The sequence below is a fragment of the Dermacentor andersoni genome, chromosome 4 (genome assembly GCF_023375885.2).
Source record: "Dermacentor andersoni chromosome 4, qqDerAnde1_hic_scaffold, whole genome shotgun sequence".
NCBI lineage: Eukaryota > Metazoa > Arthropoda > Arachnida > Ixodida > Ixodidae > Dermacentor > Dermacentor andersoni.
In genome coordinates this window covers 19,106,332-19,178,420 of record NC_092817.1, presented here as the reverse complement: position 1 = coordinate 19,178,420, position 72,089 = coordinate 19,106,332, and the positions used below count along the sequence as shown (strand labels likewise).

At 46.9% G+C, this 72,089-nt stretch overlaps 1 protein-coding gene, 1 long non-coding RNA gene, 1 other non-coding gene and 1 pseudogene across 3 annotated transcripts in view; 1 reads left to right on the top strand and 3 right to left on the bottom strand.

Annotated features, from left to right (window-relative positions):
• Positions 1–2,273, bottom strand: part of LOC140217311 (uncharacterized) — a 198,295-nt gene extending 196,022 nt beyond the window's left edge. The window contains exon 1 of the long non-coding RNA XR_011893801.1: positions 1,541–2,273. This is a non-coding gene — a long non-coding RNA (uncharacterized lncRNA). The remainder of the gene's footprint in view (positions 1–1,540) is intronic.
• An 18,675-nt stretch (positions 2,274–20,948) lies between these two features.
• Positions 20,949–33,724, bottom strand: LOC126536061 (uncharacterized). The gene is made up of 2 exons (XM_050182954.2): positions 32,736–33,724; positions 20,949–22,529 (listed from the first exon to the last, which is right to left on the bottom strand). The coding sequence occupies exons 1-2, from the start codon at positions 33,337–33,339 to the stop codon at positions 22,024–22,026; spliced, it is 1,110 nt and encodes a 369-aa protein (XP_050038911.2). The 5' UTR covers positions 33,340–33,724; the 3' UTR covers positions 20,949–22,023.
• A 15,324-nt stretch (positions 33,725–49,048) lies between these two features.
• Positions 49,049–49,121, bottom strand: TRNAL-CAA (transfer RNA leucine (anticodon CAA)). Its single transcript has one exon. It is a non-coding gene; the product is annotated as a tRNA-Leu (tRNA).
• A 22,559-nt stretch (positions 49,122–71,680) lies between these two features.
• LOC126536070 (U2 spliceosomal RNA) lies at positions 71,681–71,859 on the top strand (annotated as a pseudogene).
• Positions 71,860–72,089: the final 230 nt, after the last annotated feature.

Sequence of the window (72,089 nt, the reverse complement as noted above, 5' to 3'; positions counted from 1 at the left end):
ATACATAAGTGTAGGTTAGGGCTTTAAATAGATTCGAGGATTCCAGACTATATTTATATATTAGGAATAAATTAGAATATATTAGGAATATATTATTTTCGGTCGTACTTTTGTCGAATATGCTAGTAGTTTTACAAAGAGCGGTGCGAGTATCAAGGAACAACGCAAGTAATCAAGAACGCAGTTAGCTTTCCTTGCTTATTTTAGTGCGAAAGCACTACTATAGCCTACCAACCTGGATTTCACCTGTCTGAACGAAGCCTCCTTATACAGCCCCGCGCAATTGAATGTGTGACCGACGGTGGAATCTAACCTCGGTCGTCGAGCCCTACAGCCCGGCGCTTAAACCGTCAGGCCACGACCCCATGCACACTTCTCTCGTTCCGAAGCCAGCCAGCTCTTTGAAACACTCGGCGTGTGCACCTCCATGCCACTTCGTCTTCTTTGTGACAGTTTGCGCGTGACGTCATGAAAGTCAACCGTGCTCCCTATAAAGTGTGCACGCCTGCCGTGCCGCTTAGTCGCTCTCCCTTACGCCTCGCCTTGTGCGGAACGACGCCCGCAGGCGCATGTGTGAGGAAAAAAAAAATATCGATATAAACAAGACGTTTGATCCGTGCAGGCAAGCGCGCGGCTACGAGTGGTGCTTTTGTCGAAGTAGCGCAGTCTTACCAGCGCCTCGTTTGCCGCCAGCGTTAGAAACGATGTGCGATGCCCGAACAGAAGATAATCGTGCTGTGTCGAACGCGTCCGGCTGAGCAGCGGCGCGTAATCTAACGCCGGCGCGCCAGTAGAAGGTGCGGGGGGGGGGGGGGGGGGGGGGGCTCTTTGGCCACGCTTTCGCGCGTTATTATTGGTAGTTGTGAGGTATACGCAGGAGACACAAGCACGCCGTCAATGCCGATACAAACTCGTGCAAAGACAGACTATGCAAATCACCACCGCGCAGGCACATCAACTATATATATCGGCTCTACGAGCGGCTGGACGAAGTGACACACAAGCATCGGCGGGTGATTCGGCGACACATTTGAACTTCCCAGGGGCGATAGAGCAAGCTACGCCGTTCAGTTGCATGCCCAGAAAGAATGGCGACGACTGAACGTCATAAACGCACGCGCATGAGGTCTGTAGAATATATTGCCACACGCATTTATTTCGGCTTGCAGGGACGCGAGCGGCGTCACTTCACGCGTTTCGATCATGGACGCGAAATGTATAAATATGGGACCACCGCTTGCGCTGGCTCAGTCCGACGAACGCCGTAGGCGCGCTTGCTGCTTTCGCCGTCACCGAGTTGTTCGCTTGCTTTAGGCCACCAGTTCGCCCAATAAACTCTCTTGAAGTTTACCACCAACGCAGTGTCCCTTTCTGTCTGCCTGCGAGCCAGGCAGCTCACCGTCACCTACGTGACAATATTAACGTATCGCAAGGAAGCGTGCCATATAGAAAGGCAGGCTCACCGGAAGGCGGTGTATCACTAGTTCGTAGATGAACAGCTTTCTGACACAACAAAGAATTCAAGTTCATTCGAACTTACCGTGCAGTCCTTTGACAGGAGCCGGAGAATCCGCAGGGCTGCACGGTTGGGCCTTGCAGCGGCGAAAAAGGTCGGAAATGATGAAGCCCAAGCCGCCGCTGCTCGCACATCCGAAACCACCACAGAAACCAGACTTGCGTGCGCCTGGCCTTGTTCTTCCGCGCGGTGGCGCCGTCGCGCAAGTTCCGAGCGAAAAGTTAGTTCGATTGAAGTTTTAATGCTGCATTAAGGAAACTGACAGAATGGGCTTCCTGCAGTCGCAGACAGTACCGGTACTCACCACATCACTCACACTAAACATAACTACTTTTTCATACCCCAAAATAAAATTTTATTATGAAACGAGTTCGGAGCCTTTGAAGCCCGTTATACAGGATGCGGAAGGTACGGCGCTCGCGCGGCTGCGTTAACGTACGATGTTCCTGTAATTTTAGGGAGCTTTTTTTCTTTTCTTTTTCTTTCTAACAGTGCACTGCAACGCCATAGCCTTTCCCAGCGACCTACAAATACACGTCCTGCGTCAGCCTGTACGCATCCAATGCTTGCAATTTTTTTCAATCAATCAATCAATCAATCAATCAATCAATCAATCAATCAATCAATCAATCAATCAATCAATCAATCAATCAATCAATCAATCAGTCAGTCAATCAATATTTCTTTCTTTTTTAGCGCTTTTACAGGCCAGGGTCCATGTTCGAAAAAACTCTTACGTTATAATTATTCATAAGAACAAACTTCAGTCAATGCTGATGCTGGACAAAAGAAAGCGTCCAGCAAAGAGCACTTACGAACTAAATGCTTTGTGAATTCGGCCACAGATGTTCACAAGTGTACACCAACGCCATAACAGCAGCGAAATAATTCATTTGAAAATTGCAACGTAGAAATGAAAATGCGACGTACAAAGCTAGCGTATAAGAAAACCACATTCTGAAATATAATGCTCTGTGAACATCAAAATAAAACGCTTAGCGCAAACTCACATCACCACACAAAGCAAATAATAGACACTAGCAATAATAGACAATAATTGGCGAAGCTAACAATAATTATTCTGGTGATAATTTCTCATCGTATTTCTACAAATTCCTCATTTATTCAATAGATATAATCCTTTACAGATTCCGACTGCGATCCTTCTTTGGTTCATATTATGTCCCTTTAATAGCTCCCGGATACATATGTTGCATGTACATGCGACACCAATGTTATGCCAATGCTGTGGGCCATGTGCACAACGCTGGATATTTTTTATTTGCTGCGTATGACTTTAGGATTCCAGGTGGCTCGTGTGGGTCTCACTGCTTATGTCCTGCACTTCGGCGGAGAAGTTTGTGCCAATGTGTCCAACAACCTCTCCACACTGCTCGCTGAGAACAACCCGCAGTTCCCCGTAACACCTGCGACTCAGGAACGTGTTCATTTGCGCTAGTTCATTGAAATTCATAGTTCTCAGTGAAGTTTCTTCTGCAAAGGCTTCTATCCTGTCCCCGTGTTTCCTTCAGCACTTCTCTATATTTCAGCGCTCATCTATATAACTGTCCCGTGTTTCACACTGCTAGGGACAGCAAAGAGGAATATTAAGTTACACTGCATTAATAAATAATGATTCGGCTACAGTCACCCTTGCACCTTGTAAGCCAGAAAATACGCGTGAACAAAAGACGGGCGGCGACGAAGTCTGCAAGCCAGTTCGCCATGACGTCATGGATTTTGACAGCGCCCGTACTCGCGTCTGCTTGTAATGCTTATAGGTAAAGGATGCCTGCATTACATTCTGAAATAGCCAAAGACTTAACGCGTATTAAATTTGAGGCATGCATATTTCCAGTGCGCAAGCGGGTCAAATACGTAAAAATGCTGTGAAATCCATAACATTACATTGACGCAATGGAACTGAGATGTACAGGCACCGAACGCTATGGAAGTTCGACATTATTCGTTTATCAATAATCATCACACTCTTTCCGCCGAATCAACGACAGTATAGCGTAACAGCTTCTTTCGCTCGATTCTGTTCTTTTCGTATTCCCACCGCTCTGGACAAACCGATCTTGCCGATAACGTTGGCTAAGCGCCTTCAGGACGACCGACGCGCAAAAGGAATAGGATTGGTAAAGAATCATGGCGTTATCCCGGTCGTCTAGAATTTCGGAGGGATGCTCTACAAGTCCAAGCAGATTTATTGTTGCCCTCCGATGTCTCTTTTAAGACGATGAACCACCGAGTTCCTTGCAGGCGCTCAGCTACGAACACGGCACGCAGTTATGCACACTCGTCTGACCTACAGGGTAGGCCAACGAACACGTGGTCAAACAGTGTCACTGCCTGCGCTCGCCAGCAAATTATGGATCATAACACGCGGAGGGCGAGTCGGGGCGAAGGGGAGGGTGCTGGAAGGGGAAGTGATTGCAGAGCTGTCGTCCATTTGCGCGTCTCAAAAGAGCGACGAAGTGAGACCTCGCGCGCCTGACCGGCCCGGGTCTATCCATTGTGGCAGTCGCTGCCCGGACGCGAGCTCCTTTTCAACGGCGGTGGTCTCCCGCGGCAGCGGCGCCCAAGCGGTTGCAAATGAGCGTCCCCGCAGCCCATACATCAGTTTCGCTTCGGGCCGCTGTCCGGCGCAGTACACGGCATACGGCCGAACATCGTCCCGAGCTTCTGTGCCGGACAATGGGCGCGCTCGCGAGCCGACAGAGAGTCACGTTCGGGAACTGACCTTCTTGCATGCGACGCCGACTGAACTCCTGCGTTGTCCTCGCCTTTTCCTATATGCAGAGATTGAGCGACGAGGCAGGCCGCTGGTGCGGGCCCCCTCCGGCGCGCTCGCATATTATGTGTCTGTTTGTCAACAAATGAAACCCATCGGTCATAATTTGTCATCCGCCTTTCACGTGGGGGCGGCCTGGGCGACAAAGCGCGCGACGCGCGCTCTTTCGTTAGCAAAAGAACCGAAATATGAACGAAATATTAAAAAAGAGAGAGGAAGGCGGCTGGCGCGGAAAGCACGCATAGGTCGCCCGCTCTCCCTGCGTGCTTTCTGGGTCTCTACAGTGTCTGTACACGGTGCGGCTGCTACGGCTGTAAAGTGCGACGGCGTGGCGACTGTCTATGGCTGTGAACGGCGGTGGGCACTGCCGGCTCGCCGATTGTTGCAGCGGTCATCGTGATGAAGACGTTACAAACGCTGCTCACGCGTTATATATTTCTCCCGACTGGACACAACTCCCGGAATGAAAAGACGGCGCGCAAGCGAGGCGGGGAGGGGGGGGGGAGGAGGTGGTCAGCGCCCGGATATCGAACTGGCCTCGCGCCGAGCTGAAAAAAAAAACCCGCCCTCCTACTTTTGAATTGGCCAGTATTTTGCGTGTGAATGAACTTCACATTTTGCAGTCAACTCGCGAGTGCTATTGTCGAAATTCGTTGGGCAGTCCATTGAACGCTCACTGTCGCGGTGCGTGGATGTTTTCAGGTGGAGCCAATTTAGTCGTCGATGTATATCGCTGTTGAAGGCTGTCTGCGAGGTTTATTGGTACACGTCTTTATGCACACATGTAAACGGCATCACTCATGCTCGTGACTCGACTCAACCAAGGGCGAATCTGCCACGTTATTTTCCACGTTTAGTTGAGAGAGAGAGAAATAAACTTTATTGTTAGACCAGGCTTCTTGAGCCCAAAGGTGGGTGGCCCCCTCAGTCCAGGCAGTCATGGCTCGCTGCCGCCGCCCGAGCCCTGTTCACCAACATTAGCTGGTTGTCAGGGTCCTGCGTCACCAACAGAGCCTCCCACTGGTCTTCCAATTCTTCCTCTGAATCCGCTTCTTTCTGCATGTTATCGCCTGGTGGAGATGATGGCGGTGGCACTTCTCGATTATTCCTGCACCCCAGCACCATATGGCGCAAGGTGTTGGGCGTGTCCGGCGGGCAGAACTTGCAGTCTCGCCCGTAGGTGCCCGGATACGTGGCGTGCAGCAGTGTTCCATGAGGATAGGCTCCAGCCTGGAGTCTTCTCCAGGTTACCGCTTGTTCCCTACTCATCGTCTTATGCGCGGACGGGTAGCGACGCCTCTGCTTCCTGTAGTGCGCCAAGATATCTGAATATTTCTTGGATATCAGATCATCATCCTCGTCACAGTCGTTGGTCCGTGTTCTCTGCGTGTCGGAGATGGCTCGGCGTGCATGATCTCGAGCCGCGGCGTGCGCCGCCTGGTTCCCCGCGAGAGAGACGTGTCCTGGTGTCCTGTGCTGCTTCTATCTCGGTGTTGTTCAAGACCTGAAGTGCTGCCTTTCCGATCCTTCCGTTCATATACCTTCTGCATGCTTCTTGCGAGTCCGTCACCACGGTAACCAGGGTCTTCTTGCACGTTGCGATGGCCAGGGCTATGCCCAGCTCTTCCGCTGTTCTCGCGTCCTTGGCACGTATGGATGTGGCTGTAAGTTGTTCGCCCTTTTCGTCGGCCACGCGGATTGCAAATCGGTCGTTTGTTTTGCATGCAGCTGCGTCCCTGTGTCTCACATTTTCTGCTTTGCTATTGGTGCGTTCGAGTATGTGCTTGAGCGCCAGTATTCTCGCCTGTCTCCTTTCCTTGTCGTACTCGGGAGCATGTTTCTGGGAATGGTACTTATGTGTAGCTTGTCTCTGATCTCGTGTTGGATACGCTGAGGTACGTGCCTCTCATCCTTGATTTGGTAGCCCAGATCTTGGAGTAGGGCTCTTCCCGTCTTTGTCAGCTTTAGTCTCTCCAGTTGGTTGACGTTGTGCGCTTCCACGAGCTCTTCCCGCATGTTGTGGACTCCCATTTGGGGTAGTTTCGCTGTGGACCTGGAGGGGGACAGGCTCAAGGCAATTTTGTAGAATTTTCTGTTGCGGGCGTTTATTTTGTCGCGATGACTGTTCTTCATGTCAACGTATGGGGTCCCGTACGTGACCATGCTTGTGAGCAGTGCTTGTATCATTCTCGTTCAGTCTTCTTCCTTGAGTCCGTGACTTTTGCTCGTCACTCTTTTGATAAGGTGGGTTATTTGTTGCACTGTTCTCTGAATTTTTTCCAACTCTGCTCCCCCGGTCCCCTTCTTTTGAATCAGGAGTCCGAGGATGCGGAGCGTCGTAACCTGCGGAATCATGATGCCTCCCACCTTTACTACCGGGTTTGGTATCTGCTGCGGTTGTCAGCGTCTTGTGCGCTTTCTTAGCACCAAGAGCTCCGCCTTTTCAGGTGCGCACGTCAGTCCACATGCTTCCAGGTACTTTTCCGTTGTGTCAACCGCTCCTTGCAGAACGTCTTGCTGTTTACCTGTCGACCCTCCCGTAGTCCAGATGGTGAGGTCGTCAGCGTATATTCCTTGACCAATCTCTTCTATTTGCTTCAGTTGCTTGGGTGACGAGCTCATCGCCAGATTGAATAGCACCGGCGAAATGACGGAGCCTTGTAGCATTCCCGTTCGCGGAATGTCAAATTTCTCAGAGCGTAAGTATCCTATCCCCACTGTGGCTGAGCGTTCTTTCAAAAAAGCTTTGATTGTAATTATATATCTTTTCGCCGCAGTTATATACGTTGAGGTGTTGCAGTATGGCTTCGTGTGACACGTTATCGAAAGCCCCTTTCACGTTAAGTGCGAGGATGGCTCTTTTGATGTGCGTGTCCAGTTTGTCGATGACTTTTTTCTTGACTTGCAGTAACAAGTCTTGCGTGGACAGGTGAGCTCTACATCCGGACGTGGTGTTTGGAACGTGTCCGTTGTCTTCGAGATGTTCGATCATGCGGTTGTGCACCATGTGCTCGTAGAGTTTTCCAGAACACGAGGTGCTGGAAAAAGTCGAAGGTTCTGCACGCTGATTGGCTTGTTGGGTTTAGGTATCATGGTTACCTCGGTATGTTTCCATTCCGGTGGTACTTTACCATGTTCCCAGCACTCTTTGATGTATTTTAAGAGCGCGTCTACAGAGGCTCCGTCAAGGTTACGGATTGTCTTGTTGTTTATTCTATCGTAGTCCGGCGCCGTGTTGTGCGTGAGCGTGCTCAATGCCCTCTCGATTGCTGCTTCTGTGAAGGGCCGATCCAGTACTATATTTGGGTTGCCTCGATACTCGTCAAAGTGCGAATCTACAGTTATGTACCGCTCCGTACCGAGGAACTTCTCCTTCACTTCTTTGATAATGTCTTCCTCTTTCCCCGGGTGATTGTGTATGAGTCTCTGCACTTTCTGTTTTGCGGCGTTCTTGGTCTCTTTCTTTGATAGGAGAGTCTTGAGTACCGCCCAAGTGCGCTTGCTGCTTAAGGTCCCTTGAAGCTTGTTACATGTTTCGCGCCAGTTCTTTCTTTCAAGTTGTTCAGGGTGCTCTTGCGTTTCCTTGATCAGCTTGGAGATTCAAATTTTGAGTTTGTTACGCTGCCAACGTTTCGCGAGACCCCTCCGCGCCTCCCATAGGTGAAGTGAGTGGGAGTTGACCACGTGGGTGACTTGCGACAGTTGTATTGTCCTCGTATACTTCTCGGCTCTTTCCACGACTCCTCTGATCTATATTTCTGTGTCATCTATCGTCGCATTAATGGCGCTCTCGTCTTTGCACAAGGCCTGCCAGTCCGAGATCTTGGATTTTCCTATCTTCATCGTTGCTTTCTGGTGCTGGATGATCGTTTGCACTATATAATGGTCACTACCCAGATTCTCGTTCATGCAGCTCCACTCATACTGTTTGAGTCCGTGTACGAATGTGAGGTGGGGGCTGGTGTTTCTAGATACACTGTTGCCGATGCACGTGGGTGTCTGCGGGTCGTTGAGTAGCGTGAGGAGGTGTTGTTGGACTACATTGTGCACATCTTCTCCTTTCTTCTCTGAGGCCGCATAACCCCAGGCCACATGGGGAGCATTAAAATCTCCAACGACTATCAGCCTGTTTCCCTTGCTCAGCTTTGATAGAACGTTTGTACTTTTGTCTCCACTTTTTCGCTTTGTTTCCCTGCATTTCTGGGAGCTGCCGCTCCCTCCTTGCGGCAATGGATGAAGCGATCCCCGAGGACTTTCCTGATGTGCAGCCTTCAGGTCGGCTAGCGTCCAGGAAACGTGAAAGTGAGTCAAGCGATACAGACAGCGAGGCCACTGAGATATGTTCGGACAGCTACGACTCGTCGGACGATGACTTCCAGGTCGTGATGAGTAGATCAGCGAAAAGAAGACTACTGCACGCATCTTCGCCGCCAAGTGCTTCTACCTTGAAGAGTGCACCGCTGCGCTGGCCGCACACTGTGCTGTTTATGCCCGTGGACCCGGCGACCAATTTGCGGCTCCTTAACATGCAAGTCCTCTCTTCGTTATTCGAGAGAACCGCACCAAATGTGATTAAAGACGTGCGAATAAACTCGCGGAAAAATGTCCTGGCAGTTGATGTCTTACATCGCAGCGCCCTACAAGACTTACCTAATATAACTGATATCGACAATGTAAAGGTGCGATCAATGATCCATACAGGCGGCGATGGCACTGCGGGCGTCATTTATGACATCGACGTTGCTATCCCTAATGACGACTTGCCAACACTGATAAAGCCAACTACAGAAGGCAATTACATTACAAGGATTTTCAGACTGGGAAACACACGCTGTGTGAAGATTTTGTTTGAAGGAGACAGCCTTCCTTCCCACGTCGAAGTAGGACATGTCCGCCATCCAGTGCGACCATTCGTACCGAAGCCCCTCCAGTGTCTCAAGTGTTGCAAGATTGGGCACGTGAAGGGTGTCTGCGTGAACAACGTCGTGTGCCCGCGGTGCTCTGAGTCCTATTCAGAAGACGCCTACAGCACACATGTTCTAAAGTGCCCTAACTGCAGTGGTCCTCACAAGGCATCATCAAAGGATTGCCCGCGAGTGCGGAAGGAATTCGCGATTCTAAAACGAATGGTGCGGGACAATTCAACGCACCGAGAGGCTGCTGCCGCTGTTCGGCGACGTCGGCATCGACACTGAAAACGTTCACGAAATTCCGCAACTGCAGATAGGTACACGCCAGCTACCGTCAGAAGGAATGCCGCATCACCGCACTGCGCCACCAAGACAGATACAAGGAAAGCAAAGAAAGCGGAGAGGCTTGCCCATCCTGAAGAATGGCCTGAGCTACCGAGGGCACAATTCCCTGCTAAGTTACCTCAAAACGCACTGACTTCGACGGCTTCGGCAACTGTTGAAGCGACGCTGGCTGATGATCTCCAGGTCATCAACATTCTGCGGTCGTTCATGAATGCCATTCGCGTTATACTTACTAACATGAAGTCTTCGTCTGCGCAAAGCGCGCTGCAGGTGCTGGGCACTTTGAGTCCAGTACTTGCAGCTCTTGGTTAAAATCATGGCTCTCCAGAAGCCGTCGTTTCATGACAAAGTCCGGAACGCGTCGATATTTCAGTGGAACGCCAGAGGACTGAAGTTGCGCATGTCGGACTTTCAGCAGTTTGTGTTCACGAATAAGTTCCCAGTCATCGTCATCTGCGAGCCCCTATCAGATAACATCAGACTGTCCGGGTATGAGTGTTTCATGTCCACCACCCACAGAGAATGCAGCAAGATCATCGTATTCATGCGACGTGATCTTACGCATGTCCATCATCGAGTGTCGCCTGACCAAGAAAACCAATACGTATGTCTGACAGTGAAGAAAGGCAAGCTCACTTTCACATTAATTGGAGCCTAAATATCGCCCTCAAGTCGGCTGGATTGCGAGCAGTTACGGCGAATCACGACAGCGACTCCGCAGCCTTTGGTGATTACTGGAGATTTAAATGCCCACCACCATCTCTGGGGAAGTTCTAAGATAAACTCGAGAGGCAGAAGATTAGTGTCATTTGCCTCCGAACAAGAACTGCGCTTGTTAAATGATGGAAGCTCCACATTTCTACGTGGAACTGCCTACTGCAGCTGCCTGGACCTCACCTTTGTTTCACGCTCCTTCACTAGAAAGGTCAGGTGGTTTCCGGATATAGAAACGCGGGGAAGTGACCACCTACCAACTTATCTTAGGGTTGAAGGGTTTACGGACTCCAGGTTGGCCGGCGTCACACAATGTATCGACTGGCCAATGTTCAAGTCAATTGTCGAAGACGGCTGTCGCGATGACTTGCCCTCTAGCCTAGAGGACATCATAAAGGGTGCCCTAGAGGTTGCGAAACATTCGCTTCGGAGAACGTGTACACGCACCGAATACGACATTGAGCTAGAGAAGCTTCGTGCCATTGTCGTCGTGCAGAGCGAAGATACAGGCGCACGAAGTCTGTACATGACTTGAGGTTGGCCAGAAGAACTCAAAAGAAAATTCAGCGTCGCATGGACAAACTTGTATCTCAAAGATGGAAGGCATTCTGCGAATATTTGGATCCCCGAAAACCTTCGTCTCACATATGGAGAACTGTTCGTGGTCTCCGTGGAACCCCTCAGCAGCGCCACCCTTTTAAGTATTTGGCCCTTCACCAACAATGCAGCGAGATTGACGTAGCGGAAGCTTTCTGCAGGAGGATTGCTGGCGAAACTAGTTCCGCTGCAACATCGACGCTCCACCACTCACCGATTTCACGCGACCCCCGCATGGATAGTCCTTTCTCCATGGACGAGCTGGAAGCTGCACTGGCCTTGTGCAAGCGTTCATCTTCACCAGGACCCGGCGGTATAACCTACCGTGCCCTATGTGATCTTGGCGAAGAGGCTCGGAAAGTGCTCCTGCTCTTGTTCAACAGCTCCTGGCAGACAAGTACGGTTCCCCAGGGATGGAAGACCAGTCGCCTAATTCCACTGCTCAAGCCTGGCAAGTCGCCTGTAGACATTGCATCATACCGACCAAGTGCGCTTGCCAGTTGCATCGGAAAACTAATGGAGAACATGGTTCTAGCATAGCTAGAATGGTACCTCGAACATTACCAGGTAGATCCATATGCGGTGGCCGGTTTCAGGTGTGGCCGTTCTTCCATAGACAACGTTATCGACTTGGTGACGTACGTCGAGCACCAGAAGTCCTGCAAAAGATTATCTGCAGCCCTGTTTCTGGATGTTAAAGGAGCGTACGATAACGTAACGCACGAAGCAATCTTCAACGCATTAGAGGCAGTAGGACTTGGCGGCAAAGTCTATCTCTGGATAAGTGGCTATGTACATCATAAGAGATCCTTTTTCATACTTACCGAGGATGGCCCGACCTCCCAGCATTACAGTAACCGTGGGGTGCCTCAGGCAGGAGTACTCAGCCCAACGCTCTTCAGTCTAACACTCATTGGACTCCCCGATATCCTGCCAGGCACTGTTAGGCTCTCCATCTATGCCGACGACATTTGCATTTGGACGTCGGCTGTGACGCGACTGCAGCTTCGCGCGCGGCTTCAGAAGTCAGCCACTTTAACATCATCCTACCTTAGAGAACAAGAACTTCATATATCATACGAAAAGTGCGCAGTGGTGGCATTTACCAGGAAATCAATGTCTCCATACGTGATATCCGTCGACAGACAACTGATCTCGTACAGCACGAGTCACAAATTTTTGGGGATGGTCATTGATAAAAATCTCTCCTGGACCCCTCATGTGAATTATGTGAAAAAACGCCTGACAGTAATTTGCCATATGTTTAAGTTTCTTGCAGGAAAGACCTGAGGAGTGCCAATACACTCTATGCTGCAACCGTACAGGGTCATCTTTATTGGATTCCTGCGGTACAGCCTACCGGTCATGTCCAACACCTGCAGAACTAACCTGAATATAATCCAAGGCATCCAAGCCCAAGCCCTCAAGATATGTCTTGGTCTACCGCGGAGTGCGTCAACGACTGAAGTTATTGCAGTCGCTCAAGATTCCACTATTAGAACGCACATTAGCATTAAAACAATGCGTGTGGACATAAGACACTTCACCCGGACCCCTACCCACCACCTACCAAGTCTCCCAGTAGATAGGCCCCGCACGACATTCAGTGCGACTGTCTTCGCGCACCGTGCCTCTTTCAGGTCAGGTTACACACCTGCGGCAAGGCCGTCCATTCCTCCACGGTGTATGCGCCGTACTCAAGTGAACCTTACAATCCCAGGACTTCAGAAAATGTCGGACTTGCCATCATCAGCGCTCAAGCAACTAACTTTACTTCTCTTATACGAGAAATACAGCGACTGCACACACGTCTACACTGATGGATCAACTTCATCAACCAGTTCCAGTGGCGCTGTAGTTATACCAGCAATGAGAATAATCAAGCGGTTCAAGGCTTCCCATGTCACTACGTCTACAGCTGCAGAGCTCGCGGCTCTCCGCGACGCGCTTCAAGTGATAAATGCTGAAAGTCCTAGAAAATGGGCAGTCTTCTGCGATTCAAGGCCGGCCTTGCAATGTGTGCAGTCGCTTCTCCGACATGGAACTCACGATCAGCTCACGTGCGAAATCGCGGAACTTGTCCATCACTTAAGAGAAAAAGGCCATGATATCTCTTTTCAGTGGATACCAGGTCATTGCGGTATCATTGGAAATGATGACGCCGATAAGGCAGCTCGGACGTCAGACCAAGAAGACCACTGCGTCCCCATTCCTCTCAAGGACCGACGCCGTGAGACAACTTGGCATTCTAGCATGCACGATCTCCTTAGCAGAGTGGAATACCGTACATACAAGGCGCACAAAACTGCACAGACTAAACCCGTCACTTCAACTCAGACCTCCAGCCGGTCTGCACCGACGTGAAGCGTCTCTTCTGTGTCGGTTATGGCTTGAAGTTGCCTTCACGAATACCTACTCAGCACTATTTGGAATGGCTGATAGTCCTGCATGTGATGTTTGCGGATGCGAGGAGAACATTGACCATTTATTGTGCCATTGTCCTCAATTTCAAGCACAAAGACAATCTTTGTCCAACACATTGGGGAAATTAGATGATCGTCCTCTGAGTGAACAGACAATACTAGAGCACCATCCCGACCGATCATCGGCTCAGAAGGCAGTGAAGGCACTTTTGTGTTTTCTCAGAACTTCTGGTTTGCGCGAGTGGCTTTAACTCAAGTGCTGTCCGTACACGTATCTACACCTTCTCTCTCTTCCCCTTCTCCCATCCCCCCGCGTAGGGTAGCCTACCAAACTATTGACTGGTTAACATCCCTGCCTTCCTGTATGCCTCTCTCTCTCTCTCTCTCTTCACCTCTCGCATTAGCTTGTCTAGATCATTTAGGTGGTCCTTTGGTGGGCTGTACACGTTTAACACAGCGAGGCCTTGCTGCTGTTTTTTCTCGGGTACGCTGTCGACGAGGGTGTGTTCGATGCGGTGTTGGATGTCGTGTCGTTGAGCATTGATGGCCTTCTTGGTCAGGATTGCTGACCAAGAAGGCCATCAACGCTCAACGACACGACGTTTAATTGCAATCTAGAAATAATAAGGTGAGCGGAAATGAAAGAGGGCGAAAAGATAACTTGCCACAGCTGGCGGCCGAATCCACGTCTTTCGCGTGTCGCATGCAGTGCTTCACCAGTTAAGCTACCACGGCGGCCATCATGCCGTCTACTTGTTTAGATATTTGCGTATGTGTACTAAATAAAGATGGGGAGTTTCGGCCGGCGCCACTCCCGGCCAAGGTGGCGGACGTGGAACGTCCTTTTCAGCGCAGGCGTCACGTAGTACGTTAGCTTACGAGCATGACTGAGCAGTCAGACGGAGACGAAATATCATGTGCTCGAAATAAAAAGAATAAATAAGATTACCAAATGCAAGTTGAAGAAGAAACGACAAAAAAAAAAAAAACTCACTACCTTTCCACTCTGTGAAGAAGGATGACCAACGACGCAGTGGGCCTCTTAATCGCGAACTGCATCTCCGCCGCGGGTCGCCTCGGCATTGCACTGTCTTCGGGATCGGCCCATGAGTGGGGAGTGCTGAACGCCTGCTTCACCTCCACCGCGGGTCGGCCCAGCCTTGCACTATCTTTGGAATCGGCTCACGTAGCCGAGAGGAGAAGGGGAATAGTTATCATCTTTGCCTATGCCTCTCCCATGTTTTCAGGCTAAAGGCCACATGCTACAGCTACGTCACACCAGGGAGTAGCTTTGCACCGATCCTCACTCTCTTGCATGCGTAATCATGCGAACGACAATTAAAAATCGGAGTCAGATATTTCGGAGTGCAGACACGCTAAAAGAATTCTTCCAACTGATGCTGTCTAGAAACACGACTGCCTCTCTCTTTTCAATACCAACATGCCCACTTACTAAGGTCAACAAAAAGTTAATTATTCATTTTTAGTTAATTGGGCTGCTGACAGCGATAAGTACACTGTCACTTTGTGTCCCCCTGGCCACATAACTTATTTGCACAGGTGGTCTTCACGTGCCTCCCAGTGGCTAATTTTAAGAAAACCATAAAGCTAAGTTTTAAACAACCGGTATATAAAGAGAAGCATAAACACATCGTTTGATCAAAAAGCAAAGTTCTCAAAGTTATTTCTTATAGATCACAATATTCAATTGGCCATTCCACTAAAGTTGAACGACAATAAAAACTTTGTAACCTTATTGCGCCGTTTGCGGCTTGGGACAGCATTCACAAGGCACTTTTTACACAAGACTCAACACGTTGCTAGTCCGCAGTGCCATTGTGGCCATGCTGATGAAGACGTACAGCACCTTGTTCTCGAGTGCCCGCGACACGATACCTCGAGGCGAAGACCACAGGCCGAGTTAATACTGTTAGATCCCAGGTCTATCGCTCTGAAAGAAATACTTTAATCATGGCAAATAATAGAGCTACTGAAAAAAAAGCACTTGGGGCGTTTGAAAACCTTTTGAAAAAGAAACAAATATTTTAGGTTCTTACCAAATGTATAATGGTTTACCCCACTATTTACATTTTCTTTGAATATCACAGGTTGCGTATCATGTTACATGAGTGCAGCTCACGTCGGGCGCTGTTATTTGTTGTTCTATGTCTTGTTGTCTAGATATGAAGTGACCTAATGTGCGTGTTTTCAGACACTTTTGTACACTTTCACTAGTTTACGGAACTGTGTATGTCTATTAGTGTACTTTCTACATTCTACTGCGGGTAGAACTTTGTAAATGTTACTACTATTTGGTTGTCACCAATGCATATTCCTTTTTTGCGCATTTGTTTTGCTTGACTTGCGCAAAGAAGTAGCCGGCGCCGATAACGGTGCCCACCTCTCCTTTAATTTAATGTTAATTAAAGAAACCGTTTGTCAAAAATACGTCACAGAAGTACAATTTCACCTGTTTGCAACCTCACGTGCTTCTATCTATCTATCTATCTATCTATCTATCTATCTATCTATCTATCTATCTATCTATCTATCTATCTATCTATCTATCTATCTATCTATCTATCTATCTATCTATCTATCTATCTATCTATCTATCTATCTATCTATCTATCTATCTATCTATCTATCTATCTATCTATCTATCTATCTATCTATCTATCTTTACACAATGTTAATCAGCAATGTAAATAAAACTTCAATTTCTCTTCCTCTTCTGTTCAAGTGCAGATGAACCTCGTGAGGGAGATGAATAATGCGTGCCAATGTTTGCGTTTTCCCCAATCGAGTTTGTGCTTGCAAGACATAATTATTCCAGCTTACATTTGAGTCGAGTCGAGTCGAGCAATTACAATATGTTCTATTTATAGCGAAAACAGCCAACTGTTGGACTTCCTTTTTTCTTTATTTCGATAGCTCGCCCTGCAGCATAATATGACTGGCACATCTCATAATACACATACAAATGGCTATCTTCAGTAAAGTCCAGTAGGGATCTTTTGCTTGGAATATAAATCCACAGACTGCAGTTCAATGGATAGCTTTGATGTAGCCCCACTTTAGAAAGGTAAAGCGGCGCCTTGATACAAATCATGACCCGTTTTTATAAAGACATATTACGTCACAATTGTTTGTAAAAGCAAACTTCAGCGGATTCTGATGCTAGTCATATTATTAGCGAATGCTAGTAATATGACCATGAATACCTACTTTCAGTGTTATGGATGCTTGCTTGCAACTAAATGTGAATGTCTACGTAATTATACGTATAAGAAGAACTAAAAATGATCATATGCATGTTTCGCGTTTCGTGAATGCAAAGACGATGAAACGTTACAGTGAATGATAAGTTTTTTAATCGCCCCTGCAATGAATTGCCTTCGTTGCCTGTGATGCAATGTAACGTAACGTATGGCATAACTCAATAAGTGATGCGACCTTTAAGATTAAGAGGAAGCTTTAGTTCGGGCCCAACTCCGACGCGGCTGATTCAAGCACATGTGAAGCGCAAGAAAGTTTTTCTGTGGTGACCCCTGGCCTGAATTTAATGAAATTTATTGCATTTGAGAAAGTTAAATTCTAGTGACTATTGGAAGCGGAATCTCGATTTATGGCTTGTATCTTTTAAAAAAGATTTTAAAAAATTCGAAGTTTGAAAAATATATAAGTACGCAGTTTACAAATTAATTGCTCTGCATCAAGAACTGATATCGCGGTTATGTCAACAGCACCCATTAGATCATTGAAAGCGGACAAATTCAATATGCCATGTTATATCTTACGTGAATTTGTTACGTTGTGTACAAGGGTTCTGCAAAAGCTGTATTTTCATATTACTAAATTTTGTAGATTCATATGTAACATATCAATGTTATCCACTTTAGATGTACTATTATATGCAATCCACAGAATTGTGATATTATTTTTCATTGCTGAGTTATAGAGTTGCAAACTTGATAATTTCGTTTTCTTAATTTTTTTTTATTTTTAGCCAATTTTTAATAAAAAAGTGACGACCTAAATAAAAATTCGAGACCAACAGTCACTAGATTTGCAGTTTGTCTTTTAAATGCAACAAAACTAGACAAATTTGGTGCGGTGTTTGCCGAGAGAAACGAATTCTCCTTTTACATGTATTTAGATAGGAGCACTCGAGCTAAAGGTTCCTCTTAATAAACTCCGCTACTTTAAAATAACTTATTGTTCGGCAGTTCGATACACTGACGAAAATGCACCTTTTCAGAAAAAAGAGAAAGGCAGCGAAAGTAAAAGTGCAAATAGAAGCCAAAGTATAGCAAGCTCTTTCCAATGAACTTGAACTGTAAGTGCATTGCTTTATTTTTTCTTTCGTATGCGAATAAAGTACACCGCACCAAAGGACTTTTACTGAGCCAAGAAGTATTTAAGAGATTCGCGGTTAAGTATGCCGTCAAGCCTAGTGCGAAATACGGTAATGATCACGTAACAAATCACGAGGAGATGCGAAGGCGTTGCGTCTCACTGATATGTGTAGATACAATCATGCCCAAAAAGGGAATTGCGTCTATTTTGTGTTTCGAGGCAGTGTCTTGGCCGCTGCCAAGGCCTTTGGGGGCACCTAATACCTAGGTATGACTATCTTCATTTAACCTTCACAGGTATCCTTGTATCAAATGTTCTATAGGCTACATTCCCGATAGATACAATTTCAAGTTATGGTGCTAAGAGACTCAGAAGCTAAGAAGAGTGTTAACGTGTGTTTAACTATTCATTTTTCCCCAAGAAAGAGGGAGAGAGTGAGCACTGCGCGAGTCGCTTTTTGTGATTGTGACCAGGCGCTCGTCTGGTTGACCTCCCTGACTTTCCTCTCCTTGCTCTCTCTCTCTCTTTCACCCTAGACTCCAGAGCGTGCTAGCCCAAGCAACTTGTCTCGGTCTCCCAAAAACTGCGTCATCTATCGCGACTGTGGGCATTGGCAGAGACGCTCCTTTGACAGTCGACATTGCTACAGATGTCGGGAGAGCCCACATCCGACACCTGACACGGATACTCTCCCACCATCTTGCTTGCTTGCCAGCAAAGAGGCCACATTCAACATTTGCCAAAAGTATTGTAAGACATCAGTCCTACTTGCCACCACAATTCCCACCTGCTATACGATTAGCAGGTCCATTGTGGTGTCTCCACCAGCCGCAAGTGCAGTTGACGATTCCGAGCATCAAAAAAAAAAAAAAAAAAAACGACTGGAGCGCCGTTGCAAGCTTTGACGCAAGAAACTTTGGAACACATTCACAACGTGCAAATATTCCGGCAACATGGCTACACAGATGGTTCGGTAAAACTCAACAGCTCTGCTGCTGCAGTCATCGTCCCGGCAAAATCTCAAGAAATCAAATTAAAACTTCAAATCAAATTAAAAACTTCAGCACTCTGTGCTGCACTTGAGTTCATTAATCAGGAACCACTACAGCAATGGACAGTCTTTAGTGACTCCAAGGCAGCCCTTCAGTGCATGCACCACGGATCCAATGAACAACTCGCCTCAGAAATTCGACAGATATATAATCGTAGCCATGACAAGTGACACAATATAATATTTCAATGGCTTCCAGGACAATGTAACATCAGCGGAAATGACCACGTCGACGAAGACGCCCGATCTGCGCATGACAGTGGTCAATCTGTCTTGATTCCGCTTTCGCGAACAGACGCTGCTGCTGGGTTGCGATTAATGTCCCGTGAATGCACTTTGCCCCTGTGGGACTCGAACGTTTTCAGCATGTGTCGTTTGCGTTCGTTGTCTCCGGATATACGGATGCATCTACCGCCTGTGTTACTACGACGTGAACAGGCCATGATGTACCGTCTGTGGCTAAGCGTTGCATTTACGAACTGATATGCCTTCTTTTTTATTTTTGGAATGGCCAACACCCCTACGTGCGACACATGCAGCAACGATAAGACATTCGCACACATTATATGTGTGTGCCCACAATATATATATAGTGCCCAGAAACAAGTGATGTTCAGAGTGCTGGACCAATTGGACAATCGTCTACTATCAGAACTGAAAGCTTTAGGTCAGTGCTCCCAAAGAGCATCCGCGCTGAAGACATCCCTGGCGTTACTGGGGTCTACGGGCCTTCCCGATAGACTTTAAGAACGCCGTCCCTTACCGCTCTATAGTGTATGCGTTTTCTTTCTTTTTTTGCGCGTCTCTCTTCATATTTATCTCTCTCGCGCGCTTCAGCTCTCTTTCCTTCTTTATCCTCCTACTCCCTCCCCCCGTGCAGGGCAGCCAACCGGAGCTACCTCTGGTTAACCTCCCTGTCTTTCTATGCATCCCTTCTCTCTCTCTCTCACCCCCTGGCCTTGAAAGTGAGTGCTCTTTTAAGCTTTACGTAAAAAAATGTGCTGGGAATCATGCGGCGGTTCAGGGTAGATTATTACGCCTGAACGTTGCCGCGAGCCAGTATAGTATATTGATCGAAGATGGGCAACAATATACATAAATGTCATGACAATGAACTAACACGCATTACATGAATCCGCTTATACTTCACTGTGCATGCAGATTAGGCAATCGCTTTTGTTTCCTCCTGCGAGGTCTCCGCGCCCTGTCATATAATCAGATTGAGAATCAGATTTTATTACTATACATAATGTTGTTATTACGCAATAGAATATGCAGGAGGAGATCCCGGAGTCGGAGACAGGATTGGGGCCTGCCGTGATTGGTCTTCGCTTGCGTTCTTGTGATGCAGGCGCGATGGCCTTCACCGACGGCAAGCTTGCCATCTCTCGGCGGGCTCCTGTGGTCGCTGCACACACATTGTACTTAGCCTAATTGGGTTAATGAAATAATCAGTGGGTGAACCAATGACGTATGCATCAGCCTGGAGCCAAAATGTTTTACAGGTAGACTCCGCTAGATCTTCTTAAGAATGGTGATGTGGGCGAGTTCAGCGCGAAGTAGAAGTTTACACCATGGACAAGTGTTCTTGTCGAAACGATGGCTCATGTGCCGAGGCTTTCCTTATTCGCCTGCAGAGCTCATCAGTTCAAATCACCATCTTCCTATGACCTCTTTGACTTATTTCGGATAATCTGTATATGGCGACATGACCGAAAAGAGCTCCTCATTAGTATTTTTTGCTTTTTCATTAGAAAAGCTGTCCATTTTTTTATGTGAACCGTTTAACGATTTTCTAATCACGTCACTCTAAATGAAGTTGAAGAATAGATGACCCAGTCAGAAATGTCCCGTTAACACTGTGTTGCGTGCTTTGTGGCTCACGTGGGATTTAGTGCGTAATCACAGCAAAAAATGTGGTCAAGCCATGTGTCTGAGCGAGTATGCTTCCAGAGTCAGTGAGCCTTGCCTATACTAATGTGTTAGTACTTTGCCTCTTGTATATTATAGCTTCCCTAGCCCCCATTTCCATTGATGTAGTCAAGGCGTGTGCTGCAATTTCCTCCAATCAATATATAACCCCGTATTTTAGCGGGGTCATCTTTAAATGAGAGAGACAGTAAAACGATAGACAAAATACGGGTAAATCCTGCCCAACTGTTCGTTTAACCTGCTTCAGCACCGTCGCTGTTCTAATTGCCATGGCAGTTTCCATGACTAGAGAATGCTCCTCGTCTCTGAAATTGTCCAACACTTTTATTCGCACATTAAATGTATGTTAAAGCGCAGTAGCAACCACGGCACTTCTATAAATATTTAATCAGTGCAGTTATGCTGCTCGGGAGTTATCGGATTGCTGTAGGTGATTCTCTTCAAAAAACAAGCGTCAGCTCTTTCTTCCTTGTAAGAGCGCTCAGCGTGTCGCGCGCTGTGCGTCTCTCACAACATCATGTTCTGAGTTCTGTTAGTCCAATATTAACGACGAAGCAGCATATCGCTTCCAAGAACACCAAACGGCTGCGTCACAATATTATGAAAGCACAATCGCTGCGTGGATGTCAACACAGTCTATACCAACAGTCGTGAGATTATCTCGGAAGTGTAGCTCGAGCTTCTCGCCCCATCAGATAAGCCACCATCCTCGTTGCGAACATTAATTCATTCCAAGGCCTGGATACTTCAATCGTCACCAACTTCAAGCATTTGCTAACATCGTGCAAGTAACATCAAGCTATGGCGTCCGTAGATGCCGAACAGACGTTGCACCGTCACTTTGGAGGCCATGAGGATTAGCCAGGCTTGCACTAACTCTGCTCACAAGCCGTTCTTCACTCCTACGGCATCGATTCTACAGCGATCCCCAACTTCCAGAGGACTGATGTAGAGCTGCAGCCCTAATACTGAGCTGTAGCATGATTATTGATCCGTGTGGGTGGAATAGCAGGGAAACGTGGAATGAATGGCACGCAGTCTGTTGCACCCCGGTTCAAATCCAACCTCGGCTTTAGTCGTCAGTCGTGTTACCAGATGCCCTTGTTCTATCCAGCTGTATTGTCGTGTGCTTCAGATCCTACCGCACTCGATAAGTAGCGCCACGGCGACGAAATCACGGGCATGTTTTGCAAGGCCAAGTACGCCTGCAGCTGTATAGCAACACTTCTACTCGTCCTCAACATGGGGCATTTGTGAGTATAGTTCAAGTAGCGGCCAGTGACTGCCGTTTCCAAAAATGCAGAGCTGCCGCAGCACTAGCAGCTTGGAAGCCAGAGTACGAAACCAGCGAGACTCGTCCAAGTCGAAGGGCACCATGATCAACCGTCGCTCTCCTCGCAGTCCGTGTTCATCGCGTGCGCGCAAGCGTCGGCCGAGTCCTGCGACGAGCTGCACACGTTCAGTTCAGCCTCGTCCTCGCTGTCTCCCGACGGTGTCGACGACTTCGCGGGCTTCGCTCCGGCCTCGCACTTGGTCGAAAGCGACAGATCCTGTCTCCTGGCGAATCGCAGAGCGGCGGCGTTGCATTGGCACTGGTGGTTTGGCGGCAGCTGCCGGCGCCCGTGGCTACTCTCCTTCTTGTACTTGACGCGCCTGTTCTGGAACCAGATCTTGACCTGCTTCTCGGACAGCTTGAGGTAGGTGGCGATCTCGATGCGCCGCAGCCGTGACAGGTACATGTTGGAGGTGAACTCGCGCTCCAGCTCCAGCAGCTGGGTGCTCGTGAACGCCGTACGCACCCGCTTGCCGCCACCAGCGCCGGCGCCGCTTGAACTGTCGTCGTCCGCGGCCGAGGAGCCGCTGCCGGCGCCGTTTGGAGACAGACCTGCGACCACAGAACAGACGGGCGTAAGGGACTTACTAAGTTTGGCGAAACTGAACGCGAAGTTGTGGGTATACGAGCTGGATGAACCACAGAGGGAAGGGCCACGAACAGACTTGCCGGCATTTCCGTAAATTTATCAACCCAAGCAAATGCGGGCCTTGTACTCGTCCGCGTGTAAGTTTAATATGGTTATAAAACCCGCCGTGGATGCATGACAAGGTCGCCTTTGACAAAGACAGGTGAACCTATCGAGGCGTCGGCAAGCCCGTCCGAGGCACTTTACCCTGCAATTTACATAGTTCTTGTGCACAGCGTATTTCTATCTGCCGGTCTTCATCAAGCCTCGATTTAAACGTGAAGGCATTAGTCCTTCATCCTTCTGGCTTCAAACGACTGACCTTGTTGGAACTAATTTATCATCACAAATTATTCATATGACAGTGATTAGTGTCACAACACGCTCTATATACTTGAATGAACGCGGCATTGAAAACAAAAAAGGAATTGTGTAGAACATCAGCAATAACTATATGCCAATGATTAGCTTTACTATTCAATATCGCCAAAATTTAGCAACGCACCTATCCGATTATGTCAAGATTCATCAGGGCTGAAATGACCCAATAAAATAAATTATTCGCGAACGTAAAAGACGTAAATATGGGAAGAATCTAGCACTCAATATAACTGAACCATGAATAGTATTAAGAAAGTCAGAAATATGCTGTCTCTTCAAAGCCGTGACATATCGTAGAAAAAGCTCCATAGCCGCAATCGCCACGGTGCATCGTCGAACGAATGCGTGCACTAGCTTAAATTTCCTTCCGGAAACATTACAGCATAAACCTATACGTATATGCCCTATGTTAGGTTGTTTGCGCAAGACCGACAACTGCCAGCCATCAGTAAGAAGGGAGGGGGGGGGAGGGGTTCACGCATTCAGGCTGAGTGCACGCGTCGTGAGAAACACGCATGTATTACGCGCGCACCAAAATAAACGGAACATTGTTTCCGAGATCAGCGTACTTTGTCTCCCAAATTTGCATAATTTAGGAGGCGTAATTACTGCGTTCACGCAAGAGGGCACGAAACACAGTTCGGAGGTTCTTGAACACGTATACACGCGACCTGCAATGGGAATTAGGAGCCGAAAATACGCCGAACCCTCATCCTAACGCAGTCTACGCCCAACTACGAAGTGATTAATAAGGCTAAAATGTCCTCACGCGCAGTGGTACAGCGTGTGCTACAAGTTTTGCATGCGAGAAGACCTTCGGCTCGTACTTTCCATATGGAAGGCGTATAGATGAATTTTTGATGTACTATGTTAACCTTTGGCGTGCATGGTTACTCTGGTGGAAAATATGTGATTAGAATGTGAGCGTCACTGAAGCAGGATTATGTGCTTTGAATAGCGAAAACAGCCAGATAAAAAACGCTGCATGCATACGCAGAGCGTTTTCAAGCGTGCACAGTGTATGATTGAAGTCAGAAAACACCTTCAACCTCCCTCGCCCTCCGTCCCTCTACGGCTACGAAAAGACAGAAAAGAATTTAAAGCCCACAGAGGTTTGAATGTTCCAAAGACAAACGCCAGGCATGCATTCTGTTGCGCATATTGTCGCGCGTATAGTGCTGAAGCAGCAGTCGGGCACATTTAAAAAAAAATTCGAATCGCCGTTGAATTGAGGATACTGTATAAAACATATGACACCATCCCAAAGTTTGACAGTAAGCAATGAGGGACGTATTATGCTGAACCATATCACAGTCCTTGACGTGTACGGAATTCCAGGCACACAGTATTTTCTGCATTCCACCCCAATCAAAACGTGGCAACAGCAGCCGGCAATCGTATCCACGACCTCAACACCAGCCGCAGAGCGTCATGCCATTGAGACACCCCTCACGGCTGAAAACAACGATGAAATTCCGGCAACAGAATGGGCATAACAGCCAATGTCGTTACTCTGTTGTGTTCATTGAGTAGCTAAACGTGAGCACAGTGTATTGCCGCGTCCACAACTAGCTAGACAGTACTCGCGCGGTGGCAGCCAATTTTACTGAGCGGTCAAGTAACAGGCAGGGGCAGCACTGCTGACAATCGCTGTCGACTGTCGGCGCAGGAATGCGGTCATGTCGTGTCGATTTTAAGGGGAGCATCTGTGCATGGCCGCGTATGAATGTACACGTTTCCAGAACGCGTATTTGATGCAGCGAATGATCCAACGCGAATAGCAAGTAGGGAAAGCTGGAAACAAAACACGATAACAGCGTAGCTATGGGAACCACCAACAACCGAATATACGCGGCAATGTGGTGTCCATCGTGCGTGGCGTAGAGTTACTCACAAAATTTTCCACAGGAAACTCTGGTGCTGCGATCGCTTAGATGCACCATGGGAATGATGGTTAGTAGGAGGATTTGTCTAATCTTCTCACTAGTGGTGCTGAATGTTATTGCGAAAATGTTTTGTTCGGCTTTACCTTTATAAATTTCCCTGCATTCAACATTTTCTAAGCACAGCAAGAAAATTACTCTGCGTACGTGGGTAAAGACTGCCAATTGATGCAATTATAACGCAACACTTTCTTGAAGATGATCAAGTTGCAAAGCCGCAATGAAGCTTGAATTCTTGTACTAAACTTTATGATGCGCGGCAACCGAAACAAGCCGGCGTGTTTCAATCGCTTTCTTACATATTGTAAGCGTTGAACGCGTCGTTAGGCCTGCATGCTTATAAACTCGCGCGTTAGTCTGCCAACTACCGTTGCTTGATGTTTAAACGCTCCTATATTGCATTCATAGCATTGCATTTATTGTACTAGAATTTTTTCCTGCAGGTAAGTAATTCCCAGCGACTTCCTCATAAATCACCTGATTGGTATACGTGAAACTGAATATACTCGCGAAAAGTTCACATGATTTGGCAGAATTGATGAGCTTCAACAAATCAATCAATACGATGCCCCTCGCCAACGGCAGTCTGGAACACCTTTCTTTCGTTTCAAGTAAGCTAAAATTCCTTTTGAAACAAACCATTATATGGTTCGAACTGGAATGACGGGAACTTTGCAATAATTCTTCAGGAGATCCGCTGATCTGTGAAACCGACACCTATAGAGTGTAAAGAAGCGACAGCAAATTTTTATAATACCCTTATCGCTGTTGTTCTGTTACTAATGGTTCTGTGGTAGGCTTGCTGGTCAGAGTGTCCAACCCTGCAGTGGTAACGCGGGAAGCGTTCTGGAACATTGTTTTATGGGAATTTTTCACTCTGCAGTCGCGACCGTGTTTATGTATGAAGTCGTACGCTGGACACATGCTGGAAACTGATAGGTGAGCGTGACAGCGATCTTACGCTGGCGTTAGAAATGAGTATTAATATTAATGTAATAAATTAATGTTTTCTCTATTACGCCGACGTTCACGCGGGTACATTTTGCATCTCACAGGGAGCACACAGAACTCGGGAATGTCGCTGGCAAGCTCGCACACGCACTCACGAGCACTCATGCGCGCTGCCGTGTTACAATGAGCCGGGGGCGCATGCATGGCTCGCCACGGTGACGCAGTTCCTCGTGTCGCCGCCGCGAGAGCAGCGCCGCTTGTTGTATAACGCGAACTTTAGCCGACAATGCCCACAGGCTAAAGCACAAACACCCATGTAATATGAAGGCTGCGATATTGAACAATACTTATGGCGCACTTAATAACAGCCGACTTACTTACAGTAATCTGCGGTTACGTGGTCAGCGTCCAGCTCTATATAGTACCGCGGTTACACCGAAATGTGGCGCGAGATGGCGTTTCTCGTGAGTTTATTTATTCTTACTTAAACTGCGAGGAGCCTACTCGGTTCTGTCACTGTAAATCATCGTCCTTTAATTTTCCATCAAACTCTCGTGACCAATTCTGCGCGGTTGCCCCTTTGCTTGCATCACCTCTCTAGTAAGAGTTGTTTTCCGGAAAAAAAAAAGAAAAAAAGAAACTACCTTGTCTTGTGTGCGTACACTGTCAGAAAACGATGCTTCTTAGTTACCGCGAATTTACTACCGCGATTAAGTAAATTCGCATTGTCTCTTTAAATGTCGGTGGTTCAGACGAAACATTCGTCCAAATTCGACGCAAAGATTACACAGTGCAAGAAAATGTGATTTCACGAAAGTTTGTGTTCTTTGTTGTCAGTCATCCGAGAGAGATAGAGAGAGAGAGAAAGGAGAAAGAGGAAAAACAGGGAAGTCAAACAGACAAGCGTACGGTTTGCTACCCTACACTGTGGGTAAGAAAAAGGGGGAATAGAATGAGAAAAAGATCAAGAGAGTGAGCACTGAGTGCATGTACGTGGGAGGATCCACAGGGACACTATAAGCGGTCACTCAAACCAGTGCACTTCAAGTACTGTACCAGTGCACGAATCGCTTTTTGTGCCACTGGCAGATGTGGCCATGGTCCAAGTATTTTGACTCAAAGAATGGTCTCGAGTCCAGTCGGTTTAAAGTAGTCAGGAGCCATCAGCAAGTCGCAGTGATACGGTGAACAACACATGAACAATTGTGTATATATACATATATATAAATATATATATATATATATATATATATATATATATATATATATATATATATATATATATATATATATATATATATATATATATATATATATATATATATAAAAGGCGCTTGGTTGGATTAAATACGGAAGTGTGACATTATGACACGCAGAGCGGAAGTCGCTTCGCTAGTGTTTCTGATTATCGTACTTAAGGAATAACCAGCGGCAACATTAACGAAAAATAAAAGAACATTCCGCCTTTCTGGTGATTATTTATCCACGTAAATTTATCGAGATGGTGTACTTGAATTCAAAATTGCATCGTATATGTTGAAAGCTGATGATAAAGATGAGAAGCTGATAAGGAGCGTTGGCAAGACTGTAGTCAACTTTGGCAGACTCTGGGTAATCTCGCGAACGGCGATTGTGCGCCCATCGTTGCGTAATAAACGCGCACAAGACCGCACTGACTAACCGATTGAACCTGGAGCACAACCGTGAATCAGGCAATATGGCGCGCGCAGAAAGCCTCGCTCTGACTTGGAGAAGCTCTGAATTTCAACTGGTAAATATGAAAGGCAGAAAAATTCTGAACCCCTGACCTAGCCTGTAAATCGCGCCCGAAATTTTCTTTCGCGGAAGCAGAACTTTACCGGCTAAACTATGCTAGCTCCCTTTATCTTTGTCACGGTCGTTCTAGTACAACAACACCGTACTACACACGACTTCTAGCCTCCATTGTTTCACCAGCACCAATTAACTATGTGCACTGTGAAGAGCGACATATGCTAGAGGACAAGGAAAACTCAAAATGGGAAAGCCGACGCCAGACAACGAGATGATGATGGTGGTGACAGTGGTGATGATTATGATGATGAAAAGAGGAAGATGCAAATCAGCGATGCAGCTAAATAATACAAAAACGGTGGTCATTTAGCCCGTGTATGTGGATGACGCAGAGTGAAGAAAATTGCAAGCTCATCGATGAATTTTCATGTCTTTTCAACAGAAAATGTAAAATGAAATGTAGCTTCTAATCAAAGAATTTAGGAACTGGTCGGAAGTGTTAATATGTTGCGGAAAGCAACTGCAGTCAGAGAGAAAAGTTTCGGGGATGCAACGGAAGAGAGAGTGAGAGATAGAAATAGAAGAGAAGAAAGGCAGGAAGGTTAACAGTGCGTCCGGTTTGCTATCCTACACTGGGGGAAGAGGATCTAAAGATGAAGGGAGAGAGAGATATAGTAGAGCGATAGAGCGCAGTTTCATTCGTAGCTAGAGTTATAGATACCCCGTTTTGGTACCGATTCCTTTCTTCTACGCGCTCCGAATAAATCAGCGTCCAGAAATTCAACTCGCGCGATTTGCACTTGCTTTTTAGTCTGACTCAAGCAGACAAACTTAGTGCGCCGAACGTCATAGTTCTGCAGGAGCTCAAAGCAAAGAAAAAATAACGAAGCGAAGTTTCTGAACAGTTCGGTCGTATGGACTGCTCGCTAACAACGTCAGCAGAAATGAAAAAAAAGTGTGTGTGTGTGAGAGAGAGAGAGAGAGAGCAAAAGACAGAGGAGTGAGGCACGAAGATCCTATAAGAACTTCCAGCCGACGCTTTTGAGTTTTATTTCCGCGAGGCTATCAGCGCCGCACGCTGACGATCGAAATTCACCGCACGATATTGCCGTCTCGTAAAGAGAGTCCACTCCAATCGGTCTTACGACGCCGACGCTTCGTTCCACTTTTGCAGCCGTATATGGGCTCAGATGCGCGCCAAGTGCAATAAATGCGGAGACCAAACTCGCAATAACGTCTGGCCATAGTTCACTCCTCGCTTGCTTCTCTTCGCTGTGAGCGGCGTCACGCGCTTGCACACGTGCATGCATAGCGCAATAACGTACAGTGAACCACAAAACTTTGCGGACCACAGGATCTCAGGAAAGGTTGAGCAGCCTGTGTAGCAGTAGCCAGTAAACCCTTACATTACAGTGTTGTTTGCATGTTCTAGTAGAGCCTCGAAATCCGAATACCAGGCTGCGTTGTGAGGCTGCGCAGATATACAGCTTTTTCTCGAATCCCGTGGTCCGTAAACTCTTGTGGTCCACTGTATACATACACACACTTGACGTATGCGTGACGCATGCGGTTAAAAGGACGTTCCACATATAAACCGCCAAGACCGTGAGGGAGCGCTGGCTGACCTTCACAAGGCAAATGTTTTACGCTTGCGCAATACGCAATGGAAACGCACGGGCGAATGGACGCCGCGCTAGCCATATCGGCAGAATGAGCAATGCGGAAGGTGCGGGTTCGGCTCCCATGCACTTGCGGCAAGCTGTCTTTCTGTCCACTTTAATTTTATTTTTTTCTTATTGTTACAACATTTCAGTTAAGCATAACAATTAACTTCTCCTATGCTTTCTTTGGATTTTCTGTTCCTTGCGAGTAACAAAAAATAAAGCCCCTCGTGTCCCCGTAGTCGCCTCGTTCGTGACCCATGTAGCTATATAGTACGAGTGGAAACTGCACCAATATCACAAACACAGTACTAAAAAGCAGCACTAAATCAGCCTAAACTAGTAAGCTATTCTCTCAATACCACATTTTCATTCATATCACGGGAACACATTGATTTAGAAGAGTTTGGGTGTAGGCCAGTTGGTGAATCATGATTAGGGAAGTTACCGCAACTTATCGGCGTTTATCTTAGCATTTGTAACGCACCCCCATTGAAGTTCACTCTGCGTTTTTGTTGGTTTTCTTTTTGCTTTTCGAGTGAACATGTGTGTCTGATCTATATAAGCTCGGCGTTCGCTTTATTAAATCAGCAGTTGTCAGTGCCGCTTCGTATTGTCTCTTTCTTCGTCCCCTGTGTTCTTTGCGGTAACTTCCCAAATCAACACAGCGATAATAAGCGGAGAAAATAAAGTCCAAGGGGAAATGTTGATACTTGCTCGGTTTGTTCTCACGGAAGGTATATGGTGGTAATAGAGTCCTTCTTTGCAGATAAATAGTTAACTATACACCGCAGAAGACGCCTTCAACATTTATGACATTACGGCGTTTGACATGGTGCGGGTAGCTCGAGCCGGCGTCAGCATCTGTCCGTATACGACATTTGCGCACCTTCTGACTCACCCAGCATTTTCTCATTGTAAGAGTGGCCGTTTCCTATTGCAGAAGCGTAATTTATTAAAAAAGCTCAACTTGTTACTCCTATTTAGTCTCACTTTAGCCACCGGTGGTATTTTCTGGAAGCGAAAATTCCATACTAAATCTTACCAATTGTTTTTTTTTTTATTTATACATACTGCAGCGCAATTTGCGCTATAGCAGGAGTGGTTAAGAAAAGGTGCAGAAAATGCATCGGAGTATACAGCGGTAAACACAAGTGAACACTTTTACAAAAGAGCACTGATGAAAGTAAAATACACAAGAAGTTACAAATGCTGCCAGGCATGGGTGAGCACGATTATGCATCTGGGATGGCGGTTGCAAAAATTTGGGATGAGCATGAGCGAATGGAACCCAGGTAATGAATTCCAGTCTTCGATTGAGCGGGGAAAAAAGCTGAATTTGAACATGTTAGTACGTGCGTAGTAGGGTGTCAAGTTTAGGTCATGATGTCTTCTCGTTGATGATCCCGGCGCGAAGTTAATGTAATTATCATTTGAGAGCCTAACTAAAGAATTGACAATGCAATGCAAGAATGTTAATGATTCGACACGGCGACGAGAAGAGAGCGTGTTTAGGTTCAAGGAAGAAAGTGTTGGAGAGGGCGAAAAGTCGCGATCGTAACGATGACATATAAATCGCACAGCTTTTTGCTGTATAGCATCTAGTTTATTAATCTCTAACTGCTTATGCGGGCTCCAAACTTCAGATGCATAATCAAGAACAGGGCGGATTAGAGATTTATACATTAGTAACTTTGTGTCTTTAGGAGATCGGGTTAGCGTTCGCCTCCAGTAACCTAATTTTTTTAGTGCTTTACTGCATATGTAATGAATGTGTTTGGACGATGACATGTTATGCGTAAAAATGACACCAAGATACTTATAATCAGAAACCTTATCTACTGTACGGCCATTGAACGAGTAACTGAAAAGGGAGGGGGAAGATTTGTTGCAAAAAGACATCAGAACGGTTTTATTGAAATTAATGTTCATTTACCAAGTGTTACACCAATCGCAAAACCTAGAAAACGACTCTTGAAGGCGATAATGATCATTAGAAGATTTAATCACTTCATGTAGAACGCAGTCATCAGCATAGAGACCGATGTTAGAAGAGCAGTGAAGTGGCAAATCGTTTATGTATAATAAAAAAAGAAGCGGCCCAAGGACGGAGCCTTGGGGCACACCTGATGTCACATCAACAGTAGCGGAGTCAGTCGAACTGTAAGAGACGAACTGGGAGCGAAATGAGAGAAAGCTTAAAATCCAGTTAACCAAATGAGGATTATTCAGTACAGCATTAAGTTTAGCAATAAGTTTAGAATGTGAAACGGTGTCAAATGCCTTCGAGAAATCTATAAAAATGGCATCAACCTGGTTGCCTACGTCAAGGTTAAATGAAATGTCATGCGTGAACTCAACTAGCTTCGTTAACGTGCTAAAACCGCTAACACATTTCTAAGTCACCTTTTGCAAATAGCGCGAAGTCACAGTGTGCTACAATATACGTTAGCGTGCCCCACGGTTTTACGTCGCGGTGTGTAAACGAAGGCTTTTAAGGCAACAGCTTTCTTCGCCTTTTCTCCCCGCTTAGCAGTTTGTATGTTTCTGACCGCTTATGGCTAACTTGGGACACTATATATGTTCCCAGTTGCCTCCAGAAACTTAATAAATAAATAAATAAATAAGTAAATAAATAAATAAATAAATAAATAAATAAATAAATAAATAAATAAATAAATAAATTGCCGTATGACTGCTTTTCACCAAGTCTCCGGCGACGTGATTATCGCTAGGATCAGCATATCTACATGTGCTCTACAATTTAAGAATGAGTAAATTCGGGAAAAGTCAGCACTGCACCATGCGCACCCAGTTATAGATCACGTACACTGCAAGTTTGCGTCAGCTTCATTAACTATCATCAGTCTCTAAGTGCGTTTCATGCCACCAAGTTCCCGCCCCTTGTGAAAGCCCGCCATGTGGTCGTTCCGCACTCTTTAATCCGTCAACTTCCAAGATGGGCTGCAGTTGCCTTACAGCTTATTGGATTTTCTCTAGAAACGAACCATGTTCGTGCAGGCCGCAGTTCTTGCTTTGCTTACCGTAAACTAACCAAGCTCGTCATTTGCTTTATACAACCTCCAAGTTCAGTTCGAGCCCTCGTGCGTTTCTTCAGGCACTTTCCATTCACCTCAGTTTCGTTCATTCACCTACGTATCTAACGTGTGTTGAAGGGAAAGTTCTTTTTTGAAATCTCTTTTAATCACTTGGTTGAATGTAAAACCTGGATTGTACGAGTATTGCATATATACATATCTTGCAATCAAAACATTGTACTCCCAAAAGTTTTAGTGTAAGTATTTTGAAGATATTTGCGCACAGAATTCGGTTCTTCACGGAAACACACACTGAGCGTAGTATAAAACCAACGCGAAAACCGGGTCAAGCCCGCCAAACAAGCGGTTAAAAATGGCATCACCTTTTTCAGTTTTGACTTGTCCGCCGGGGACTCCAAGCGCTGGAGAGAGCGATCCGCCGCAGTCCGGGCGTGCAGACTTGCGTCCGTCGTCCGCGGTGGTTCCGGCAACCGTCGCGGCGGCGGCGGCGGCGGCGGCAGCGGCCGCAGCCGCAGCGTAGTGTTCGAGGTCGTGGTGACGGTGCTGCTGCTGCTGCTGTTGGAAGACGCTCGCCTGGAACTCCAGGGCCTCTCGCTGCAAGGGCGAACCGGACACGAGCAACGCGGCAGCTCCCGGAAGCGCGCTGGCCTGAGTCCCGCGCACACAAAGTGTACAGCAGGGAAACCACGACGGTGCGTGAGGTGGCAGCAGCGGAGGCGATGAAGCCGCGTGTGATGCTGGCCTCCGACAGTACATATGCTGTTGGTGGTGGTGTGCCAGGACGGGCGATGGCGGGAGCAGCGGTGTCAGCCAGCTCGACACGGCGGCTGTACTTCGAGACTTGGACCGGTCCCTGGATGGCTTCGAAGACCTGGTCAGCAAAGAGTCCATGTAGAACGATTTTGACGAAGGCATTTGGAGCGAAGCCGAAGGCAGCACGGTTCTTCTTGTATCTGTAGTGTTCATTCACTGCGCTTCTGCGATGATACCTGGACGGGATAGGCTCGGTATCATGGCTATCTCTTTTCGACAAGAGCAGACGACACAGGCCAACATCTTAAGCGGCAGTCCCACACATAGCGATTTCTTCCAAAGCAGTAGCCGTCGTCGTTTGCACAGTTCTCAGGCACTTGTAAGTCGCAGGTGAAGGCTGGGCCGGCCTCACAATCGAGAAGAAATCAGCCTAAAAAAATCATTCGAATTTCCTGGCCGTACACGCCACCGCACTGTCGATTACTTAGCCACAACGGCGGCCTACTTAGATCGCGACACGTGCTGGGGAAGTGGCTCGGCCACCACGCAAAGCCATGTGGGACGTCCGGAACCGACCGGCACGCGCACGCACAGCAGGGCGACCCGCGCGTTGCAAACCGGGTGTGCAGTCGGTGCCACGCTGACGAGTCTCCCGTTTCTGTTGCCGACGCGCGACCCCGAGTCGAGTCCGGAGCTGTGTCGCCGGTCGCCTCCTCCTCTCTACGTCCCCCCCCACCCCACTATCCCCCTTTCGAATCGAGTCAATCCCAAGATACCTGTTGCGAGACCGCTTTCGGTACGAAACAAAGTACACACAGACATGCGATCTCTCGCTCACGGCGGGCGCTAACGCAAACCTATTCCGTCAGATATCTCCCCACGGTCCAATCGGGACGCTGAGGTGGAAAAGGAAAGAGAGGGGAGGTAGCCATAAAGGAGCGGCCGCCGAGGGTCGGTGCGTGTTTAGGAGGTGGGGGGGAGCAGCAGGAGGGAAGGGGGTTCGCATGGGGCGTGCTGTATCCCACTGTGGCCCCCTTAACTGCGGTGAAAGCAGCGCCAAAGGGGGGCCGAAAAGACCCAACAGAGAATCGGGACACGCGACGCGACACAAAGAGTGCCGACAATACGGGCGAGGAGGTGGTTAGAAAAGAAGAGTCCCCTAAGTAGGGGGCTCGCTGGCGCTCCGCGGCACCGTAGCGTGAGCTGTTCTCCTCCTTACCTACTTCAATCATACCCTCTCCCAAACAGATTGGGATAATAATGACCGACAATTATTGGAGGCAAGGATAAAGAGGAGGGTAGGTACAATGCCGCCATGCGCCTCCCACGCAGTACCGTTTCGTCCGCTGATTGGACGTTCGTCGACGGTTGCACACGAGCTATATATTGGCCCCCCGTGTCCGATGACTTTTGAAGGGCCTATGGGGCTCGAGCGTTAGATAAGAGCCGAACGCAGTAGGGAAACCGTTTTAGGGGCACTCCGAGTATTTACCTTGCTTGATCGGCCGGTTTATCAACGAACCGGTTTCACTCGCTTGAGTGACTATGCGGCCAATTGAAACGGTTGATGAGCGATTGCGTCGGGAAAGGCTGACTGTCACTGATTTCCACTCCATTTGAAAAGGAACGTCCGCATTGTGTCGGCTTTTCGAATGACCCACCACTAAGTCTAATTCTACGCGAACATCATTACCGGACAGTTTAGCAGATCGTTACGCAGCATTCCGCCCGCTCTACAAACAAGCTGCGCCTTTGTTCGGGAACAGTCTCCTTAGGTCCGAGCAATTCACGTACTTGCATGGAACCAATTTTCCTGTTGTCCAACATGACATCTCATGCGTTCACACAAGCTGGCATATCAACTGCAGCCTGGTTGTGCTTGCGTTTCAACTATCTTTTTCTGTCACGACAATGTCTGTTGCACACTGTGCACGACGTCCAAACCTGTTACATTCTTCGTGAAATGAAAGGACAGCCGTCAAAGCTGCAGGAGCCATGTTGAACTACGTTCCCGATATCTTTGAGTTTTTATTACTATAGTGTTATTGCTGGAACAAAATGTTGATGAGTATAGGGTATTAAAATATTATCGTACATTGCCTCCGTTGTGCAAGAATAGAATAAAAGAAAAATAAACGTGGATTTTCGAGTAAAATAAAGTAACAAATGTATAAGCGAAAAAAAAAAAGAAGAGCGCGCAGTTTCACCTATATGTACGTTGCTGAATTGCTTAACGTATAAACTACCGAGCCGAATAAGCAGCTATAACGCGCAGCCTGCAGACGAGTCAGTCGTAAATGTACACGCTAACATACACAGCTTTGCGGGAGTTGTGCTCGTCCTAAAAGGTAATTATCTAAGTTTTATCATTGGAGCACTAACTGCCATACTGAGCGAGGCTGAAAACTTATTATACACAAATCTGTAAATCTAAGCTAATAAAATGCTGATTTGGGCGATTTATAATTGCGAGAGGAATAGGTTTGGACATAGTTTTCGCAGGTTTTAGGAATGGTCTGGGTGTGGGCATGTCCAAAGTTAGCGCTTGTCCTGTCTCGACTTGTCCCTCGTCCTTACTGCGCTATTTTACTTGCATTACGTTGGAATTGCGCATCCATGGTTCCCGTCAGCGCAGAAATAGAAGCATCAGAGATTGCGTTCCTAGGCGATAATTGTGTAAACATAGCGTCGATATAGTTGACAGATAAAGCGTTCACATTTCTGTCACGGTCTCGAGATGCGTGGGTCTTACAATTTTCGGTATTTGTCATGTGCTGCGACATGCATTAGGTCTTTAAGTTGTTTAGTGTATGGTTCAGTTTCTTTTTGCCTGCTGTCCAGTTAAGAGAACGTATATACTTATTTGCGTACGTGTCTCCAAATTAAAAAAAGAGAACACTCGGAAGACAGCGCTGTCCACGTTGTACAGTCGTTCTTGTCCTCGTGTGAATTTCTGCGCTGATAGCTAGCTCATGGTATATCTAAGCCCTTCACCACCGAATGTCCAGTTTCCATGTGTCACGTTTCCTCTCCATTGCATTTCCTTGGCGCGAATGATGTGCTTCTGACTCATGTCCCGCACGCTATACCGCGAACGCGAGAACATCGGCTGACCGCAGGCATATGCCCACTCCGCGCACACGCCGCTTTTCTTCACGCTCTGTTGCCCACCGGTGGTGTTTACTGACTGTATCTCACCTGCGCAGCCGCAGCGGATGGCCGGTTAGATGGTATCTTCATTCGTTTCCCCTCGACAGAGACAGCGAGAGATGCAAACACCGACATGGCACCGAGGGTCGCTGAAAGTTATAAACCAGAGTACACGTGGAATTCTGCCGACGTGCGTCGTTTTTAGTTCAGGCATGGGGTCGATCGAGTCCGCGTTTATCTTTCAGGAGCAGTCACAGTAATGAAGCTTTTACAGGAGCCGAGTATGATTGTTCGGGCGGCGTTCCCTTCGCGAATGAGAGTGGAAATGATGAATGCCCTGTAGCTCAAAGTAAAGCAAATTGACGTCATTTAGCATCGTGAAGTTTCGATCGTTGAGGCGATATTAACGAACACGTCCCCTCGTTTCCGTCTGTAGACTAATCTCACGAGAGCACAATATGCGTGTCATTACAACACAGCGAAACGTTAATTCGCTCTTTCTCTTGGTACACACTAAAGCGAGGTCTACAACTCATTATGAAACTAGGTGGATAAAGGAGAAAGAGCGACGGGGGACCCGGTGGAAAGGTTGTAAGAAATCTGCTTCAGGCTTTTCGCGTGTTTGTGGGAATCGAAAATTGACACGTAACTATACTCACCATTAACAGGTGCTTAAGTAAAGTAAAAATGACAACTTGTCGTCATTTTACTCGAGATGACGAAAAGGTTGATGGAGAAAGATGCAGTTTCACATAAGTGAATGCCTTTATAATGGAGACGCTCGATCGGTACTTGCAGCTGCAAATAACTGCCTATCTCTCAAGCTTCAACTGACGCGCGGAAAAATGAAGCGCGAGCATTGCATCCGTCATCTGAGCACATTATGAACCTTCGATCGAGTCGAAGATTCACAATGCTCGCTAAATGCTTTCGTTGTAGCCTGTGACATTATTGTTTACGTTGCATTTCCTCTTAATGCGCTGTAATTCTTAAGGAAAACAAATCTACAAAAATTGTTTCAACCGTAATTGGTGTTCACTTTGACGCACGTGATCCTTTGATGTGGTATAGTGTGTCGGGATCGTGGCCGGCTGTGGTATTGTCCCTCCTCTAAGATAAGAGAGCTTCATCTGCTCTCTTATCTTTCTACCACCATCACCACCACCACCACCACCACCACCCCCCCCTCCCTCTTTCCTCAGTTCATAATCATCAGCAGCTTATTTTTATGTCCAATGGAGGACGAAGTAATCAGTAATCTCTCCGTAATCTTCAATTACCTCTGTCTTGCGTTAGTTTATTCCAACTTGCGCCTGCAGATTTCCTAATTTCATCACACCACCTAATTTTCTGCCGTCCTCGACTGCACTTCCCTTCCCTTGGCACTCATTCAGTAACTCTTATGGTCCACCAGTTATCTGCCCTGCACATCACACGGCCAGCTCCAATTTTCTCTCTTAATGCCAACTAGAATACCGGCTATCGCCATTTGCTCTCTGATCTACATCGCTCTTTTCCTGTCTCTTAAACTTACGCGTAACATTTCTCCTTCAATCGCTCATTGCACGGTTCTTAACTTGTTCTCGAGCTTCTTTGTTAACTTCCAAGTTTCTGTTCCATATGAATTCGCACCGGTAGAACGCAATGTTTCTACCCGCCGCGGTAACTTAACGGCTATGGTGTTGCGCTGCTAAGCACAAGGTCGCGGGATCAAAGCCCGCCAGTGGTGGCCTAATTTCAATGGGGGCGACATGCAAAAACGCCCGTGTCCCGTGCATGGGGGGCACGGTAAAGATCCCCTGGTGGTCAAAATTAATCCGGAGTCCCCGACTACGGCGCGCATGCCTCATAATCAAATCGTTGTTTTGGCACGTAAAACCCCGAACTTCGAAGCAATCGTTGTACACCTTTCTTTTCAATGTCAGAAAGAAAAGAAATATTTACATAAAGGCCACGGTAAGCTTCCTGACGGGGTTTGGTAATGCCATGCTGTATGATCTCCAACCCATTTTTCTTTTTCTATAAAGTGCCTTCCCATGATCAGGGTCCCCTGTGAGTAATTGACCTACGTAAACGTACTCTTGCACAGATTCCAGAGGTTGACTGTCGATCATGAATTCTTCCCCAGTGTAGGATGTGTAAATTCTGTGTTCACTCTCCCTCCCTCGAAACGTCACGCAATGGAAATTATGTTGCCATGGAAGGATGCTTAGCCTTATTGTCGTTTACTTAAAAAGCAAAGACCGCAACAACAAAAAGGCTAATTAACACTTTGGCCGCACCCTGCATTCACACGACACTTACAAGCTGAGGCATCCCGCGTGAGTGCATCTGAGAAGGACATATGCAGATGTGTCAGTCCAGCATCGGCCACAGAGAAACTCGAATAAGAGATTACAGGACCCCCAGTCACGCTGGGCCCTGCCAGGTGCACTATACACCAGTGAGGTCTTTCGTTCCTATGGGCGGCGGCGCGGTTGCAGCAAACCCGAGCGTTCCGCGTTTATCACATTGCTATAGATATGTCATTGCACGATACTTAGGAAACCTTGTTCCGTCTTAACCATGCTGACGCTTAATTGCATGCTGTCCATTCTAAAGAAGCTGAACAAGTCCCCTGAACGCACAGAGCTTCCGAGAACAAAGCTAAAAATTACCGAAAATGGAAGTGAATCTGTCTTTCTTGCGCTGTTAACCCTTTCGCGCTTCTATATAGCGTAGGATGAGAGTAGGTGTGAAATAAACGCCTCGTACGCAACGAGGAAGTTCATTGCTTTTAATTACGGATTTTTCGCCGCGTGTTACGTGCATGTTCGTTATCACCAACTCATGCTGTCACCACTAATTGAAGATTCGCGGGCATTTCAGAGGTCACTTTTCACCTTTTCCCACCATGTTTTAATGCTTTCTGTGGAGTGCAAGGAGCTAAAAACACGCTATCCATGTTTTGGGCATTATGTAAAACTTAACGTACGTTTTTATACAAGAACTAGCTGCGACTCGCCATGCTGGCTCATGCAGTGGCTTTGGCATGCAATGCTGATTAGCAAATAGGTCGCAGATTATAGCCACGACAGTCACATTCAGATTGCAGGAATACAAAACAATTTATTTATTTATTTATTTATTTATTTATTTATTTATTTATTTATTTATTTATTGACAACTATTGCTTTGCTGGATTCTGCATATACAATAAAGTGTCTATTAATGGATGATAACGTGAGTGCACTGCGCCCTAAGTGCCAGTTAAAGAACTCCAAGTGGTCCAAATTAACCAGATGCTCTCCACCGCGGCGGTCGCTTTGGGACAACCTTTGGGACGTCAAACCACATAATCAATCAAGAAGCAGCTGCAGACGCGAAGCTACAGCATCAACAGCACGGAACATCAGATCACATCACGCGAACACCCACGTTGATATCATACGCCACAAGCTGCTTTGCGAAAGCGGGTATTCGTAATCTTCAAACAACCGCATATTATTTCGCCATGGCACGCTGACAAGTGGCCTTGTCTCACAAAGCGCTTAGTGAACGCAGATCGCATTACGGAGCAAGGTTATAGTCTACTATAGCAGGATATTCGCGGTATTTAACGCCGTCTTCTGACAGAACGAAAGCCACTAACGCCAACGTACGACGATGAACCACCTTTCTGACCGGGACGCTATCGTCTGGTCCCTCGACATACATGCCAATATCCTCGACCTAAGTTCGCTATCCACGGACTTCGGCCCCAAGACACAGAATGACACTCGCACGGACCTTAAAGCCGTGGAGCATCTCGCGCACGGACACGACCTCGGCGTGCGAAAGGCATCACAGTCGAGAGTGGAACATACGGAACCACCCACGCCAGGAAGACACAAGTGGCGATGGAGCAGGATCCTTTATGCACGGGTATCGTGATCCGTCGTTCGCAATCGCTAGAACGTCTCTGTTTCCCTGCTGGTAAAGAGCGAATGCTGCTACCAAAGAGAAGAACACGTCACAGGAAGCCAGCACGCGAGAGTGTAAGGAAGCCGCGAGGAAGAACACGGGTTTCATTCTTGGAAGAGGCCGAGCGGAAGCGAGGGCGCGAGTCTGGGCTCAGAGTATACCAGCAGCCACGGGACGCCATGTCAGAGACAAGGGTGAGCTCGGGTGAAGTACACGAGAGACTGCGAGAGCAAGGAGGAATAGACGATGATGCCTGTTGAGGCGTGACAACAACCTGGATGTTGATCGGCAGCATCGATCGCCTCGCCGACTCGCGGGAGAGAGACCCGCCGCTTGTCTGCCGCAGCCGCATGCAGGCGCAGCAAGCACCGCGTCCAGCCCAGCGGACCGTGTGTTTATGCTAATGGACAACTCCCACCGCACCTTTGAAACCGATTCCCTGTCGTCGGCCACCGCCACGCCACGCGGGCCCTGCTATCGTTGCCCGTGGGCTGGGAGTGAGTGAACGAGCGAGAACGCCAAAAGGCGCATCGGGCGCCACGACAACCTCCACCCCACTTTTGCCCTTCCTTCGCGTCCCCGCAGACTTCCGCGCCTCTTTTCAGCCGCTATCCCATCGCTGCTGCTGCTGCTGCCATACCTTGCTGCTTTTCAGCACGCGGCGTCTCGCAGCCGTCTCTTTTGAGTGACAGCCAACCCCGGTCTCCCAGCGCTCCGAGGAAGCGGCGGCCGCAGGCAGAGCGGAAGCCCTGTTCGGCGCGCCGTCAGTGTTCTCGGGCGAACGACGCCGCGCATGTATATTATCGGCGCATGCATATACATGCGACGTCGTGCACACACCATGTTCATGGGGGGCAGAGCAGCTAAACATGTATCGCTTGCTGGGACTATACCTGACTGTCGAGAACACGAGCTCCCCCGTCTCGCTCCGTTTTCGTCGCTCGCCTCCCCCCCTTTTCTCCGTGCTCCATCGCGCCGCGAGCTTCGTTTGACGAAAGCGATACAGTGATCGGTCGACTAGAACGCGATAGGGAGTGACGCGCGCGCGTACCGCTACGTTGAAATGCACGCGCCCGCTGTCCTCTCGCAGACAGTGCCTTTCTTTCTCTCTCCCTCTTTATTCATGCCGTACAGTCCGCAAACACCAGAGTAACGTAGTTTCGCGCGATTAGCCTACCATCCCTATACATTCGACACGCACACCTAAAGCAATGCTATGCAAAAGGAAAACGCGCATTATGCCAGCATGTACGTAATGGTATCACATAAAAAATAATTGGAAAAGAGCAGCAGTATCACGAGCATACCTTTTGCAAAAAAAAAAAAGAACAGAAAGAAAAGAATTAGGTGTACAATCAGCCACAAAAACAGCCACATTTCGTAACGTAATTGTGGAAAGAAACGTATACTCATGAGCACAGAATAAAAACGACACACAGCGTTTTTGACTTTGTCACGCTCGGTGAGCGTAGTCCGGTTGACAAATCGAACACAGAGTGAACTGGAAGAGCACTGCGCTTAATGATGACTGCGATTATCATCAACTACGCCCCGTACCCACCATGCGGAATAGACCAAAGACCTTTCTGATTCGAACTGCCTTTCTGTATATTACTGGTCGAATAGGTATGCGCCATGTCGTCACAATTGTTTTTCTTTGAACCTCATCGGACTATCTGTGTTTGTTATTGTTTAATAATTGTTGAGAATCGGGAAGGTAGAATATATCAAAACTACACACAGTCACGAAACTATAACTATACACAGTCACGAAATTGAAGTTGCCCCTTTCACCATTTTACACACGCGTGCACGTTCCCCAGAACAGAGACATACTAACCCCAATATTTCCGAACGAGGGTTCCTAAACTGTATACACCAAGTTGAGCGCATCGCCACCCTACGCCTGAAGAAGACTCTATGCTTCTCAAGGAACGCCATGGAGTGTCAACGAAGCTCAGTGACAGCTTCTGTCGAGGAGAGGCGCTGCCATTTACTTTTTTGAGGAAGCTCAGAGTAAAATTGATTTCGAAGAACGACTGAGGAATATGAAAGAAAGTAATGGGTTGCGAGAATGTTGTACAGGCAATATGTTGACTCACAGTGGATGGAGCAAGAGAACTGGGAACCTTACCAGCAAGTACGCGACCGGTATAGTAAGTAACATGGTAACAAAGAACGTCAAACGCAAAGTCATAGAGGTTGACAAGTCTCCTGAGTGGCGGCAATGGAAAAAAAAAATATGCTGTGAGTAACTACCTAAGAGGTAAAAATGAAATCAGGAAAGAAACAATTTATGATAACTCAAATGGAAGCAGTTTACTTTTCGAAACGAAATGAGGATGCTTTAGACATATATAGCGAGGTACACCAAGAAAGAAGAATCATGTGCTCGCTACAGTAAAGCTGGGGAAGCGACGGAATATGTTTTATTAGAATGTGAAGATATCCAGCTGTCTGTTTTGGCTCAGCTGGTCTCCTTGGGGCCCTTTGGTTCAGGAATAGTAGGTGTAAGGTAAACATGTCCGCAGTAGAGATTAGTAAAAAGCGATCGGTGGTTTGGTGGGAGAAGAGTAGGGAGGCCACAAACAACGGAAATGAGGCCACGGCGGCCGCATTTCGCTGAAGGCAAAATGCAAAAACGCTCGTATGCTTAAATTAGGTACAACGTAAAGAACTCCAGGTGGTCGAAAATAATCCGGGGTCCCCCAATACAGCGTGCGCATAAATAATGACATCGTGATTGGGTATATATGTAAAAATACCCAGAAGTTAACACAGCTATGAATTGGGCTAGTTGGTGTACGTTCGTTGTTATTGCACTATGTACAGTACGCACTAATGGGGAGAGGATGGACACTGGGTGGGAACGAAGACGCAAGCGAAGAGAGCATTCGCTATGCTGAAGAGAGACGAGAGAATCAAATGGCACGTGAAGCACGTTGTAGTTGAGATCACTGTGAAGGTGAACTTCCGCCTTAATTGTGGCAATTTCCACGATCACCAAGAATGATTACGGAAAGCAGTATTGCAAGCGGGAATGAAAAGTTTTCCGTCTAGGACGCTATGTAAGGCTAATACGCGCATGCCATTCGTGACCTGAAAGTACACCGGGCGCGCAGCGTTAATTAAACAAGGGAATGACACACAAGATGGATGACGATTACTGTTTGGAGGCAATCAAGCTAATCCCCGAAAGATGCAATTTTTCGCTCGTAGGGTGGCAAATAAATCTCACTTCCCTACCCCCCTACCCCTTGACCGTCCCAAATTTTTATACAAAAGAGCTGGTAATTCTATGTCACAGTAGGACTCTTTCCCCCTGCAACTTCAACTTTGTTTTGTAACAACAGTGCAAAGTGACAAAGCACAAAGACAAGGAAGGCCGCGGGCCAAGCAACAAAGGGCACGGCACTTGTCCCGTGGCCTTCTTTGTCTTTGTGTCTTGTTGTTTCGAGCTTTTGTGAAAAAAAAAAAAAAGCAGTTATACCAGCTTTCCCAACTCTCCGTCCTTTCACCGCTTTAGTCTGTGGCTCAAGCTGTGACTCAAGCTTTGATCGCGAGTAAAACGCGCGGAGATGCGGTATGAGCCTCGCCTCCGTCATCCGGCCTCGCCTGCGCGCAGCCGAAGTCGCGGAGGGGCGTGGGGGGAGGGGGGGGGGGCGGCGGCAGAAACGGACGCGCGCCCTTTCTTCAAAAGTCCTCGGCCGATTCGAAAGAAGCATGTGCCATACGTCGAATCAATGTGCGCGTCAGTTCTTCCTTTGCAATATTGAAACTCGCCGCGGTGCATTACCTGGGATCAATACGAACGCGGTGTGCGGGCCTCGGCGAAGCATTCTGCGTGAAAGGATGAGCGTTGCTCTCTTTCTCATGGCACCTGCTGCAGTCCTGTAAACACGCTGCGTAGGCGGATCTGGGGCGGCTTTCTCCAGGAACAGTTTCCCGGCCAGCTGCCATGTATGTGCGTCTCATTTCAAAAGCGACACTAGCCTTTCTGCAGTTCCCGAAGTCGACGGACCTCAGTGACTGGCTGTATAGTCTTTATGTGAACCTCTAGCTGGTTAAACCGGAATATGTATCTCAGTGAACGAGATGTTAGAACCATGGTCTCACACAACCCCGCTACAGAAGGCCACAAAAGCGCTGTTTCGATTCCTGAAGGTAACCGAACTGAGCGACCATCTGTGACAAAGCACTTCCAAAATGTCAGCAACTCCAATGCACATGAACTCTTGAATTTATTTATTTATTTAGTTAGTTAGTTAGTTAGTTAGTTAGTTAGTTAGTTAGTTAGTTAGTTAGTTAGTTAGTTAGTTAGTTAGTTAGTTAGTTAGTTAGTTAGTTAGTTAGTTAGTTAGTTAGTTAGTTAGTTAGTTAGTTAGTTAGTTAGTTAGTTAGTTAGTTAGTTAGTTAGTTAGTTAGTTAGTTAGTTAGTTAGTTAGTTAGTTATAGTCCTGCCCCACGGGCGCACAAAATGACATTAACTGGCTAATGCCTTAAACTTTAATGTCATTCGCGGGGTGCCACACGGACATGCTTAATGGCATTAAAGCTTAATGCCATTCGCGACGTAATGCGTTCTCGTAACTCACTTGGCCATCAAATCTGTACTCTCGTTCCCAATGTATCCACATTCTGACGAGACTAAACGGTTTGTTAGTGAATAACAATTAATATACTCTTCAGTTTCTTTAAGAAATTGCTGTTTCTCGCGGCGCAGTGCGCTCTTGCAATAATTACAACTCACTTGGCCGTCGAATGCGTATACGCTCGTTTCCAACGTCCCCGCCACGGCCGTGGTGACCACATTCTGACGATATTAAGCTAACCTGTAGATAAAAACAACTAATATATTCTTCACTTTTTAATATGAGCTCTTTATTTTCGTAGAGATCAGCAGGCAATCTTGCCGCTAAGCATGGCTCGAGCACTAATCGTGAGCGCGTTATCCAGGAGAAGCTTTTCGTTTGCACGGCGGCGGCTCCTTGCCTTGTTGGCCTCATACTGAAGCCTTCGAATTATTCGACGATGTTTGGCTCGAAGGAGCACATACGCCAGAAGAAACTGGAGCACATGGTCAAATTCTTCAGGACCGCTGCTTGGGAGCTTTGAAGCTGTGAGCGCCATATTACCAATTTCAACGCTTTGGCTACGCTATGGATTAACCGTCGAGCTAGCTTTGGCTTCAAACAGCTTACGGCTGGTACAACAGTGACATTCCTGAAGTAAACTACACACAATACGTCGATTAATGTTTCTCACGCGATTTCTTAAGCATCTGCTCCCTAGATAACTTATCTTATTCTATTACGATTGGCAAGCAAACTTAACCGTTTCACTGCAGCTATCGCCATCGCAACGTTTAATGTCATTAAGTATGCGCGTGTAGCAGCGATCGAAATATAATGGCATTAAGAAACTTAATGTTTTAAACTATTAATGGCATTAACCTGGCCCGTGTGGCACAGGTATTAGTTAGTTAGTTAGTTAGTTAGTTAGTTAGTTAGTTAGTTAGTTAGTTAGTTAGTTCAAAGCAATAACTATAGAAGAATCAACATAACGAATTTACAGAGACAAATAAAAAATACAAATGAAATGCACATAAAGCTGCACAAACGAGGGGTAACTACGATTTAAACGTGATTCCACAGGGCTATGGAAAACTCATCGCTGCCGGCAGATTCAATGACGTCAGGGGGAATTAGATTCCACTCGATGATGGTGCGGGTAAAAAGAATTCTTGAACGTAAGCGTACTATAAACGTCATTTTTTTTACCTTAAACATGTGGTCAAGCCGATGTGAGATGCACGACAGCAGTTTAAGGTAGGCGTTCTTATTTATGCGTGATTGTAGTACATATTGCTTAAAAAGGAAATACAAGAATTCGACGTGACGCAAGCGTGGGCTAGCCGAGGTAATTGCTTATCGCAGTGACTTTCTTTTAATCCCTTCCTCCACTTTTGCCTTCTCTCAGTGCAGTGTAGCCAACTGGACGAATTTACTAGATCCAGATCTATCTATCTATCTATCTATCTATCTATCTATCTATCTATCTATCTATCTATCTATCTATCTATCTATCTATCTATCTATCTATCTATCTATCTATCTATCTATCTATCTATCTATCTATCTATCTATCTATCTATCTATCTATCTATCTATCTATCTATCTATCTATCTATCTATCTATCTATCTATCTATCTATCTATCTATCTATCTATCTATCTATCTATCTATCTATCTATCTATCTATCTATCTATCTATCTATCTATCTATCTATCTAACTAACTAACTAACTAACTAACTAACTAACTAACTAACTAACTAACTAACTAACTAACTAACTAACCTACCAACCAACCGACCTATTCTACATCCTGTCAAACCTCATCCTACAATGAATCTTCAGACTTTGGGGTATCCACAAAGTGGCCTTTCAGGTTTTCTTTCTCGTTCTCCTATATCTGTATCTATACATCTAACATTCATCAACACCATCATCATGGTCTTCCTCGTCGTCATCGTATCAACAATCGGCTTCTTTGCACCTAGTGTTCTGCTTCGTAGCTTTCTGGTGCGCCGGTATAACAAAGAATTCAGTATTACCAAAATAATTAATTATGTAAGCAAGTAATTAATACGTTATTTAGTTAATTAAGTGATTAATTGATTGATTCATCCCCTAAAGTATTCGTAGAAACCCCGGTGAAACAGCACGTAAGTCATTTAGCTGCGATGAACCGCAGTAGTTAGTTCGAAACTCAACTTGCCAAACTACAAAGGCATGATTATGACAGGCAAGGAGAAACTACAGCAAGCGTGGGCTCACATTTCGGGCGCGGCAAGAGACAAAACGATCCGCAATTCACAATAGCGTTTCGCGCCATGACCTAAAGCCAACATACGTATATGCTTAGGAATGAAAGCCCACATGATAGACCGCAAATTTAAGTCACAGACAACAGAACCATCTTGCCATTTGTTATGCACGCCACGCATGCGAGAGAATATTCGATAATTCCTCCGTCGTGCTCGGCCGGCTCTATATCTGCCTATCGGCATTGTTCATGAAAGCATATGCGCGCCCAGAAGAAAAGGAAAATACAATAACATGATTAAAATAATTTAGAAGAAAACAAGAAAGCGCCTGCGGGGATTTTACGCATATGAAAGGACGTCTCGTGCTCAAGAATATCATCGCTGTACTAAATGCGCGCCCGTCTTATTGTCTTCGCTGTTATGTCACAATAACTTTCCAGCCTATGTGAATGCATTCGGAAATGAATCGAGGCGTAAGGAAGGCAGACAGCCTACCAACTATCGATTTCGACCCATGTAAAAGAGTATAAGACAAGAGTGGCATAGATCTGTGAAGGTTTGTTTTGTAAGAGTAAAAAGAAAAAAGAAAAAACAAGACAGGCACAATGAAAGACTGAGAAGAAAAGCAAGAAAAACTGCGAATCTGTGAATTGATGGTGAAATTTGTCTTCGTCTAGCGTCCCGTAAGCAAATTTAGCTTTCTGGACATGACTTCGACTGTCATTGTATATTGCCATCAGTGAAACACGCTTCAATTGTGAGCTGCTTTCAGATCCAGTGAACGTGCCCGGGCATCTCCGGGGCCCTTCTGATCCCGTTGCCAGCTGCACTCGAATACGCCAAACAAGCGGCCATCTTTACGTGCCACCCACTTGCCTATTCGAAAAATGAGAATTTGCACGACGATACCATACATAAAAATTTGCAATGATAACCCTGCATTCATACTGACAGGCCACAACAAAGCCAATATGGCGGACGGCGATTCTCTCAGTAGATCTCGCTCAACGCCTACATTCAATGCTTTACTTGCGCCGCAATTTCAGTCTCTTGTCAGGCTGTCAAAGTGTCTTAAACGACGCTGCACTTTCTTTTTTTTTACAGTACTCTCATTTTCTTTTGCAAAAATGATGTTCAATTCTGTCAGCATAAAGTCATCAGAAGGTAAATACATAAGAGTATTTGTTAACGATATTTGTAAGTGGTATGCGTCCTCTTACCAATTTCTTCCAGGGATTCCGGGCTTCGCGATCACAGCCGAATACATCTGTTTACATTGTGTTAGCCAGAATTTCCTTGACCCGCAAAGCATAAACATTCATTTTTCTTGTGTGCTAATGAACTTGAATCCTTCTTAATTGCCATATCAGCACTGGCAAAATGTGGCTGTTGAAGGTTGTGTCGAAAATGCAGGGAAATTCCACATGAAGGCAGGAGATGCAGGCATTTTAATGCTATATTAACGTAAAACGATACGAAACACTCCCTGTATGTGTATATATATATATATATATATATATAGATTGGGGACCGCGTTCTGAACATTGTGCGTGTCTCGCATGTATACTACGAAGGGCCTCGATTTATTTCTTGAGGACGTTATAGTTGGGGCAAAGAACTGGTCTAGTATGTTTGTCTGGTGACAGGAAGAGAGAGAAAGAGCCGCTTTATCGAACCCTGAAGCGTTTTGCCTGGAGGAAAGCTTAGATATATAGCGTCTCCAGATGGGCATGATGAAAAACGAATGGTCATGCAGAGTACGTGACACCCCCCCCCCCCCCCCCCACACACACACACACACACACATATATATATATATATATATATATATATAAACGAGAGGAAAGGGGGTTAACCGAGGGGCCCGATTTTTTTTCGTCGTATCATAAGAAGCCAACAAACACTGACACCAAGGACAACCTAGGGGAAATTACTTGTGCTTAATAAATGAAATAATGAAACGATAAATAAATGGTAAATAAAGTGTATGAAAAAACAACTTGCCGCAGGTGGGAACCGAACCCGCAGCCTTCGCATTTTGCGTGCGATGCTCTACCAATTGAGCTACCACGGCGCCGTTTAATCCACTTTAATTACCATTTATTTATCGTTTCTTTATTTCATTTATTAAGCACAAGTAATTTCCCCTATGTTGTCCTTGGTGTCAGCGTTTGTTGGCTTCTTAAAAAAAAATATGTATATATATATATATATATATATATATATATTCGTTTTTCATCATGCCCATCTGGAGACGCTATATATCTAAGCTTTCCTCCAGGCAAAACGCTTCAGGGTTCGATAAAGCGGCTCTTTCTCTCTCTTCCTGTCACCAGACAAACATACTAGACCAGTTCTTTGCCCCAACTATAACGTCCTCAAGAAATAAATCGAGGCCCTTCGTAGTATACATGCGAGACACGCACAATGTTCAGAACGCGGTCCCCAATCTTTCCGTCAACCTCTTTCCTTTTTCACTCTCTTTCTCTCCACCACTTGCACCATCTCTTGTCGCGAGTGATATATCGACGACTTATCTAGCACAGGAAAGCAACAGTGGTTTCGTACCCTCCTTGTGAAGGCCGAGAGACACGTCGGCGCGTCTCGGCGGATCCCTTTATCCGAGCGTATACCTGCAGCCACGAATCCCTCAATCCGAGCCTGCAGCGCTTCGGCGGAGCTACTTTCGCTCTGATTGCCTACACGTCTCCATCTGTGTGCTGCATGTCGCACGCAGGAGCCGACGCGGGGGATCTCCAGCCGCGCTTCTCAATTCAAGTCCCGCAATCCCGCAGCCGTATAGGAATAGCTCGGTTCGCGGTGTCCCCGCACACACCGCACCCAAAAATAACCACCCTCACGAAGGGTACACATGGCTAACCCACACGCATATAGGCTCGCACTGAGCCTGTGGACAAACATTGCAGCGAGAAAAGGCGGGCCGAACGAACGCAATTTGTCACCCACTCGAGAAAGCGCGCCGCACCGCGGGAGCTCGGCGGCGAAGAATGCTTCTCAAGATGGGGGAGGATGCTGTTAGCGCCGCACACTCGGTGTTACGGGCGCGCAGCAGAAGGGCAGGCCGTTCATCGCGCGCGTTCGCGGCTTCGGCCGAAGAGCGGCGGCCCGCGTGACAAATGCGAACGGGTTCGAGATGTGACTCGGTAAAGGGTAATGGGCGGGGGTGGGGGCTGGCGGCGCTGTAACAATGGCGTTTCGTCGACCCAAACCGTTGCCGAGGGCCACGCTTCCAGCCGGTACGTGTACAGTGCTCAAATGGTCGCAAACCTGTGTGCTTTCGCGTCTGCGCCTAGGTACGCGTACGTTCGCGTACGCGTGTGTTTTTGCGTGTGCATATACGTGTGCGCGCGTGTGTGTGCGTGTGTGTGCGTGTGTGTGTGAGAGAGAGAGTGTGAAGGGGGGGGGGCGTGAAGTGAGGGAGCCAAATTTTGGTATTTTGTTATCACCATGGCTTTACGGAGGTTCCCGAAACGCAGAGCGACAGTTCGCACATCTTATACATCGTTTAGCTACATACCATCATTACAAGTGTGACGAAAGAGGTCTACGAGCCAAGGTGGCTTTGTTGCAGCTTCTGACAGGATGCCAGTTTTACTAAGCGCAGAAGTGCTTTATTCGTTTATGTCTCGCTACTTCATGTCAAATGTAAACATATTGTGCAGAACCTTCAATACGGTATTGTAAGCTACTATTTTTGCATTTGCGATCTTTCATACACATGCCAAAGTGCAACAGCAATCCACTAATACGTTTCCCATTAATGTTTCCTTTTTAACCTTTGTTTTATTTCGTTTTAATACCGCTGAAGTTTCATGGGTTCACAGGCCTTACTTTCTTTCTGCATTTTTAATGCGTACACGAGGAACTGGAAGCCATAGCCATGGAACCCGCAGCGTTATACTGTAAGCATGCAAGGAATCATGTGCGCTGATGATATTGAAATAAATCATTTCACGCTTGCACCTGCTTCCACACTGGAGATAGACGGACAATTTTCTGAGCAAGCAGTGAGGCTATACAATTTATACCAATCTTCAATATATGTATGCGGCTTAGTATGACTAGGCTGTCGCGAAGTCAGAGATTACTGAAATTAATGCTGATTGTGCTTTGACTGTTTGCCTGGCTGATGTTTCGAATCCATCGTAGTTATTGTAAATCTATCGATGGAGCCGAAAACAGGCTCTGAGAGATGAGAGGTTCTCTTTAACAAAAGCTGGAGATGTTTGCCTGGCTGACGGTCTAAACGTGCAACTGCCATTTTTAGGGGCACGCGTCGAGGCCAATATTCAGTTCAAAGCAAGCTCTGATGTCCCTATTTGAATAGATACGTTTATACCTCTGCCAGCGACCCAGTTCTCAAATAATGTATCTGTTTATTGGCATCTTTGCATACGTTAAACCAACGAACTTGATCTGGCCCAAGCACAAAACTGAGCCACACGGCGTCGAGAAACGTTTCAGCTTAGCACCGCCCCTCCGTTTACCAAAAGCAAACCGTCCGTCGGTTTCAGATTGACCGGTGTCGTTTCAGTGGTCAGGCTCCCATTGCGGAACAATGGTCGAGTCGAGGACCTAAGCAATGTCGGGACACAGGCGCTGTTGAAAGCGAGCGGAGGTGTTGCAAACGGGTTGCCGTGTTACACTCCCGTCTCGCCGTTCACGAGAGCGTATACCCTCCCCCACTGCTTTCCCGCTAAGTCAAGGCAGAACACCAGCCACGTTGAATACTGCGGCCTTCGTGGGGCGTCCTTTCATACTATTCCTTCCCTGTAGTTCCTTGGCAATAGGCATGCCTCTCTTGAAGGCGGTTGAAGCGCAATTTACAGAGAGAGGGGAGAGATGTGAAAATCGACTTCATTCTACAAATGGCATTTTGTCCGAATGAGCATTGCTAAAAAAATTATCTTCAAATCAACAAAGCCATTTAAAGAGAAATGCTTAGAATTGCACACTTATTCTTCGGTGTATCAGCAAAAGCGTGGAAAATAGATGAAGGTCACCGTTTTTGGTTTTCTTCGAGTAAAAATGAGCTTTTTTTTTCTTTTGTGTAGTTATTGTTGCCCACTAGGCTTTGCTTTTATCACTGCAGCTATCGTTCTTAACTCTTCTTGTTTCTCGGCATAATAGTTGTATGCCAGGCGTTATGCGCCTGGTTTTCGAATAACTCAGCTCCATCTATTTCATGCCCGATGTTAGCTTTCTATAGGTAACTCTGGCAGCAATAAATAAATAAATAAATAAATAAATAAATAAAAGCCCGAAGGTGAGCGCTGCTCAGTCACGACAACAAATTATGAGAAACGTAAGTACACTGTCACGTTGTAGCGACAGTGAAAAACCTGTCAGTGTCACAACTCTGAGTCACGAATCTAACTCGTTACTGGGCGAACTTGTTCCCAGAACTGGTGCCTAAGTTCTGGGCAGACTATCGCGAACTTGTGCCAGCGCCCTGCGTGGAATGAGGGCTCGCTTGTCTTCACGTAACCTGCACTCCAGCTCAAAGGTATAGGTCTATAGTATAAAACACGAAATGATCACAACATTTCAGGTATCCATTGTTCATGCGCTTTCCCAAAGTCTTGATCAGCATTTTCTTTTTCATTATAACTTTGGCTTGAGATCCTTTTGAAGAGGTATTTGAGTTGCGAAAGGGTGCGTTGTAGTCTCGATAGGCTGGCCGCTCCCGATCCGTCCTTGTGGATGTGGAGTCCAAGTAAAGTATAGTGTCGACTTACGGGATTGTTGTCCTGCTCAAGGAGCAAGACATGCTAAGAATGATACAAACACTGCTCACCAGCCGTATCACATACGACGCTCCGTACCTGGTTTCAAAAAACGCATAAATAGAAAAGCTCAACATCATATTAAGGAAGGCAATCAAAGCCACCCTAAGACTTCTCTCCCCCCCCCCCCCCCCCTCCGCATGGCCTCCACTACACGTCTCCTTAAGATGGGTGTTCACAATACGGGGCAAGAGTTAGCCGAAGGGCACAAGAATAGCCAATTGGAAAGACTCAAGCTCACGCCAACCGGGAGATCAGTACTACACTGCAGCGAGACGTACGTCAGACGCGGACAAGAAAGATGAAATCCCCTCGGACGCTCGAGAGTCCCTTTGTATCGCATGTGTCCCGCGCAACATGCATGCCATATACCACAGGAGTAGCAGACACGCTAGAGCCGACACCATCAAACGAAGATTCAAGCAAGACCCGGCCGCCCAGTATACAGCGACGCGGCCAAGTATCCGCATCGAAACACGCACGCTCTCAGCGTCGTAGACTCGCGGCTGCGAGTTGGCATCGGCAACCATCAAGGCACGCAACCCGTACACAACTGAAGAAGCGGCAGTTGCTCTCGATACTACCCCACGCACAGACGCAGCGGTTGTATCCACCGATTCTCAGGCCGCCTGTAGAAACTTCTCGAGAGGCCGCATCTCGGCCGATACACTCAAGATGCTAAAACGACGAAGAACTCTGCTCCCGTACGCCTTCGTAACGTAGGTATCCGGACACGAGAGACTAGTGGGTACCCGGACTCGAGGGACATGTGGACACCCGGAGACTGGAGGAGGACGAAGCGGCTCACGCCGCTGCCCGCGAACACGTCAGCCGTGCTCGCTTCGTCCCACGCGCTCTCCGAACCGCGGTAGAGGAAGCGGAGACCGTACCCACAAACTATTCGGCGATATTGCAACACTACAGGCTCGAGCGCCGGGTCCACGCTCTACCGCACCCATAAGTCGGCAGAGAAGAAAGCATGATCCTCCGACGCCTACAAAGTAACACGTACACTCACGGAATGATAACGCACCGCCTCTATTCGACGCTCCACGGCTACCTCTGCCCACTCTGCAACGTACCCGACACCCTGGCACACTTGCTCCTGGAATGTCCGTGACATGAAGGCAGCGAAATGCAGCCAGAAACGGATACGAAACGAGCACAAGCAAACGAAGACCAGCTATTCGAAACGTGGGAGACCAAGCTCGCCCTCGGGGACCTGGAAGATCAACGACAACTCGTCGCCAGGGCTAAGAGGGCAGTCGAAGCCAGAGGGTTCCTGGACTAAGGAACCTTCCCACCTCAGGATGATACCGGGCCTCGTTTGGGACACTGTTTCGATCAATTGACGTCTCTCTCTCTCTCTCTTATAACTTGCTCCCAAAAGGATCCTTACCTTATTGGGAGCCGTAAACACTACCCGCACACCTCTTTCCTCACCCTTTTCTTAAAGGGGCACTACAAAGAAACGCCGAATCAGTTTAAAGTATTCTTCGGTACTCTATTACTGTTACATTCGAGTAGGAGATTGATTATCAAAGGACAAAATAATGGTGAAATCTGCATTTTTGTGTAGTTTTGCTCCTAATTCACCGTGCATGCGCGTTCACTGGGGTTTCTGAGTGCATGCACTGGAGTGTGACGCTATGAATTTCAAACTATTTTCTTGTATTGGGGCCGTTATGACACGGTAAATGTTCTAGAAGCTTGTTAAGTTCAGTCTTCGGGCAGCTTTAGAATGCAATGTAGTCCCTTCCGACCAATAAGATATCAACTAGGCCCGAGCAGACGCCGTAAACCTTTATGACGCCACAGCAAGCTGGTGCGGGAACGTTCAAGGTGCTACCCGCACCCTTCGTTCTTGCGTCTTTTCTGGCTTACTAATTCAGTTTTCAGAGTAAGAGCGCCTTTTTCGATATTGTAGCAGGGTAATTTACTAAAACAGCTAAACTTATATTTTTCTTTAGTGTACCTTTCACATTGTGAGAAACAGCTTTACTCTTGAAATGTCACTTAACAGGCACTAACCTGCCAAAGTATATGCATGCACACCGTTGTAGCCAACGAGCTAGTATACCATAGCGGTCGTAGCAACATCAGGCATGCCTAAACATGAAACAGCCGGAGCTTTCATTCACATTGGAGCTTCCCATGAGAGATGGAGCTTCCATCATATGAAACAGCCGCAGCAACCTTTTGACTTGAGGTATATATACTGTAGTAACGGTCTCGTTGCTTTCTGCGCCAGCGACGCCCATGGCCATGGTCCAAGGGCCTCCGCTTTTCTTTCTGTACGTGGACTGTCGTGCTGTCATGAAGGGCCGGTAGACACTTTCTAGCTGTTTGCAACAGTTTTCACCTGAAGGACACAAACCAATTGTTGGAAATAAAGTTCTGAAGTTTCCAAGTCATAAAGGAGCTTCCGAAAACGTTATTTTATCGAGCCGGTTTAATGCTGGTCAGAGAGGTCCACGTTGCTTGTTCAATAACATATTCGCTTCCGTAACAGTTGTACATAAGTGTGCCACCCATCCTATAAGTATAACGAGTACACCTTTGTAAATGTCACCAAGAGCCAGAGGCGGCACAGGAATGTAGTATCAGAACGGGAAATTTACTATGGGACTAATAAGCATCCAGTGTACTCATCAAACGGCAGTTCTAGAGATTGGGAGAAGACCAACAACTGCATGTCGTAGTCCGAAACCCGGAAATAAGCTTAAGTTTTCGATATTAGATCGGAACCGTTCAAGCTCCTTCATCGGCGGACCGGGTAGACATCTTGGTGAAATTGTGCGGGCACACGAAGTGAGATGCGTCCACCCCTTTGTTCCAGACTCGAGCGCAAAGGAGACCAACCACGTCGTCGATCGCCGCGAACAACCAGTCAGATACTTCGGGTCCCGGATGTGCACTGTCTCGCCACGCCGAACGTGAGGGCCGTGGTGAGGCGCAGCTTCGTTGACTTGGACCGTTGCGCACGTCACGGCTCGTCACAATGTTATTACCAGCAATGGTGGTGTGTCCCGACAGCCAGTGAAACATGACATACCCTTTATCAAAAGCTTTGTGGGGGGTTCCTTCATACCTCATATAACCCCAATCAGTAATCCTGCTATGTAGAGCAAATTGAAAACTCTGAGTGCTGCCTTAGAGTCGCAAAATATGATACGTTTGAGAGGTCGCTCTTGCAGTGGCATTTTACATCAGCACGGAGGGCAGCAACTTCTGTCGCCGTTGGTGATGCTATAGGGACAGTGCGAACTTGTTTGTGGCCAGCGCCACCGAAATTACAACGGAATGCATGCGCCTTCTAAAGCTGGTAGGCGGGACAATTTATAAACCCAGTTTGCAACTTCACGTGCACGCACAAATAGTGGTATTTATCTTTCCGTCTTTCTCTCTTTTTACTCCTTTCATAGAATTCCCCCAGTGCAGCAGGGCGGCAAACGCGGGACGTGCGTATGGTTAACTTCCCTAAATTTCCTTCTTTTTCTCTCTCCCCTCGCTTGAAGATTGAGGGGAGAGATAAAATCCTAACCTACACTCTATAGAGTAATTCACACGATATCAATCCCCAGACAATGCTCTCCGTGAGTAAATTGCATCTTCCCGCCATATAAAGCACCACCTAGTTTGGTATCGTTTTCTTTCTTTCTTTCTTTCTTTTTTTTATTTGCGCTCTTTCAACCACTTCATTTCGCCTTCCCTCTTTGCCTACGCCCAGATGACTGCCGTATCATCAAAAATAATTTTGTTCCTCTCCCCACTGATAAACTTTCTGACACCAAGCCAGCAGTATCTACAACCTGGCACACAAAGGTGAACGCATTGAGATTATAATAAGTACACCAAAGCACTTTTCTCTCTCCCCCTTTCCGTCTCAACAAATGTACCTAACTCATTCAGAGAAGCGGTGCGTGAGCAACTCGAGCGGCTACACTTCAAAGGGTCCGTCATAATCACCCATGGATCCCGCGCGTCCTAAACCAGCGTCCTTACAGACGCACAGACACGCCAATGCGGCTCCCGTCCGTGTATGTGGGTTACGTATCGCGGGAATCGCCTAGGGAATCGCCTGAAGCCTCGTTGCTATGTAAGCGGCGTTATAGGTGTAGCCGCCGAACGCCAGAAGTGGAGCAGACCGAGCACAGAGGAAAAGCGCACTACAAGAACAATGGCGTCGAGTCGAGCAAATCGGGAAAGACAGCCCGTTCCACGCAGCCGTCGAAAAGAATGGCTCGCCGGGCCGGCGCGCGGAAGTGCTATGGCCGATAACTATGCATTTGGAAGGAAAGTTCCAGCAGCAAGATGCAGAGTGAGGGGGGGAGGCGGCGTGCGCCGTCGGGCCAGAGATGCAGCTCGTTGCTCCCGCGGCGAAGGCGCATCGTGTTCCAGCTATTTTGCCGCAGCGCTGGTGACTGAGTTTCTCGGCCTCGATAACTGCTCGTTGACAGACTTCATTTGTTAACAGCTGGCACTTTCAACGTTGCTTTCACACTGTTGAAAGGAATAGTTACGCTGTTTAGAACTTTCTAGTGTATAGATTCTTGTGACTACTGGTAACCAGCGCGCAACGAAAGTGTATACGTGTTGCGAAGATAGGGCAGTGCCCTCATCAGCCTTGTGCGAAACTGATTCTGCTCTTTATTCATCAAGGTGAGCGCACAGCTAGGTTTGGTGGCGCTCACGACAAGTAATATACCGGGACTATCCCTCGAAAAAACAAAGAAAATGGTAAGCTTTAGTAGCTTTCCTGCACGTGACTATCCTTCACAGGGCCAGATGGCGACAAAGTGAGCTGAAACTAAATAATGAGTTGAATTACGCTCGTTTTCTGTTATGTTTTGGATGCGGGAAAATTTGCAGAACAGATGTAATGTGCAGCGGGTGCTGCGGGTGCAGCGGGTACAGGGTACCATGTGCAGCGGGTACTTTTTTTTTTACAGTTGGTGAAATATGAGCAGGATTGGACAAAATTTGATAACGTACTGTATGTACAGTTTATAAGTGCAGGCTGCGACATATTTCGTATGTCTTACTGCTACGCTATTCCTAGTAAACAACGTGTATATGTCTCCTAGTTTATTTCTTCTTCTTTGTTATGTCTACTGCCTCACATACAAAAAAAAGAAGCTTCATGTGTGAAAGCAAACGTATACGACGTCGCCAGCGCGGCACAAGGGCAGGGAAAAAAGAAGGAAACTTTTTTTTTTTTGTCACCTCTCGTCGAGCCACTTAAATTTGTGGCTGAAATAGTGTCCGGCTTGGGTAGTCTCTCTGCAGAACGATAAAATACTCGGCACCAATTGAATAACGTGCGCCTGCCAGAATCAACAGGTTCGCGGTATAGGCAACGGTAGGCAGCGATTTGTATGACGTCATGTCCTTTACTGAGCAGGTCTATGGGGCTATATACCAAAGTATATCTATGGATACATATAATAAATAGACATGTAGATTACATGGCCACCACATACAGTAGCTCTAATAGATAGCATATGTTAGTTCTTTTCTCTGTTTTTCCTTTTCTTTCTTTTTTTAGCATAGACAAGTTTCAAACTGGCGCAGTAACCAGCTTGCTGCAGGACCCAATTACATGAGGTTAGAAAATTCAGCGTTTATCTTAATTTAGTAATAGTATAGAACATTTAGGTATATCTCTGAGTAACCAGCATGGCACGCACAACAAATATTGCGAATTATTACAGTGTCTTATTACGCATGTCTCAGCGGTGTGCAGAATTTTGCGGAGACGTTTAAGCACAGCGTCCTTAGATTCCCGGTGAAGCTTGTATGAAACGTAGGTGGATGCATCTTTGATTGCTATTCCCTTCTCTCTCTCTCTCTATCTTCATGGTGCAATGTTACGTCTGCGTTAGGCCTGGCATTCTTCCTTTCTTTCGTATCGCTCTGTATTGTGGCAGTGCTCTCCATCAGCTAACGAGTAAAATCATTTCGCTGTCTGCTGTCATCTGTGTGGCAGAAAAAAAAGTATCGCGTCCTCTCATATAAAAAAGAAACTGTCTTCCTTATGGAAATAAATTTACGTTTTAATACTTCAAGAGGAAGAAAGTAAGATATGAGAGGAAGATGGTTAACTTGATTAACTGTCGAGTTGGGTGCTCACTACCGAGTTGGGGGAAATAACAGAGAAGGGAAGACTTGAAAGGAATGTGTCCGCATAGGCACAACGAAAGGGACTCAGAACGACTACACTGTTTCATACGGTCTCGATGCTCTGAAAAATATATGACATAGGCATTGACCTTCCGCGCAGCTACTATTATCATGTGAACAAATAAACCGAAAGTCACAGTGTGAGGCTGCTGCGAAAGGCAACTCCAACTATGGAACAGTTCCACGCTGAGTTAATGGCGTGAGTAAAGTTATGGAGATGACCCTGGTGCTTAGAGGTCGTTCGAATAGCAATCGCGAAGTAAATACGAGAGGCGCCGGTATACCGGTAAATATAACGTCCGGTTATTAGGTATACGTGCTTCCTGCTGGACATTTAGCCGAATAAAATATTCGCCCTTTCATTCAGCCGCATGCACTGGGCGCGTCCGGCACAACACAAAGTCAAGTCTACTAGCTCGCACACAAATCGCACTCCGCTCCGCCTTTACCACTATTCAGCATGGGGCAGGGTCACGACGACCCGGCCATCACTCGGGTCTGAAACAGTGCTGCAGACTCCGTGGCTAACGAGCGACGCCCCATGACCATCGTTCTTTCGCAACTTAGCGAACGATCAGCGGGCTAAAGCACCGGGCAAACATCGTTGCCTCTGGCGTCTCCTCGCCGCGGTAGTAAGGCTGGCAAACACGAAGGAGACAAGAACATAGACAAACCACGAACAAAGATAATAGTTCAAAGCGGCGAATCCAGAGCAGAGACGGTCAGGCCTCCTGTGCCGGAACAGCTCCCATGACGCCATGCGTGTGCGTAGCGTGCAAACGCGACGCGCTAAGTGTTTTCGTGACGCGCTCACGTTTCGGTGGGCCATCGCGCTGACGCTGCTCGGTACGTATACACGCTCGGCCCAGGTGATAACGTGTAATAGGTCCCGAAGGAACCACTTGGAGAGCGACTGACCCCGATCACGCACCCGACGCGCTGCGGCCTACGACGACGGGTACACAGCGCTCGGAGAGTGCACGGCGATGTATAGCCGCGCCCGCGCCGGGCTTCACGACTGTAAAAATGAGCGAATCTAGTGACGTTCACATGCATGGCGACAGCAACGCGTCGCGTCATCTATTTATAGCGCGTCGGACTCGCGTTATCAGTGTAGAAAATCCTATCGCTGCGATTCACCAGGCGAAGCCGGACTTCAGTGAGACAGAACTCGCTGTTCAGCGAACTCGTGCAAACGTCGAGCGCAGCGCATCGGGGATAAACAAAGCTTCAAATAAAAATGCCCCCTACGGCAGTTAAAATAAAGATTTCTACAGAAAATGTGTACACATCTGGGATGCAGGACCGTAGAAGCAGGGACCATATTTAAAGCGCCTCATATTCGCACAAACTGAGATTTATGCGCAGTAGTATAGCGTAACTTGATTGATTGATTGATTGATTGATTGATTGATTGATTGATTGATTGATTGATTGATTGATTGATTGATTGATTGATTGATTGATTGATTGATTGATTGATTGATTGATTGATTGATTGATTGATTGATTGATTGATTGATTGATTTTAACGACCAGAATCAAGACTGGTGCTATGCGATACGCCGTAGTGCATGGCTCTGGGCTAACTTCGTCCACCTTGGGTCGTTTTAACACAAGTCCAAAGCACGATACACGAGCGTTTTCCACTTCGACAACATCAAAAATTGCGGCGGCCGCCTCCCGGAATCGAACCTGCGATGACCTCATTTTTCTTTTTCTTTTTTTATCCGCCAAAGGGAGTTAAGGCAACCGAAAGTGGTGGGGAGGGGGAGGGGGGGGCTAAATGATGGCCGGCGTGGTCGGTCCATAGCATCGGTGCAGGGAGGAGATATTACGCGCACCAACCCTAGAAGCATCCGGGGTATGACGAGCTCTGTCTTGCGCTGCCGGTGTTGCGAGTTTTTCTGGCAGTGATCCACGTATACAGCTGTATACTCGCGATGCGTCTCGATAGTGCATCCTGGCTCGTGTGCATAGCTCAACATCAGATAACCAGATCTGATTAACGCCGTGCCTTTCTTCCTGCCCGTTCTCCTCTTCTATTTGATCAAAACGCCTTAGTATGCATTGGATTCTCCGCAAGAAGCACCGTGCTGCAGAGAAGCCTGATTCAGCCGTCAACTTCGTTCGATACGTGAGAAATTCTGTATATTATAACATAGAGATGAGGAAGAAAGGAAAGGCAGGGAGTATAACTAGCGTTTGCGCAGCTTGCTGCCCTACACGTGGGAATGGGGAGGCGAGAGTGAACGAAAGAGAAGCGGTAACAATTTATGTCGATCACTTGTGTGCTTCAGGAGCTTCATTGTAAAGGCTTACCTAGCGGCTGTAAACGTTCCCCAGCGATAGATAAACCTAATGGCACTGCTTAGTATTAGACTTGAGAGAAAAACACGAGAAATTGTCGAACGAAACTTCGCTAATTGCATTCGACGTGCTACGGAGGATTCAGGAGGCATCATCTGCAGTAAATGAATTTTGATAATCATAGCGTCAAGTATGTTCACCTCGCCTCTGCTCCTGCGCTCTTTCTCCACATTAAAAAAAATATGTACCAAGAAGCCCAGATAAGCATCCTTCTGTCACTAAAGCCCATCAATATAAAATCGCTTACCACGGACTTCATTGCACGGGCTTCATCAACTATCGAATCCGACGCCAGCAACAGAAGTCGATGTTTGTGAGGAAAACAACATCAGATGAAACTGCGCGAAAAAAACAACATGGCACCTGTGATGCTCACTTTCGAGATTTATTTATTTATTTATTTATTTATTTATTTATTTATTTATTTATTTATGCAAATCAATAAAGAAAGAAATAGACATGGGGCCATGAAAGAGTATACTCTGTCTCAGTTATGTGGGGGTTTGCCACACAATTTGGTGCAGGCGGGGACGAGAGACAATATCTGGGCGGCATTCTTTGTGGACAACAGCAACGACTCTGCCGTACCTGAGAAATACCAAGTTACGTTTATTTATTGGAAATGTTACAGTATCTCCCTGGATTTTTCACAACAATAAATTATTAAATGAGTGAGGCATGATGGTAGGTGAAGTTAGACCTTTCCGCTGTTTAGCAGCTCGCACATACGGCGCAATAATGTGCAATTAAAAAAAAAGAGAGAACAAAAATTAAAAATATCCAATTTTTTATAGTCTGACATGCAGACTAGAAAATAGGCTTTCTACGTTCATAAGTACTTAACAAACACTTCACAGATGGTCGCTCTAAACAAGAGAAAACAGAAAGACAGAGAAAAAAAAGATAGTTCGACGAATCGATAGACAAGAGTGAGGCTCAGGTATCTGCCAGGCTGAACTGATTAGGTCTGTATCACCGAGACTTCGAAGTGCCCGCACAGACTACTAAGTTTCCGACAGGTTCGGATATAGTACCGAGAAATTAAATCAAGATTTCCGAGAGCGGCGATAAATATTGGGCTCGTGAACCAGCTAAGCGGCTTTAACAGGACAACGTCGACCAAAGGCATCAATGCTACGAAATTACCCGATGTCAGTACTTGAATATGCAATCTAATTGGGTATCCAGATTTATCCTGTAACTCTTTCACTAGGCCACACAAGTTAATTGTCCATTGTGATCTGTTTCGTACATAGTGCAAGGTGCTTTCGGCATGTAAAACCATATCAAACTTTGTTGTTGGGTGCGACCAACTTTATCGGCTGTAGTCATTGGGGATGGACAGGGAAATTACTGGCGTGCAGTTATATGGGGCGTTGCTGGTGCACACCTATGTCAGCGTCCGCGACAAACTTCACAAGCAGGTTTGTCCTTGACCCACGGTTTTTCACGTGGACGTGCTCGTTCGTAGAAGGCCGCCGGGTGGATTTCAGCAGGAACCTTTGCAATGTATTGCGCCTGTTAGGCCTGTGACAATGTGATATTACCGGGCGCAGCGTCTCCACGAGTGTTGTTTTATGTGAAGCGCCGAAACTCAACTGACGAGCAGCGCTCCCCAGCATTTAACAAACCTGCATTGCCTCTGGCAATAGCAGCTTGGAACGATCTTCCAAGCCACATTGTTGAAATTAATAATCTGGACACGTTTAGAGAGGCATTAAAAAATTGATTCCGCAGTTATGCGCCCACGTTTCATTTGTACCATGTGACTTGACTGTCATTCTCTATCCTTGCAAGCAGTTTATAAATATACATGCGTTTGCAGTTCGTTGCAGGAGTTCGATGAGCTATGCGCGTTTCTGATCGTCCAGAGTGTTGTTGTTGTTCCTCGTTTGCTTGATGTTGTTCGGCGTCTTTCGATTCAATTTTCTTTTTTTTTTCAATTGTTTGATTTGTTGTTAGCTATGCTTTTTGCTCCTGTTTTCGCTACATGTTGTTTCTCTTACCCCCCTCACGCAATGCTCCAGTTGAAGCCTGTGAGGTATGTGTATAAATAAATAAAGAGGCAACGCATTAGTGAGACACCGACTAGCGAACAAAGTTCGATGAGAGAGAGCGTGTTATCGGGCTATATTGTTTCAGCAGTTGGAAGCGATTCGATTACGTGTCCATCGCAATGACATGCGCTGTACAGCCAGGAATTGGTCTGCAGGTTATACACACCTCAGTAGACGCAATAATAAGCGAGGAAATAATGTTAGCAAGAGAGGGAGAGGGAAAATTAGAACTCACTGACAGAGGGATGAAGTAGAAGGACTGAAAAGAGGGCGAGTTTGATCCTATCCATTCTTGGGCAGCGCACACACAAACGAAACGCAAGAAATAAGACGAGACAAGCACTGGGTGAACCAGGACAGAGCCATACTGCTATCCTGTACTGGGGAAAGGGGAGTAAAAGATTCAGAGAAGGACAGACAATTTCGGCGCGTCACTGACTCCTACACACATCAACTATCGATGATGTTAATAAAAGCACAAGAACACGAAAGTGCATGGTGAGCTTGAAACCAAGCGTTTCCTGGTCTGGTCCGGCGAAATATTCAAGCACGCCCGCACGCACCATTGAGACAAATTTAATACGTGCAGGGCAGCCCTACACGGCTCCTAGCAGCGCGTCATCCTTTATCGACACGCCTCTTGCTACACGCATTCAACATGATCTTCACTTGGTCGAATTTATTTATTTATTTATTTATTTATTTATTTATTTAATGGCGTGTCCCAAGGCAGCACAGAAGGCTATGAGAAATGTCACAGCGAGGAGATTCGGTTTAATATCGACCAACTGGACTCCTTTAACGAACACCGAAAGCTCTGCATACTAGAGAGTTTCTTCATTTGTTAACCATTGGAACACGGCTACTGCAGGCGGGAGTCGAACACAAACCTCGTGCCCAGCAGGAGAAAGTCACAGCCAAAGTGCAACGTGGTGGATAACGTGTGTCAATGTGTCTCACCTGCAAAGACACGCCGTCGTCCTTTTTGTTATGGTTATTTTGCTGTCTTTTCGTTCTTCTGGCGTATAATGCTGGTTTCCAGGGAAATGTAGGAAGACGCACACGAAATAGAGAGTATGTCCCCTTGAATGAAGGGAAACAACCAGGCTCCTTATGTGCTAAGCAACACCGAGGGATCGATACAACAGCGAAATGCATTCTCGTCCTCAAACAGATGCGAACTGAAGCAAAGGAACAACGCTCCTCAGCACCGGTCGATACGCCCAAGCGTTTAGATCCTGACCTAAAGTATAAGAAACGGGCGCTCGCTGCAGCTTGGACGCCTATAGTATGCAGCGCGGCCCGGATTTTTGTCCGCGAGATGCGTTGCTTTCGGCTGACGTGAGAACACGGCGCAACTGTCGAGTAGTGTTCTCGGAGAACGCTCATTGTGTTGAAATACCTGTCGTGAATCCTATTACGCAGCCCAGCCATGTCCAGGACTAAAGCAGCATGAAAAGCCACGGCACCTGGATTCGACGTTGGGAAGAGAGAAGGAAGTGTTTTGCAAACTCACCTGCCGCAGACTCGAACAGACTGATCATATGCCATCTTTAGAACGAAACGGTGGAGAGAGAGGGAGATGGATGGAAAGAGAGGCAGAGAGGCTGGCTAGACCTTGTTCAGGTTGATACCCTACACGAGGGGAATGGAAGGTGGAAATGGTAGGGAGAGAGAAGACGAGAATTCATGTCGATCACGCTCACTATGGGCAAGGCGCAGCGGGTTATGCGGCCGGGCACTCAAGTCTGTCGCCTTCGGGTGTACTGCGGAAATAGCTCGTGTGTTTTTCTGGGATGATGGGCTAGTGCTTGAGCAGGCCAGTCTGCTCAAGGCACGCTGGAGAATCTGGCGTAGTTCGTCGAACAGAGATCAGTGACAATGTATACACTTTTTTTCCCTTTATTTATTTTTTTAAACAAAAACTTATATTGCCTTATCTTATGAAGTAATCGAGAGTCCCTTCAATTCTGCACTCAGTGAACCTAGATGCAATAAAATATACACTGCGTATCAAGTAACTACAACTCTATGTGCGCAATTGAAAGTTTACAAAAAACTGCATTCGATAAAAACTACAACATTTATCTATTATTTATGTGTTGCTGGGAATCCGATAAAACGAGCATCGGTAGGTGAGCGGCTATATACGGCGTTCTGCGAGCGAGCACGAGGTCGCGGGTTAAACTACCGTCAGCAGAGGTCGAACCCCGACGGAATCAGCATGTGCAAAAAGGCCCGTGCATATGGGTGCACGGGAACAAATGCTAGGCAGTCAAAACCAGTCCGGAGCCCTCGACTACACTGCAACATTCCGTGTATAGCACAGGGTGCCGTCTTGGGACGTTTCATGTATCAACTATTGTTATGACTTTATTATGCATCGAACTCGAGAAAGTTACATTTATTCGGTTCCTGCTGACACCTGGAATCTTCGCGATTCCAATTTAGTGAAAGGAGGAAACAATGACAGCTTTCGCAAACGCCAAGGCAGAGAAAACTCACTCTTCGAGTGAACGCACACAATGTTGAGAGAAAATGCTAACACTTGATACAGTGCGGATGGACAGTAATTTGGTAAACGCTTTGCAACTTGCATCACTGGAGGTTATATAAAGATGATCCCCTCTTTAGATTATCTAGTAGAATCTATTTAATATTGCCAAGCTATCCTCGTTTAATGACATACTCTCCCCTGTTACAATGTTTAGTCAGGAGATAATCTGGTAAGCGGTTTCTCTATTAGCGAGTGAAAATGTGCGAAATGTTGTACATATCGAACCAATTGATATATTCACGCGTCCTGTACTTAGTAATTAGTGGGATTGATCGCGAAGCAAGGAGTGCTAAAGAGGCAGTGACAGGGAAGATGTTACCCGATATAGGTCCAGATGAACCAGTCAAATTACTCCGTGATGCTCGACAATCACATGTTTAGCATGCAAACTCGCCAGTATTGCGATTTTGCAGCCAACGTGCACGCTTGCAGGATTACGCGCCTCACGCGTGGTCCAAGTGATTGCTTACGCCGCCCTCTGCCGCACGCCAGAGACGCCGTCATAGCAAGAACACTAGTTACAAGGCCGGAATGCGCGCGCTTGTATATATATATATATATATATATATATATATATATATATATATATATATATATATATATATATATATATATATATATATATATATATATATATAAAGCCATTGTCACTATCATACATTTGGATGTCGCCTTCGTCGTATCTCAAGGCGGGCTTAGCCTGGAAAGCTATAGGCCGGAAATTATTCCGCCCGGGCGTCTTGCACATTCGCGTACAGGGAGTACGCGTAGCTAAGCATCAAACAAACCAACGGCGACAGAAAAGCGACTGGGGAGCGTCACGACTTCCTTTCGAACTGCGTGCCTCCGGAAACACTAGCCGCTGCAACCACGCATTCGGCGCGCATTCGGAAGGCCCCATCCTCCGACGGCCAGCACAATTTTCTGCAGATAACAGCGGGCCCGAAGCGCAGACCGTGTTTCGAACGCGGTCCAATCACACTTCGATAAACATTATACCATGAGTGCATGTGAAAAGAAAGAGAACGAACTTACGCGCACCTCTGACCTTCATGAAAGGAAACATTGACGATCCACCCGCATGTAGCACGAAGCACTTGGTGCAGTTCAATACCTCCTTCGGCATACACTTGTTTATGTCGTGTTTCATTCAGTTTTGCACTATTTTGTCAACAGGGCAATCATACAAATTCGTTTAACTTTCTTTTCCTATACAACCCCTCTTTCTCCCCCAAAGTTGCTTGCTCCCCTTAGAACAAAGAGAAAGAGAGAGAGACATATATGCAAAGGACAGGGAGGGCAACTGGAGGATATTACCGGTTGGCTACCCTGTACTAGGCAATTGGAAAATAGGTACGAAGGATGATAGAATAGGAGGGAAATAGAATGAGCAATAAGAGGAATTATCCAAAGATAACGGCGTCAGACAAGGGTGACTTGCGTATGCTGAATGCATATGATGCCGTGCTTACTTGTGACTTTTCTCTTTCTTTCTTCCTTTCTCTCTTTCGTTTCTTTCTGTCCTTTATCTCGTTCTCTCTCTCTTTTTTTACCCTCGATCAAGCGCAACTAGACGATTGTCAAACGCTGTTTGTGATAACCATGGTTAGCGGACAGTGTCGTTCTGGGGGAGCCTTCCAGAGGCGCCTAGCCGTTTTCGCGGTTAGCACACGAATGCTGTCAACTGCGCCTAGTCTGCTCGTGTAAACGAAACGCCACGAAATCATCCAGTGAGTAGCGAAAAGTGTTTGGTAAACCGCAAGCACCTATGGCCAGACTGGGGACGACATTTTCGTGAGTTCGCTCGTCGTGCACGATGATCAGCGCAAGAAATGGTTTATTTACGTAAGGCGAACCCAACTGCATCCATGTTTTTTCTGCTTATTGCGTCTCAGGCGCCAGTGCAAGCACACACACTGCGATAACGGCAGAAGGCGCATCACCGTCTCTCAAGGGCATAAAACGAACGACTCCCAGTCACTCTCCGTGTCGTCCCAACATAGCATATATATGTATACGCTTTGCTCGTAGCGCGTAAACCACCTGCGAACAAAAACAAAGAAGACTAAATAAGAAAAGATTGTACACACGTGTACACAAGTGGGCTGGCAATAACTGAGATACTTAAGCAAAGTTCATTGCCACTTCTCATTTTACGTCGCGAGGATAAGCCAGTTAAAGCCACGCGGGCTTGTTGACAAAGCACCGCAAAAGGTGAACAGCAGAAGAGGAAGAACGTTTTTTTTTTCTTTTTCCACATTGAACGGCCCGAAAAGCGTAGTCACCAACAAGGCCAACGCTCCTGTTTTCACAGAAGCATCAAGAGAGCCCGCATTCTGCGATGGCTGCGACATCCCGTATATTTGGTATAGTCGGCATAATCGTGCGCTCCGCGGCTGCAGGTACCGGCAGCACACAACACCCTCTGCGCGCGCGCAAAGTACAATGCCCCCCTCCCCCAATACACACACACACACACACACACAATATGAACGCGTAATTACTGCTCGCATCTCCAGCCTTGGCGGGGACCACACTGCTCTCTCAATATAGAAGCGCGCGCTCCTGGCGTTTTCCCCGTGCGACGTCCCATTGCGATTGACACGCGCGGCACGCTTCGAATGGCGGCGTTGGAATTCATTAGCGGCTGGCACAAGTGGCTATGAAGAGAGGAAGAGCGCGGTAACTGTCACGCACCGGCGAACACCTCAACCGCTGTGTTGGGGCAAGGGACTCGAAAAATGAGAGAGAGAGAGAGAGAGAGAGAGAGAGAGACAGAGAGAGAGACTGGAAGAAGAGGCTCGACAGCACGGAACCAAAAAAGCCTGCTCTCACGAGGAAGAGCGAGAGAGAAAAGGGCGGCCGCCGAGTAACGCGGTCGCACGAGCAAAACAAACAAACAAGCGATCGCGGCCACTCACGCGCTTTCTGCACAGCGGGAAAACACCCGTCCATTCACCGAATCCGCCCACGCAAACAATGTGGCCCGATGACCGCAGCGCACGCACGGGCGTAAACGGCGCCGATGAATGCTGTGTACTTCAGGGAAGCCGTACTGGGTGCAGCTAATGGTCGCGCGAGGAGCGAGCCGCCAGAACTTGTCAGGGCCTGGTGGGGAGAAAGGGGTCCCTTGACGCAGGCGCGATCGGCAATCACAATGAGGCGACAAGGCTGTGCGTGGATGCTGTGCGGGCTGTGCTGCGTAAAGCTGCCAAAACTGCCGTGCTGTCACGGCACTGTCCACCGTGAGAAAGCGGGCTCCCATCCATGGAACGGAACGCAAACGACGATGCAAGTCATTCGCACATTTTCCTCCTACGTGTTTCTGACCACCACACTTTCCGGCTAATGTAGCGGCAAAGCAAAATCTCACTGCTCGCCTTTTCTTTCGTTCCTTTTTTCATTATGGTGAGCTGCGTAAAATGTTGGCCGCGATTGTTGCCATTAACGTAGCCAGAAATTTTCCGGGTGTAGGGGAGCCTCATCTCCTCTGTCATCAATACAGAACCAAAAACGTGTGTGTGTGTGTGTGTGTGTGTGTGTGTGTGTGTGTGTGTGTGTGTGCGTGTGCGTGTGCGTGTGCGTGTGCGTGTGCGTGTGCGTGTGCGCGCGCGCGCGCGCTCGCGCGTGTTGAAGGGATAGGCGTGAAAAATTTAGGGTGCTGTTAAAACATCAGCACGCCTTCCCCACCTGGCTAGCCTTCAATCACAGGCTACTCCTCTTACCTGGCGTATTAATTGTACGCAAAACGCTAAATTTGCTCAACAAAAGCAAGCAGGGAAACGACATACAGTGACAGCTCTTATAAACCTCACAAAGTACAAATGCAGCTGATTGATGTGCTAATATTAACATATACGATGAACACATTACTTAACTGATGCGTGGCAAGAATGTGAGAGTCCGTGCGGTGTAGCTTTGGAGCAAAATTGCATTCATTTTCCTATATTTAGTATGTAAAAGGAAGCTAATCAAAATGAGTCAATAGTGCATGTATCCTTCGCGCATACACCGCCCGTTCTTTTTCATGTATTTACTCATTTTTGTTTGCTTGCTTGCTTGCTTGCTTGCTTGCTTGCTTGCTTGCTTGCTTGCTTGCTTGCTTGCTTGCTTACTTGCTTGCTTGCTCCAGCAGACACTTTTTCAAATCTCTGGTTCTAGATAGCTCAGTTTCACCTTTTGAAATGCACTTATGGATGAAGAGGCTTAATTTCTCTGCATAAGAAATCACCATGTCCACATAGTTATTTAACAGATTCCCTAAATAACTTGTTTAATTGTTCAGTATGAGGCCCATATTACAAAGGCAAATACAACCTTACAAATTACAATACAGATGCAAACTTAGAGCCGAGCTATTCGAATCAAGTCCGCTTAGCAGAAATCGCCATACTCGCCTCACTCTCGAGATATTCCGCCTTAATGTGTGCTACAAAGTGCAGTGGCGTTCAGTGGCCCGGAAGCTTCCCCGAAAGTTTCATATATAGGGACACAAGGTGGCACAAAAGGCGCTGGCGTACGTGGGAGGGAATCGATTTGGTGCGTCAGATGGCCGGGCTGCGCGATCATGCAAATCTTTCACGAGGAAAGGCGCCTTTTCCACAATCGTTTCGGCATGTTTGCAGACTGAACATGCAACCGGAACTTTAAGCACAATAATTTCGCATGCGATGGATTTGTGCTTAAGTAAAACACGGCAGCACGTTGTGTGACGGACTTGCACGGACTTCCGAGTAGCATTCCTAGCTCGCACAAAAGCGTTCGGTCGGCTGTCTATTTACACGTATGATTTAGTTAGTTATTTGTTTAGTATATTTTGTAAGTTCAGTTAGTTTAATTAGATATTAGTTGATTAGGTTAGCAAATAAGCTAGTTTTGTATGTTACTTTAGTTAGATGGATTGCTTAGTTATAGTTTAGTTAGTATTTTACGTCAATTGGTGAAGTTATAAGTTAACAGTTAGTTCAGGTAGTTAAGAAAGCTAGTTTAGTGTACCAATACCGTGTCGCTTTACGAGGCTGTTCCTTTAGCTTAGACAATCGAGCAACCCGGCAAGGCCTCCGAAATCCTCGATCGGAGTACCGTCCGCTTTCAGGTTGGATCGCTCACATTGCAGTGACACAAGGTTTCCGTTCACTTTGCATACATCTGCACGAATAACAGCTTCGAGATCAAAATGGTTTTACGAACAAACATGCGAACATGTTTCCAGTCAAATGTGAGGTCGAGAGTGTTCAATTTCGCAATTAAAACATACGGCTCGAAGTGAATAATAAAATATTCAGTGTCCTTCCACTCTGTGAAGGAGGATATGACCAGCAAAGCTGTACTGTGTGTTAACTATATTGATTGAATAAAGTGACATACACATAACTTCGTTGTTGTTCTCGTCTGTTATTTCTCTTACTTCGTCACCATGGCGACCGGTGCTTCGTGGTCACTGCGATGTACTGCAATCGGTTGCACTTGCACACTAGCCGCGTCCTTGCCGAACGTCAAATCGATACACGACTGGTGTCGCGCGGTCGGCACATTCATTTCAGTGTAACATCTCAATCCAAACCTTTCCAACCTGAATGAGATTAACCTCGTTCCGTCGCTTCACCAAAATTTCACCAAAAATGAGTTTTGACAAAGAGAGGGCGGTGTGAACGTAGACATGGCCGACGCAAGTAAAAGTGTAGTATCTGTTCTTATCAGCTTAATATCTGATACGGGTTGTATTTGAACCTAAGATATTAAACTTACTTTTGCAAGTTGGCGGAATGCTTAAGGCCTGCTTCACCTCCGCCGCGGTCGGCCCGGCATTGCACTATCTTCGGGATCGGCCCACGTATGGGCGAAATTCTCGACCTACACGGCTGGGCAGACGCACGCAATTTTTTTCAGAACCTAGCCAATACAGCTTCGCTGTAAGAAAGCTTATTGTTTTTGTAGAGCCACCTGGACATAACGATTTGTCACTCATGATGTTTAGTTTTTGAGATAACAATCTCAATAAACCGAGTTGCGCCATGTGTACTACACAAGTATTAAAAGATTGTTCCCAGTAAAAATCAAAAAGCGTT

What these genes read in the sequence shown, in the direction of transcription:
- LOC126536061 (XM_050182954.2), bottom strand. Translation starts at nt 33,339, where the DNA reads ATGAACACTACAGATACAAGAAGAACCGTGCTGCCTTCGGCTTCGCTC. An exon ending in ACAAGTCAAAACTGAAAAAG is followed by an intron (nt 22,530 to 32,735) that starts GTGATGCCATTT and finishes CTGTGGTCGCAG; the next exon opens with GTCTGTCTCCAAACGGCGCC.